This window comes from Pongo pygmaeus, chromosome 12, assembly GCF_028885625.2.
Source record: "Pongo pygmaeus isolate AG05252 chromosome 12, NHGRI_mPonPyg2-v2.0_pri, whole genome shotgun sequence".
NCBI classification, from domain to species: Eukaryota; Metazoa; Chordata; class Mammalia; order Primates; family Hominidae; genus Pongo; species Pongo pygmaeus.
Window position 1 is genome coordinate 44934299 of NC_072385.2, and position 72089 is coordinate 45006387.

A 72089-nucleotide genomic window follows, 5' to 3' on the forward strand; every position below is an offset into this window, starting at 1 on the left:
TTACTTTTCATGTCACTTTACCACTCACACTAAACTGCACTTTCCAGTGTCGTGTTGGAGAACGTGTTCTATACAAGCTGTCCTCAGAGGGAGTATGGATAATAATAATTACAAAAAATGTTTGATTTCTGACTATTCTTAGACTTTGTAAATCCATGGCAGATATAAGATCTTAATGCCAAAAGATTTTGATTTGCCTCAATTACGTTTTTCCCAGTGAAGAGGGAGTTCTTGCAACTCCAAAAGTGAGCTTCAGAAATAAGCACCACTGGCCGGGTACAGTGGCTCATGCCTGTCATCCCAGCACTTTGGGAGGCTGAGGTGAGTGGATCACCTGAGGTCAGGAGTTCGAGACCAGCCTGACCAAAATGGTGAAACCCAGTCTCTACTAAAAATACAAAATTAGCCAGGGCATGGTGGCACACACCTGTAATCCCAGCTACTTGGGAGGCTGATGCAGGAAAATCACTTGAACCTGGGAGGCAGAGGTTGCAGTGAGCCGAGATAGCACCACTGCACTCCAGCCTGGGCTACAAGGTTAAACTCTGTCAAAAAAGTAAATAAATAAATAAATAAATAAAGCAGCATAAACTGAAAGATGAAAAACACAGAGTTTACTAAATATGCCACAGGAAAAATGCAGAATTATATGAGAGTTGTTTTTTTTCGTCAACCAAATTCTAATTGTAAGAGTATTTATTCTAAGTACTATTTTAGGGTTGATAAATTTAGTACTATGTCATCATAATAAAAGGTTTCAAATGTTACAAAAATGTATTATTTACTTATGATATCATCATTACCAGAAAATGAATCTGGATCATCTGTTTTGTTGTAAAAACACAGAAAATTTATTCTTTCAGTAGATTCCATGTAAAATAGTGTTCTAGTGTTATAATAATCTTTCAAGCTCAATGATGAGCTATGTCAGTTACATATTACAATATTGTGTGATAGACACAAAATGATTGAAGCAACATTACTAGAAGCTCCTGCTTCAAATTTAAGGTTTAAAGTATATTTGAGATGATTTTCTACTCGAAGATAATGGATTTCATGGCAAGTGCAATTAAAATTCCGAAGCACCATTTCTGTTGGGTTTAGTAGACATTGCAATATTTATATAGAAATCAAGCAGACTGAAACTGTGAAAATAAGAAACATAAGACACTGAATACACTATTTAAAATGCTAATTAATGCATCATGGAGCTTAAAAGTTATTACAGAATGCAGGGAGAGAAGACAAGCATAAGTAGCAAGGGCAGGAACTAAGCAATGCCATCACCATCTTTGGCCATCAAGTGATTGACAGCACCTAGTGACCTAAGATTCTGCTTTGATGTGAGACAGGGGAAAAGGCCCAAACCACTCAAGGTGTTTTTTTTTTTTTTTTAAAAAAAAAAACAAACAAACATACAGCCTGCATGGTGCTGATACCTCAAGGGGCGATACTCTCAAGTCAAAATGGTGAAAAATAAATGATTCCAAATACTGAAAGGGATACAAAGAGAATCAGAGCATAATTAAATGTATTACAAAGAAGTTTCAAAATATGGTGGACTGAATGTGACAAGGTTTCTCTGTCTGTACCATGGCAGTGCAGAGGCAGGCAGGTGGCCTTGGTGGTGTGGGTGGCTCTGCTCCATGAGGTCACTCAGGTGGGCAGGAGGCATGACCATCCTCAGCGCACAGCCTTCCTCCTTCCTCACAGTCTGTGCCTCCACGGCCATCCTCAGCAGCATGAGGTGGAGCAGAGTGAAGGGAAAGCTGTTTTCTTCTAAAGGCCAAAGAAAACTCCAGTTTTCCACCAGGGATAAATGTTCTTTTGTGTAAAGCACAGGTTTGTGAAATTTTTCACCAAGTGAATCATGTGAAAAACTCACACTTTTTGTTGTTTTTAATCTGAAAATGTATTTACATGATTCCTGGAAATAATTTTTTTGAATATGTGATTATATTGTGGCAGTCTACCTGAAGTTGTCATTTACCATTGAGAATTACTGCTAAAAAGTCATTTGATAAAAAAAGACTCATCTGTGACAGACAGTCCTCCTTTGGAAGGACTCTGTCTTTTTATCCCTTTATACCCATTTTAAGCCCTTCAATGGCCTTTGGGTTTTTCTTAAACAATCAATGTATTAAGTTTAATTCATTATTTATGTTTAATAATTAATTTTCACTATCACAAAGTCAAAAATCCTGAACGTTGCTTTGTCAAAGACTTGCCTCTAGATGGCAAACAAACCCCACAATAAACCAAAGAGATTGCCATGATCTAAAAATATTACTTGCATTGTAAGGTTGATGATGTCTGATTATCAACATGGAGCCCCTAAGGCTGAAATGGGGTCTTATATGTGACCTGGAGCACCCAGGAGGAGCTTCCAGTGGGCTGTTTTGTGGGGAAACCCCTCTTTGCTCTGTGCTCTGAGAATGCAAGCCTGGCCCTGTTCCCCTTATGCAGCTGTAGGAGATGATTGATATAATTGAGGCTAAATGAGGACAAAAGGATGGGACCATGATCCAATAGAATTAATGTTCTTATAAGAATAGAAACCAGACAGCTCTCCTTTTCTCTCTCTCTCTCCTTCCTCTTGCCCCTAACTCAACTTTCTACCCGTGGTGGCTATCTCCAAACCAGGAAGAAGGTCCTTACCAGAAAGTGAACCCTGTTGGGCTTTGATCTTGCAATTTCCAGCCACCAGAAATATAAAAATTAATTTCTGCGGTTTAAGCTGTCCAGCCATATCCATTTTGGTGTGGGAGTCCCAGTGGACTACTACACCATCCTTGCCAGCTCCAAGCAGAATCAGCCTCCAGAGGCTCCCCGTGGACATGGGCACCCAGCTTTGTTTCTGTTCCTCCTGCTGTTCTGGTTCTCTAGTGAGGAAGGAAGATGCAGCCTTCATCCTATTTGTCTGCATTTTCTACTAGAATATCTCCTTGAAGATGAAGTGGTTAGCCTGTTTTGCTTTCTAATCAGAACTTCATCAGACTGGATGAACTACTTGTTTGGTATTACTACTTGGGGATGTTCATATTTGTTCCCGACATAGATGCCAGTGAGTATGTTGTGTGCACTCCATCTCTTACCCCTTTTCCTATGTCCCCAGAGAGAAGGCCACTGTCATCTGTAGGGCTGGCCAGAGTGTTAAGAGCGTTCTATTTTAGTTTGGCTCCAGCAGAAAACAGGCCCAGCTCTGAGCTCCTGTTGGCTCCCAGTTCCCTGTGGATGCAACACCTGCCCGGGTCAGGGTTCAACTGCCTGGACAGATATCACTCTGGCCATCAGCAGCCAAGCTGATCAAGGAACCCCATTGTGAACAGGGTTCCAGCAGCCGTGTGAGTCGTGAAAGCTGGGCCGATAGATCCCACGTGGCTCCAGTCAGAGGGGAGGCTGCCAATAGGCTGTGGAGGGCTTTCATCCCGTGACCACACAGCCACTGAGCCTCATGTGCTGCTCTGTCTGACAGGAGCCCCCATGGGAAGGACCTGCCCACAAGAAGCTCTGGGCACCAAATGTTCCTCCACTGTGGCCTAGCTCCACTGCCTGTCTCCCTGGCACCTGCTGCTCTGTGTTCCTTAGACCTCCTCTGGTCACTCAAAGTTCTCAGCAATGAGCAGGTCAGTTCTCAGCCCTGCAGGGACATGGAGACAGAGCCTGAGTTTCCTCACTCTCGGGCTCTGCAGTGGGGAAGGAGCCATGGAGTGGTGCATCCATTGCTGGTTTTAAATGTTCCTGCTCAATTTATCAAAATTGAAAGTCATGCATTATAACAACAAAGTTATATTTATTTCTCTATAAATATATATATTATATTGATTTATAATATAGATGCAAAATTTAAGAAAATACTTTCAGAAAAAAAATGAATAAAATGTCACACATCAGGATTGATATGCCCACCAAGGCTTTGACTTGTCTTGGTGCATGATTGAATTAGGATCTAATAGAAGGAGGCAGAGAAGAAGGTTAGAAATGGACTATTATTCCTTAGATTCTCTTAAGTGGGTGGAGGCCAAATAATTCAGGGGTTGTCAGAAAATACCCCAGGTTTCTTTCTCAGTTGCCTGGTAACAAACTGGCTGAAGTTTGGTGCTTCTTTTCCCTGGAAAGAGGTGCTATGATTTTCCATAGGTTCCAGGTTGCCAGGTGCTGAACGCCTGGCATATCCAGGCATTCCTCAAAAAGCTGGTTCCTAAGCTCAGAGTGCTTGGGGCCTGCACATAATATTCCTTCCCTGTGCTGGTGGATAGCTCTAGGCTAGGAGAAGTCAGAGGAGAAGGAGAGGCTGGTGTGGGGCTAGAGAAGTGAACATTTCTCTCTGCTTATTGTTTTGTATTTTTAGTATATTTTCCATTCAATGTGTTATACATATAGAATGTGCACAATTATGTTTATTTTATGTAAATATCGTCCTGTGAAATATGTCATTATGCTCATTGTTTTTCTAATGAGATGTATGAGTTAAAATCTTTCCATGTTGATAAGGGTGAAACTTGTCTATTACTTCTCATTGCTGCCTGATGATCCAGTCAAGATGTCAACTACATTTAACCTATGTTCCTGGTAATAGATACCCAGGTTGTCTCTAACTCCTCATCTTTAGAAATAACGATACAAAAGCCTCGTGGATATCTCCTTAGTTGGCTTCTAAGAGGTTTTGGATTGCGGGGGTTATTTGGAAAATTACATGGAGCAAAACTGATGGTTCATAAGAAAATATTTAGTTGACTTGAGCAGTGCCAGAATTTTCTTTGGAAGGCTTACATTGACAGATGTTAAAGCTGGAAACTTTTAAATCAAATTATACCTCTCTTACTCTCAGAAAGAGACAGCTTTAATAACAAAATTGCACAAAGATCAAAAGGTTAGCATCCTGCTTTAGAAATCTTTAATCTCCTTCTTCAGGTGAATGAAGCTTTCCTGCAGAGCAAAACAAATTATCTCACATTTAACAATGGAAAAATATGTGACATATTTAAAGGCCCCTTCAGCTGCAAGAGCCTCGGCAGTGCAGAACAACAGCAGAAAGGAGGACACAGTGGGCTCTGAGCCACATCTTGCCAGAGGAAAGGCTAATGAAATCTCATCCTGATTCTTTCTGCCGGTGTGCAGATGCCTAACAAATACAGGTAGCAGAACAGCCAGAAAATTCAGGCCGCTTTGTAGCAAAACAAGTTGGATACACATGCACACATTTAACCAAAATTGGATTGATTTCACTAGCGTAATTGTCAGTGTGGAGCCTAGAGACAGTGCACAGACTCCTGGGAGCAGGACACTCACTGGGGCCCTGCACAGTGTGAAGGCCCCAAATACAAATCTTCCAAAAAGGCTCAGCCTCTCAGTGTGGCAGGAGCAGCTGTGGTGCCCAGAGGATGCATCCACACCAAGCTCAGGTGGAGGTGGCTGGAGAGCCTTTGAGTTAGGGAGGCCATGAGGCCTCAGTAAGGGGCACAGGCTCTTCTTCTGAGTGAATGGGGGCCAGGGCTTTTATAGATTTTGAATAAGGCTATTTTAAGATCCCAAGGAAGAATAAAAGACCAAACTAAATAACTTCTGTTGATTTCCAAAGTTAACAAAAGTGTTCTTTCAACCATTTAATTCCATACCAAGTTACCACAAATCCAAAATTCAGAACATGAAAGAGCCATGGGCTGAATGAATTATTCAGTGGCCATTCTTAGTCTTAAATAACAACACAAGCTCTGCACTAGAAGGTGGAAATGGTGAATTGCCTCTACTGTGGTAGCAGTAGCATAGTAATAAACTTCACTTTTGGAATCAGGAATACGTGAGACTGGGTAATTTATAAAGGAAAGGTGTTCAATTGGCTCGCAGTTCTGCAGGCTGTGCACACATGGCGTGGGCATCTGCTTGGCTTCTGGGGAAGCCTGAGGGAGGTTTTACTTATGACAGAAGGTGAAGCAGGAGCAGGCATATCCCATGGCTTAAGTGGGAACAAGGCAGGTGGGGAGTGGCATGAGGTACCACACATATTTAAACAACCAGATCTCACAAAGTACTCATCATCATGACAGCACTAAACCATGAGGGATGCACCCCCATGACCCCCAAACCTCCCACCAAGCCCCATCTTCAACATTGGGATTTATATTTCAACATGAGATTTGAGTGGGATAAATATCCAAACAATGTCAACATCTATCTTGGCTTTTCTTGGCCGAGAGAGAATAATCCAAAGTTTAAGTGCTCCTTGAAGGGCAATTGGCCTCACCTTTTAGTACTTTTAGAAACGTACATGTTAGCTCTTCTAAAATTACCCTTATGCCAACCAAAAGATGAAATATTAGAAGTAAATGACAATTAAATAGAATAGAATAAAATAAATAATTTTGTTTTCCCTGGAACAGTCATCTGATGAAATCAAAAAGTTTACAAATAGCTGGAGGCTAGGATGACTTGTTAGTTACTTATTTAGGCGTATCTTACACATGTTTCCTATTCTTGCTTTGGAAACTAGTGAACTCCAAAACTCAAAGATTATTTGATTCTTGCATAGGATGGAATGTAGCAGCCCTAGAAGAAATTTAAACCCAATTATGGGAATTTATATTAAACAACTTACTGGGGAGCTCTGATTGCACCAAAATTATCTAAGACAAAAGAAAAAGAAGAAACCTGCTGATTAACTTGTTAAATTAAAGGAAATATTTACTGGGAAATTATATTCTTGAGTATGCTTCCAAAAAAGAGCAAGATTTTACAGCTGGCATATGGTTTTGAGATTTAGTAAAGGTAATTTGCTTGGAATAGAAATTAATTCTTAATAGTGGTCAGAATAACAGCTCAACAATGGAAAAACCTTATAAACACCCAGGGAAGCTGTGGTTTTTTGGAGACCTTATTTCAGGGGCAGAGGTCCCTTTCTTTAAGGATCAGAACTGAGAAGGGATCTTAGAGGGAATAAAGAATGTAAAGAACACAGAATGCTTAGGGATGCAACAAAATCACTGCCTCACTTTGTGCAATTTGATGGGGGTGAGACGGGCCCCACAGAAAGATGAACATGCATGGAGGAAAAGCATCCCTGGAAGCACAGGACTCCACTAGCTAATCTCATAGCTCAGTGTATACTTTATATCATTTTTTTTTCTGTTTTTTGTCTAGGAAAGAGGAAAATCAATTGAAACATTTGGAAACAGGCTCAGATTAGGCTGATCAAGAACAGGGTCTGAAGATTCAGAAAGGTCAAATATGTAAATATCCCTGTGTCTCTCAGTGTTTAGAGAGATTCTCAGAAGCAGAAGATACCTATCCACAGAGCCCTCATTCCCTGTGTTCTCTGTGTACCTGGATATTTATCCATGAATCTGTGCTCCAGTCAGTCACAATTTTCAGTCGATGAGATAATGCAGACAACTTCAATCTCATGTGCCCTGGAAGCCAGAAATCCTGTGCAGAGGACCTGCAGCTTCACAAAGTGAAGCTCCCTCTGTTCCCTCTGTGGGTGGCTTGGTCTCAGTTCTCAACCAAGGGCAAACTTTCAACTTTAATAAAAAACAAAAAAGCCTCCACTGAGGTCCAGGTGGGGAAAAGGCTGCAGCATGTCTTCAATCTCATCCATAGCAGTGTGGATTTTGTCTATCTGCACTAATACAGTCTTTAGAACAAAGTATACAGAATGAGCAACAATGATGTATAAATGAGCCAAAGGTGTCTTGTGTGAACTGCCCGTATGTTGTTTGTTTCTAAACTGCAGGCTTATTTCTCTATGGTCTGTGCCAGACTCAAACTTTACAATCCAATCATTTCAAAAACAGCCCCCAAAAGCAGATTTTTTGCCATGTAGAGAATGCTTACATTATATATCTCAGAGAAACTCACCCACATCTGCTAGCAATAGGTAAGCCCCACGTTATGAAAACCCCAGACTAATATTTCCCTCTGGATCTCTCTGACCTAGAGACTCCCTACTGTGCTGCTGTATTTGGAAAAGCTGAGTGTTGGGAGAAGCTGAGGCAGGGCTTGCATTTTTGACATAATGTAAAAGAGTCTTGGAACGTGGCTGGGATCCAGGGTCTAAAACCCCTTGTGGCATTTGGAACACCAAGCTCTGTGCTATAAAGGGTGGAAGGCTACCCTGACACACCGTAATCTAAGCCCAGGGCATAAAATCCCTCGTGACTTGGATAGAATCCAGGGCTCCTGGCTCTGGAATGTGTCTAGACTTGCTGGCTCCTTGCTCCTTGCTCTCCCAGGATTGATTGTATCTTGAGTTAAAAGAACCTGCTCTCCATTATCTCAAGTAGCAGAGCAAATGCTAAACCATTACAGCTATAAATCTTGTGCTTAATGCAACGCGCCCTTTTGACCTCCACATTCTCACCACCTGTTTCTTCGTTGGATTACCAATAAATAGCACTGGGCTCCCAGAGCTCGGGGCCTTCACAGCCTCCATGATCACGACGGCCCCCTGGTCCCACCTTACTTCTCAAACTGTCTTTTCTCAATCCTTTGACTCCACCAGACTTGGTCATCCCCATGACCTGGTGTTGGATCTGATCACCCCAATACTGCTGTGTGACAACACCTAGACACATAAGCCCCTTATACAGCAAATTTCTTCCTCCTCCCCTTCTGAATAACAACCTTGGCCCCTTGGCCTATAGACAGACTCCTGGTCTCAGGAACTTCCGGCAAACCTGTCAAAGCTTCACCCAATAAAAGTTGTGTGTGCTACTGCCCCCCTGTGGACATCTCTTTTTCTTTGCCCAGGCTCCAAAGTCCTCAAATGATCTACAAACAACAGGATCACACTGTCCATCCAACCCCACAAACACTGACTTCCAAAGACACAAACACTTCCATTTCCAAGACTATCTTCCCATGTCATACAAGTAATACACTTACTTCCAATTTTATGGGCTCCGATCTCACAGCATCAGGCAAAGGAGACACAATTACAGTAAGACCCATCTGTATCAGTCCTTCCTCATTCAGGTGACCATGGTTCAGATTAGAGACACACAGAGGCCTGTTCCCCACCTGGATCAAATGGAGACTGTTCTTACACCTTCTTACTTGTGTCCACTGTGGAGCAACCAGCTTCATCCGTTGTTATCAAAGCCTTGGCATAATGTGTTAATGTTTGGGAGACAGAGATTTCTATTTGGAATTAGAAATATTATTATTTAAGTATATAGATAGTATAGGGTAGTTTCAAAGCTTTTTTTTTGCACCAAATAATTTTTATAAGATTTTACATTTTCTGAATACATAAGGTCAACAGGTTCTGAAGTAAATTACCAAATACAATGGCAGACTCCTTAAAGCTTTGTTGTTAATTTTCACGGGGAATAGCAGTACTCTCTGAAATTCAAAAATATTCAAGAATATTTTGTAAAAATAATATATTCTTGAATTGGCTTGCAAAAGAAAGCATGACAGATTTTTTATCATTTGTCATTTTCTCTCAATTCAAGCATCCATATTAGATAGTAGATAGAACTGATCTTTCATTTAACATACTTTCAGAGTAATCCTTTCAAACCAGACATAATGCATTCAATAGTGTTCTTTTTTGTTAGTATGTTAGGTTTAGTTTGCATTTATTATTTTTTCTTTTCACCTACCAATATTTCTGACTCCTTTCACTAGCATGATTAATTAGGAGTCTGAAATTTTCAAGACTAAGAACCTGCATTGAATTCGTCAGCATCATAGGATAAAAAAGTTAAATACACAAAACTTACAAAATTAAATAAAAGAAAATAAATATTTTAAAGACTGAAATATAAGACTTTTACTGTACTCCTACCTCCTCATGATAATTTGTGGTCATCAACTCAGAATATTAACATGGAGTTCAACATTTAAGATCATTTTTACTCAATTACTTTTTCCAATCTTGTTAAAAAGTCTTATTTTGGTAGATTTCCCAGAAGATATGCAGACCAAGCTTTCTTGTGGGATCATACTTAGAACTGCATTTGTTTGTGTTTTTTACCAAGTAAGCATGACTTTGGGTTAAATTACCCGAGATTACACAGTACTGCAATCTATTACATCGGCTCTCCCCAGATGTTTTTTCTCCAGGACAGTGAGTGTCCTTGTGAAGGGATCTGATGTAGGCAAGATCTTTCAGGAGCTGTTCAACTCAGTCTTGAGCATATCATTGACAAACAAATAGTTGGATTGTTTCCCTGTTTTCATGATCAGCTGTGTGGTAGATTGATATTTCTGAGCTGTGATCATCTTTATATGAAAGCTCAGGAAAATGCCAGTCATGGGTAATGGTGACCCTGAGACAGTAAAGCTGCGGATCCAGTTTGTGCTCTTCTTACACAGAGAATTTCCACTCAAATTGTGAACTCATGACTGTGGCTGCACCACTTACAGGCCCAGGGGACACTCAGGTCTCACTCGGAGTTGACAAGAAACTGAAAGTCCTGATAGGACCTCATTCCCCATGATGAGGAAGACTGTGAGAAGATCTTTTGTTAACACCATTCAGAAAAACATAGTGCAAAGTTAGTTTTTTTCATTCTATATAATTATCCTAGAAAAGTCTTCCCTTAATTAATCCTTCCGGTTAATCTGGCATATGTGAGATGATTATGATGGGATATATACCAGATTGAACAATTGGTCACCAGGAATTTTATATTCACTGCCTGAGGAATAAATTGTTCCCCACTTTCCTCTTAACTACACTGGGCTCTTGAATCTAAATATAGAGACCCACATTATTTTCCCTATGAGGCCCTTGGACAGAGCGTTCTTATGGGGCTCACTCACCAGGTGCCAGGGGAGTGTAGATTCCAACACTTGCTATGAATATTCTTGAACAGTTATCCTGGAAACCGCAGATACCAGACCACTCTTGAACTGGCTCAAGACTATGTTTTATTTGTAGGCTTTCTGCTCATCAGTGCTTGTAGGAAAGGGTAACGTTTCCTTTTTTAGATTAGCTGGGAGGGAGCCAAGAAGAATGGCATTCACCCATGTTCATTCTAGACATATCTCTACATTGTTAGGGTTGTTATGCTTTCCTAGAGTTGCATATCCTATACAATGGGACCTACCCAAGATCCAAACTGTCACAGTCAGATCCTTCCTCCCATTTTATATCGCATTGTTCACAAGAGAGACATATCCCCTGCCCCCTGCCCCATTGACTCTTTCCACACCACTGCATGCATGAGGGGATTTGCATATTGTCCCCTAGGGAGGACCTTCCCTTGTGAGTCTGAGATAAAAGCTCAGCTCTAACCATGCCTTGACTGATCAGGACTCTTCAGTTCACCTTCTCACAATGAGGCTCCCTGCTCAGCTCCTGGGGTTGCTAATGCTCTGGGTCTCTGGTAAGAAAAGAAGGAGATGAGGAAGGAGAATAGGGTGGGAGGGTGAGCGCTAGGGATCCACAGCATCCTATGATCCCATGTTTAGTCTAACCCTGCATTAGAGGAGTATGATCTGTGCTGTAGAAAAGGGAACTTGATATTTTGCTCTGTGAATAATTAGAAGCCTCATAAAAAATATGACGTCTGGTGCTCTGATTAAGATCTTCAAAATATAAAAGTCTCTTATACTTTACAAAAATTGAATTCATTTTAGAATGTGTATTTTTATGGCATAAATCAGTATTTTTAAGAATTAAGTTTAAATAAATGACATAAGATAAATTATGAAAATTGCTTATTAGGTTTGTACATAACCCTGCAATTCATTATTTCAGGATCCAGTGGGGATATTGTGATGACTCAGTCTCCACTCTCCCTGCCCGTCACCCCTGGAGAGCCGGCCTCCATCTCCTGCAGGTCTAGTCAGAGCCTCCTGCATAGTAATAGATACAACTATTTGAATTGGTACCTGCAGAAGCCAGGCCAGTCTCCACAGCTCCTGATCTATTTGGGTTCTAATCGGGCCTCCAGGGTCCCTGACAGGTTCAGTGGCAGTGGATCAGGCACAGATTTTACACTGAAAATCAGCAGAGTGGAGGCTGAGGATGTTGGGGTTTATTACTGCATGCAAACTCTACAAACTCCTCCCACAGTGGTACAACCCCTAACAGAAACCTCCCTCCTGGGGTTGCCCAGTTGCTCACATGTGCTGCTTGTCTGGAGAGCAGCTCAGCAGGGTCTCTGAGTCTGCCGAAGAGGAGGCTGTTGGAGACCTCAGGGCAGAGGTTGCTGCTGAGGACTCTGGCTCATGATAGCCTCAGCTGTACTTTAGTCCCACATGTTAAGGCCCCATTAGGTGAAAAATAAATGATTCCAAAAACTGAAATGAAATACCAAGGAGAATCAGAGTACAATTAAGGCTGTTACAAAGAAGCCTCAAAATATGGTGGACTAAATGTGACATGGTTTCTGTGTCTGTTGCCTGGCAGTGCAGAGGCAGGTGGGTGGCTTTGGTGGTGTCGGTGGCTCTTCTCCATGAGGTCACTGAGATGGGCAGGAGACACGACCACCCTCAGACACAGCCTTCCTCCTTCCTCAGAGTCACTTGCCCCGACACCCATCCTCGGCAACATGAAGTGGAACAAGTAGAGAGAAAGCTGTTTTCTTCTAAGACCAAAGAAATCTAGAGTTTCCCATCAGGGATAAATGTTCTTTTACTTTAAGCACACATTGGAGAAATTTTCCATTGAGTGGATCTGCTGATAAACCCACTTTGTTTTGTTTGTTTGTTTTGTTGTGTTGTGTTTTGAGATGGAGTCTCTCTCTGTCACCCAGGCTAGAGTGCAGTGACATGATCTCGGCTCACTGCAAACTGCCTCCTGGGTTCAAGAGATTCTCATGCCTCAGCCTTCCGAGCAGCTGGGATTACAGGCACCCCCCACCATTCCAGGCTAATTTTTGTATTTTTGGTAGAGACAGGGTTTCACCATGTTGGCCAGGGTGGTGTCAAACTCCTGATCTGAAGCGATCTGCCTGCCTTAGCCTCCCAAAGTGCTGGGATTACAGGCATGAGCCACTGCACCTGGCAGTTGTTTGCTTTTATACGATAATGTAAAATTATTTTGGAAAATTATTTTTTGAGTATATAGTTATGTTTGTGGCAGCCTATTTGAATTTATCATTTGATAATTTCTACTAAAATGTCTTTGTTATAAAAGTCATATGACTTTAATTGTCCTTTTCTGAAAAGAATATGGTTTTTTATCCTCTCAGGCTCCTTTTAGGATATTCCATTAATCTCATTTTTACACAATATATTAATTTTAGTTTATTATTTATGATAAATTTATTAAGTAATTTTCACTATCACAAAATTAAAAATCCCATAAATTGCTATGTCAATAACCTGTCTCTGGGTGCAAACACACTCCACAATAAACAATAAAGAACACCAAGGTCTTAGAAACACTGGGAAAATAAGAGTGATAGTGTCCCATTATCAACGGGAAGTCTCTAAAGCTAGAATGGTGTCTCATGTGTGACTTGGGACATCTAGGATGAGCTGCCAGTGTGCTGAGTTGTGGGGAAACTGCTCTGTGCTCGGAGGCTGAAAGCATATCCTTTCCCTCCCTACTGCCTTACCTGTGTCCACCTGCTGTGGTCTAAATTGTGTTCCCACATTCATGTTGAAGGTCTAATCTCCAACATGGCTGTATGAGATAGGACCTATAAGAATATAATGGAGGTTATAAGGGTGGGACCCTGATCCAGTAGAATTAGTGGTTCTCATAAGATCCAGAGATCTCTCTTTTTCCTCTCTCTCTAACTCCCACACTCGTATGGAAAGACCATGTGAAAGCATGGTGAGAAGGTAGCATCTACAAACCAGGAAGAATGTCTTTACCAGAAAGTGAACCCTGCTGGGCCTTGATGTTGGACTTTCCAGCTATCAGAAATGTGAAAATAAATGTCTATGGTTCAAGCCACCCACCCAGAGTATTTTGGTGTTGTGGTGAAAGAAGACTCATTCACTATCCCTACCCTCTCTGAGCAGGATCAGCATCAAGAAGTATCTCATGGACGTGGGGACCCAGCTTTGCTCCTATTCCTCCTGCTGTTCTGACTCTCTCTTGAGGAAGAAGGGAGGGTTCAGGCTTCATCTTCAGTTTGTTTGCAATAAACAGGAATGTTTCCTTGACTGTTAATTAGCCTGTTTTATTTTCTGAATAGAATTTAACCAAACTGAACAAACTATGTGCTTGGTATTAATATTTGGGGTGTTCATGTTTATTCCACATTTAGATGGACAGTCTCTAGCCCCTCTTCCTGTGTACTAGTAGAGAGGGTCACTGTCACCTGCAGGGCCAGCCATAGTCTCAACAGTGTTCTAGCCTGGCACCAGCAGAAACCACGGCTGGCTCTGAGCTTCTGCTGGCTCCTACTGCCCACTCTACACAATGCCTGTTGGGTCAGGGGTGATGGTCTTGGACAGAGTTCACTCAGGCCATCAGCAGCTGAGCTGCCTTCATGGCATCACATTTTGTGAACAGGATGTCAGCAGCCACATGAGCCATGATAGCTGGGCAGACAGATCCCACATCACTCTAGTCAGAGGAGAAGCTGCCAATTGCCAAGTGGAAGGGTTTTGTCCTGTGACCCTGTGACTACTCAGCCACTGAGTCACATGTGCTGCTGTGTCTGAGAAGAGCCCCCAGGGGAGGAACTGTCTACTCGGAGATCTGGCAACAAAACTTCTCTCCACTCAGGGCCCAGACCCACTACCCATCTCCCAGCCACCTGCTGATTGCATTCCCCACACCCCCCTTGGGTCTTGGGGTCTCTCTGTCCTGCTCAACAGGGACATGGGGAAGGGTCCTGAGCTTCCTGACCCTCAGGAAGTCAGGAGGGATCATGTTTATGGTGTGCTATTGCTGGTTTTAAATGTTCATGCTCAATTTATCAAATTTGAAATCATACCTTATACCAACAGTTATATCTATTTCTATATAAGTACACATATTATGTAGATGTATAATATAGATGCATATTATATACAGATACATCAATAATTTATATCCACAATATTATATATATTTAATTTAAAAGTTTACATAGTATGTCCATATATTTATTATTTTTGCAGCATGTGTTCCTTTTATTTCTAAGCAGAACAGAAGCTCCCTGAGTAAAGTCTGTGGACGTTTGTTGACTCTCCCTCTTTGGCTCCAACAGGGTCCTGGTGATTCAGGACCAGTGAGTACACAGCTGAGGACACCCAGCCCCAGGAGCCCAGGCCCAGCCCTAAGGCTCTGGTCTCAGAGACTTTCATCCTGACCTCGGGCTCTGGGCTTGGTGTGGCACCCGTGGGTGTGTGAGCAGTTTCCTTCTCTGAAGCCCCATTCCATGCAGCCTTGTGGATAGCACCTGTGGTTCCCCCCAGGTCCTCAGCCCCATGGTTCAGGAGAGAAGCTGCTACTGCCACAGACCAGGGCCAGTGCCCGGCAGCTTGGGTAATGCAAACCTTAGCCCTGGACTGAGGACCCTATGCCAAATATCTCCCCCATTTATTCCAGTACCTCAAAGTCTGTCCTGGTCTTATTGCACAGGCCACATTTCCTTAACTAGTGAAGCCAACATTGTCAGCTGAAAAATTAGAAATTTGACTTCATTGTCATCCTCAGGATCTGGCCCACTCCAATCCCACCAGATAAAGAGGCCCTTGAACTTTCTCTTTCCCATGCAACTTAACTTAGACACAGTGAAATATAAACATTGCAAAACTCTTGGCACCTACACAGCAGCCATCACCTCTCCTTGGGTGTATAAGGGACCAGCTTCGTCCTGCTGCACATGGCAAAGACAATGAACAGGAGCAGGGAGTGGGGCACATGAGCTCCACAATGAGATGTCACAGGTGAGCAGTGCTTCAGGGAAGGACTTTGATCCCTCAAAAAGGCATAGAAGGTGAAGAGCTTTGTCCTGCAATTTTTTTTCCTGGAACAGGTATACTTGCACATTGATACTTGGAGGCACTGCAGCACTCTTAGGATCATGAGGCATTGAACCCAAGACTGAAAAACCGAAGTGCAAAGCAGAAATGTAGCAAAAACCGGGGTCCTTTCTGCTGTCACCAAGTTGCTGCACCAACCCCAAATGTTCCAAACTTCAGACTTCGTATCTCTGCTTCAGCTATTGCTATGATTTTTTGCAATTGCTTCTAAAATTATTTTAACTTATCCAGAAAAAATACTCAAGGGAAAGAGACTGGCTGGGTTTTTATTTGTGTTTATGGGAGTCTAAGGCACAAAAAAACATGAAATCATAAAGAGTGATGTCTTCTCCTAAAGTCTTTGTCATTCTATGCCCATGGTTAGAGAAATCCAAACCACTTTGAAGAATGTATAAATTCTGCTCTCTTCTTGTCTCCATTTCTCTTTCTATATCTTAAGCATAAAACAGCTCCTTGTTCTTCTTAATGTCTTCATCCTTCAAGATCATAAAAACAAAATCATGGTTAAGAAACAGGAAAAAAAAGTTGGAGAAAACATGAAATCTAGGGCTTAAAGGCATTTCCTCAACACTAACGTGGTGTTTGCAGGTTTCCCCTCCTTCTCAGTTGTTTTTGCTGGGAAGATGCTGACTGCTCCAGCCAGATTCCTGTCAGAGGTTGTGTTTGGAGGGTTTAAAAGAAAAGCTTCCAGGGGCTTAGTGCTGAATTCCAAAGAGGATAGCCAGAGAGTGGGTCTGGATTCCCAGCATGGAGGATGCCAGATTGAGTCTTGGGAAAGGCTATGGACATACTGGATCCCAGGCAGAGACTTATAACAGGGAGAAAGCCTCCACAGAAAATCCCTGCTAGGGCAATGTCTAGTACAGCCATGAAAGTGAGGCAGCCTGGGAGACCACAGCATTGTAGGGCCAGCAGCATGCAACTGCAGCCTGGGAAAGATGCAGGCACAAGACTCCAACCCATGAAGACTTCTGGGTGAAGTCAGCCCAGTAAAACCATAGAGGTGGGGCTGCCTGAGGCATTGGTAAACCAACTCCCACCCCAGATGGCCCCAGACATGAGACTTGAAGTCAAAGATTATTCTCTACCTTTAAGACTTAATGTTGTTTTTCCTGTTGGGTTTTGGGCTTACTTAGGACCAGTTAACCCTTTCTTTTTATCTATCTCTCTTTTTTAGAATGAGAATGTTTATCTTATGCCCGCCCCACCATTGTACAGTTGTCCCTCCGTTTCCATGGAGAATTGGTTCCAGGGTCCTCCACAAATACCATAATTTGTGGACATTTAAGTCCTGCAGTCAGCTCCGAAGAACCTGCAAATACAAAAAGTATGCCCTCTGCATCTGTGGATTCTGCATCTGCTGAATACTCTATTTTCGATCCATGGTTGTTGAATCTGTGGATGTGGAACCCCTGGGTAGGGAGGGCTAATTGTATTTTGGAAGCATGTAACTTGATAATTCACAGGCTTATAGCTGGAATTAATTTGCCTGGGATAAATAGTGTCTCGAATCTCACCCATATGTGATTCAGATGAGGCTCTGGACTTTGGACTTTTGAGTTGATGCTGGACCAGATTGAGACTTTAGGTGCTACTGGGATAAAATGAATGTATTTTTCATGTGAAAAGGACATGAACTGGAGAGAGTAGGGTGGAATGCTGTGATTCAAATGTATCCTCCTCAGTTCATTTTTTAGAAATTTACTCCCCAGTGCAGCCACGTTGAGAAGTGGAAACTTTAAGAGGTAATTAGGTCACTAGAGCTTTGCCCTCATGAAAGGTTAATGTCATCATGATGGGGGTGAGTTTGTTATGGTGAGAGTGGGTTACTTATAAAAACAAGTTTGACCCCTTCTTGCTCTTGCTCACTCTGTCTTGCCTTTCCAACATGGAGATGCAGCCAGAAGGACCTTGCCAGATACCTGCACCTTGGTATTGGACTTTCCCACCTCCAGAACTGTGAGAAATAGATTTCTAACTTAAAAGATAAATTACCCAGTTTCAAGTAGTCTGTTATAACAGCACAGACTGAAACAAATATGTTACTATTCTTATTTATTTTCAGAGTCAACATTCTCGTATTTTGTCCAAGGGGAGCCCCATTCAAGCTAGTTCCTAATACCTTTTTCTCTTACCCCATCATTTTCTGAGCACTTCCTTAGTTTCTGACACAAGAAGTGCAGGCTCATCTTATATTTTTTCTGCTCTAAACCTGCGATCAGATATTTTTCCAGTAATTATTCTCTTTAATAGAGATTGATATTCAATAAAACAAGATTTGAGCACTCAAGGTGTTTATTGAGACTTGTGTGTTACTGCTTCTAGGAAAAATTACCTGTCTATCTGCATATGTTTTAATCTATATCCATATAAAACTATCCAAAAATTAGTGAATCTACATTAATGTCTCTAATTACAATCCAAATCTACAGTTTCTCCTTTTTTATATTTGTAACTTTTTTTCCAAACTGAGAATCTTGGCTGTAACTATTCATACCATATTTACTTAAATGATCAAACATTTTGTGTGACACCAATCTCCCACTGTCCTTGTCACCTAAACTTTCCTTGCAGACAACTTCCCTCTTATGCCTCACACACCTTCATTAGTCTTGATACTACATGCCAGTCCACCATGAACTTTGAATCCCTACATAGCTGCCCTTTCCCCCCCAGGCTCTGACATCAGCAACAGTGGCCTCCACCCTTGTGACTGTCCTGCTCATTCTCATCCAGCTGTGATGTCCTGCATAAGTGGGAGGAGGGGTCTTGCATCCTGCACACCCAGGTAGGGATACTTGTCTCTGCTAACTATAGCTTCAAAGCCCAGGTGGGCTTTCCTCTATACCCCACAACACGGGTACACTTTCTATATTGTGTAGGCTCAGTATCCCATACAATTCCCTGGCTTTTTGTTGCATAGTTTTCTTTCTGAACCTGCTCAGGTCAAGTGCCCTAAACCCAGTTATTAAGAACTGTTTTCTCTTAGGAGCTGGAAGAGATTGGTGATTTGGAAATGTGCAGGTATAAGAAACAGAGTAGACACAGGGATAGAGGGTGACAACTTGGTTTAGAGGACACCTCAGCTTCTGAAGGGGAATGGCTTGGATAAGAGAAATAAAAGGCATAAATAAAATTCAGGGAGCACAGGGAAATACCTAGCATGAGACTCTAGGATGGCATACAGAGCTAGAATATAGCTGAGAACTTTCAGAAGTAAAGGGAGAAAATTTATCATGTTGGCTGGCCTAGATGAAAGAGGTAGGAAAGAACATTGAGATATGGAGGATAACAATTATGTGTCTGGAGATGGGAGATTAGATATGCCAGATAGCCAGTGGCAGGACCCTTCCTTGCTGTGGCACTATTTTCAAGTATTAGAGGTTTTTTTAAAGTTTTTTATTTCTTTTTTAATGAGCAAATCTATCTATCTATCTATCTATCTATCATCTATCTATCATTCGTGATTATACTTTAATGCATCTGCATCCATTGTTGGTGGCACTGACAATTTACAGCACTGAGGGTTCCAGGGAATTGGACCAAAAAGGAAGTCTCTCTGACCTTAATAGTACTCACCTGTATCAAATGCAGGAAACTTCTAAAATTTCTTGAGTTTCTAGAGATGTTTTTCCCTAGTAGACCTTATCATAAATAGAAAGCTAGCAAGAGAAGCATGTCATGAAACATGAAGAGAGCAAAAGAACATTCCACACATAGGACAGTAGGCTGATTCTGTCCTGTAGCCCGCAGGGAGAAACACATGCTCTGCAGACTTTGGACACCTGGGAGGCACTGGGCCTGTGCAGTGTTATTGAGATAAGTCATCTTTGCAGCTGTGCAGATTTGCATGTCCCACAGAGCTACGCCTACTGCCCTGAACATTTATCAATAGGCTGGTGACACCCTGTGCAGAAGTCTCTCTCAGTCAGGACACAGCATGGACATGAGGGCCCCAGCTCAGCTCCTGGGACTCCTGCTGCTCTGGCTCCCAGGTAAGGAGGGAAACAACAAAAATTTTATTCAGCCAGTGTAGCCATTAATGCCTGGCACTTCAGGAAATTCTGCTTAGAACAATGTATTCATCATGTGAATATGTGTTTTTATGTTTCTAATATCAGATACCAGATGTGACATCCAGATGACCCAGTCTCCATCCTCCCTGTCTGCATCTGTAGGAGACAGAGTCACCATCACTTGCCGGGCAAGTCAGAGCATTAGCAATTATTTAGCCTGGTATCAGCAGAAACCAGGGAAAATTCCTAAGCTCCTGATCTATGCTGCATCCACTTTGCAATCAGGGGTCCCATCTCGGTTCAGTGGCAGTGGATCCGGGACAGATTTCACTCTCACCATCAGCAGCCTGCAACCTGAAGATGTTGCAACTTATTACTGTCAAAAGCATAACAGTGCCCCTCCCACTGTGATACAAGCCTGAACATAAACCATGGAGGGAAGTAGATGTGTGAGGCTGGGCTGCCCCAGCTGCTCCTCCTGGTGCCACCGTCTGCTGACAGCAGTTCTCAGATGCAGCCAAGGTTTGAAGCTTACTGGAAAGTTTTGGTAGAAGGGGTCAGGGAGGCACATTTGCATTCTATCTCTCTTTACCCTCAGCTCCATCAGCTGATATGCAAATATCTCTCCTGATTATTATTAATAAAGGACAAAGAAAATTAAACCTAGGAGGTCCACATTGCAGCAAAAGTCAGACTTATACAGAAAAGGAGAAGTTACTCTAAATATTTTTAAAGAATTTTTTTGATACAGGGGATTAGAGTCTAAATTATGGCCTTTCAAAGATCAGACATAAGTACATACACATATAAGTGTGTTCAGCCAACAACATATCAGATAAACATATTGCACTTATATGTATATTGTAAACATTTATGCTCCGATCCCACCTTCTTCCAACACTACCCAGATCAAGATCCACACTCTTCCCAGCATCTCAAATATCTCCCCAGGTTACTTCCCTGTCAATTCCATGTTCCATCTATCATCATCCTAGGCTTCTGCTGTATTTTATATCAATATTTATTAATTTTTCCTATACTTAAGCTTTATATAATTGCAATCATACAGTATTTACTCTTTGATGTTTTGCTTATTTTGATCAAAATATTTTTGAGCTTCATCTGTGTTGTTTCTCTGGCAGTAATTGGTGCCTTTTTATTGAGGAACAATTTTCTGTGAATATGCCAAAATATATTCATTTTTCAACTAATGATTTGTTTTTGGTTTAAGAATATTACGGGTAAAAACCTTAAGAACATTCTTGTGCTTGTCTTTTGTGGACTCATGCACTCATTTCTCTTGGGAATATTCCTAAGAATGGAAGTGCTGAGTTACAAAGTTAGCATAGATTTAGTCTTACTAAACATTGACGATAGTTTACTGAAATGCTGAACATGTTTACATGAAACCAACCACATGTCATTAAAGTCTCAATTGCTGTCAATCTTTTTCAGTACTTAGTACTGTCAAACTTTTTATTATATCTAGTGTGGAGGCCAAAGCAACCCCATCTTGGATGCTAATTTTCCATGTCTGAATTCTGATTAACCCGAGTTCTGGAACGGTCTGTAAGATTTTCAGTTTATCTATTGTTTCTTATTTAAGAGCAAGTACTTAGCATAAATCCTGCCCTTAAACAACCTTGATGTAATCAGTCTTTGATTGTTGTACACATCCTTTCTGAACCACTGGTCTCCTATGGTATACAAGCCCTATTTGAGAGGGATCATGGCAAGTGATTGACCATCTTAATCTCCCTGCTGCCAGAGACACAGTCACAGCTTCTGTTTTTAAGTCTCTATTAAATGTTTCTTTCTGAGAAGCTGGATGTGTCGGCCTCTTTCTTCAGCCTTTCGGCTTCCTCAGGCATTGGGGTCAAGTTTGCATAGATCTGCCCCGTCATGTGCGCTCCAAGGTCAGAGTTAACTAGGCCCATGCGTGTTTATGTCTTTCCACAATGTCAGACTTTTACTGATGCTATTTCCAACACAGAAGCTGCAAGCTACATGGAGCTCCCAAGGAGTCATTCGATTGTCAGTGTTGTGGGCACACAGGCTAAAACCATTGCACAAGCTGGTCAATACTGCAAACCATACATAATAGCATTCTTAATCAATACATAAACATTATAAGTTAAAGTTTACACAATGTAACATTTAACACCAAAAGAAAAAAATAGGAGAAAGAGTTATCAAATCAGTCCAGGGGTAGTGAAGAAGACAAAAAGAATCCTGGTCTGGCCTGAAGGTCCCTTGGTCCTTGCAAGGAAGAGTTTTTGATGTGGCAGAGCCTTCTTAGGCAGATGAGGAGTTCTTATCACAAATGACAGCGGGATGGTTGTGAATTAAGATGGCCCTTTTGAGATACTGACAGCCTGCACTTTCATGGTCACAGAGTCCTCTGGTGAGAACTCACAGTGGAAGAGTGTGCTTGCTTGTGACCTTATCTGGTTGGATGCAGCCTTTATTTTTATTTTTTTATTTTTTAGGCAAAACATTTTATTCTTGTTGGCAAGCTGTCCTACGAAACATATAATGCAGTCTTTATCTCAGATGAAGTTAATTATGTCAAACTTCCACTATACATATCTACCACAAAACATCTGTACTGACTGAAGTTGTATCATGATTAAAATTTATACTTCCTTAATAGGTAATGATGTTGAGTCACTTTTCATATATTTATTTTCATTGGCTGTTTGCATATCTTTAGGAAAGTTCCTGTTCAAATTGTGTGCGTGAGTGTCTGTGTGTGTAATGTTATATTAATCATATACATATATATGATTAGAAGTTCTTAATTATAATGTAATCTAATTTGCCATTTTACTTGTCATTTTTTTCTCCTGTGCTTGTTTTGTGTGTTTATGTGTGTCCTCTGTTTAATAAATTTTTACCACCAAAGGGCTTAAAGGTATGCTCCTATGCTTTCTTGAAGAAGCATCATTATTTTACCTCTCACATATAAGCTACAGTCTACCTCTAATTCATGTTTTTGCCTGCGGTGAGGTGGATCAAGAATTTTATTTTGATGTCTTGTTTTATTTATTTTTATTTTCATACTCAACAACTCCTCACCATTTCTTGCAAAAATAGAGCAAAACACAACAAAACAAAAAACAATTGAAAACCTATACCTCACTCTATTGCCATGTTTAAAAATCTCATGAGTGTGTAAAAAGAATCTTTTTCTTGACTCTTTGTCTATCTCTGTACCTACAGTACAGTCTTAATTACTGTGGCTTTATTATAAAGAAAAAAAAAGTCAGAAGACATAATACCAGATTTTTAGACTTAAGATTTTCTTGGCTATTCTACGTCCTTTGAATTTCCATGTAAATTCTAGAATCACCTTCTCAATTTCAAAAATTCCTTTGGGGATTTTAATTGGACTGCACTGAGTCTATATATCAAATTGGAGAAAACTGAAATCTTTTTTTTATTATTATACTTTAAGTTTTAGGGTACATGTGCACAACGTGCAGGTTTGTTACATATGTATACATGTGCCATGTTGGTGTGCCGCACCCATTAACTCTTAACAATATCAAATCTTCTGCTCTATGAACATGAAAATGCTATTTATTTATATCTCCTTTAATCCACATTGTATGCAGAGACCTGCCAAGCTATTATTTCTAGTAATTAAGTTTTAGATTCTTTAAGAACTTATGTACAAATTTTATCAGCAAATACAAATGTTTTGCTTATTCATTTCCAAACTCCATGGATTTTGTTTGTTTATTTGTTTTGAATTTTTGCATGTCTTAGGACCTCCATTATGATTTCGTATAGTGGATGGTTCAGTATTTTTTACAATTTGAAAAGTAAAATATTTAATATTTTATCACTAAGTATGATGTTTGCTGTAGAACTGTCTGTACCACTTCTCAATAATTTTAAACCTCAGTAATTCTAAAGATGGATCATTTGTAGATGTTTTATCAGAATTAGGTGCTTTTCCATTATCCCAGGCTTGCTGAGAGTTTTATTATGAATAGCTGTTGACTTCTTTCAAGTGATTTTCAGCTACTATTGAGAGAATAAAAGCTATTTTTCTTAATTCTGTCAGTATGATGCATTATATGGATTGATTATGTAATGTTATAATAACCTTGCACTTCTGAAATATATTCAAGTTGGGCATGTCAGATTATCTGAGAGAGAGAGAGGTAAATCTTCCCTTTTTTTTTTTGAATGTCTGTGTCTATGTTTATGAGAGATATTGACTTTTAGTTTTTCCATTTGAAATGTCCTCAATAGTCTTTTGATCTTATCACTCATTGTGCAGTTGTCAACATAACTTATCAAACTAGACAATGAGAGATTAAAACATGAGCAACATCATTCTTAAGGATCCTTGTGATTATCAAGATGCTGGAGGGGATAGAGAGATAAACCTGAGAAATATTTCAGTGAGAGAGTTGATGGGACTGAGGTTTGCACAGCAGATGGCAGTTGATTTTTAAAAATTGCTTATTTTTGTAACTATATTTCCCTTCATAATTTTTACCCTTTACTCTGTGTGTAGAAAAGCATATTTTATCCTGCTCTATTAGGGCATTTGTGTTTTCATTTCTTTTTATAAATCTGAAATTCATGTTTATTTGTGAATTATCACTTTGCTTAAACATTTTATACAATGCTGTTCTAGCAATCTGAGATTTTGGAGTACCATACTGCTGATATTGAGTGGCAAACATAAACATAACCACTAATCGTACCTTACGATCTAAATAGAATACATACTGGTTGGAGTGGGGAAATTGTGCATATCATGAAGTAAGGACAAGCATTAGAAATAAAGGAAATATTTCTTAAGAAATTTGATAGCTTAGGAAATATCATTTCATAACACTTATATTTTCAGAAAATATTTGATGTGTTTGTGTTCTATTTCTGAATTAGATGCCACAGTAATCACTGTGCTGACTCAGGCCCTGGTCTCCAAAAACAGTTGGATCGGTTAGGGCTGAGCAGTGACTCAACCTGGTATTGGCAGAAACCAGTTTAGTATCCTGCGATTCTTACTGTGTATGTGCCTGTCTGACTTCACCCTGACTCAGTGGAATTGGTCTGAGACAGATGTCTTGCTCACAGTTAGGAGCTGAAATTATGAGGCTCCCATGTGATGAGGAAACAGCCTTTCTTCTCATTGTAAGATGAGTTCTGAGGGCTTTTTTGCATCTGTGAATTGTTTGTGACTTCTCACAGGGAACTCACACACTTGAGTGACCTGAGAAGACCATGAAGTGTGATGTGTTTAACCTCAATTACATCACCATTTCTCATGTGATTTTTTTTTTATTCATTTCAGTTGTCAGTGGGAACATTATGGTGCCCAAACTTACAAAACTTCCAGACAAAGCTTCATGAGAGAAGTTGAAAGGCCACCATCAGCTGAGAAGCTGTGACGATATTAGTAGCTGCCTGAATTGGAGCCAACAAAAACCAGGTCAGGCTCTGAATCTTATTATTTATAGTAATTATGACCTGCACCTTGCTGTCCTTGCCAGGATTAGTGACAGTGGGTGGACTGATTTCATCCCCTCCATCAGCAGCCTGGAGGCTGAAGATGCAGCGTATTGTTACTGTCAACAACATAGGAGCTTGCCTGTCATGGTGTGAGAACCCTGGACAGCGAGAGGACACCAGTCCACTCCTTTCTCTTGTCAAAATGACTGATATCTAAGTGGGAAATCTAATGAACCCTGCAGAAAGGGCCTTTGGATACTACTTTATCCCATGATGAAAGACAGGAACCGAAACCATACACATTTGATGGGAATTTGGGCTCATCCACTTAACAGCTGTGTGACTTTCAGGACTTTACTTAAACTTTCTTTGCTTGGTTTTCCCATCTGTAATAATAAAAAATAAAGGAATAACTACATCATAGGGTATTATAAGAGTTGAATAGATATTTTTAAAATGTTTATAAACAGTAAACATTTGATAACATTACTTATCATTATCATTTTGCTCCAACCGGTAATTATATATATAATATTTCTCACCATATTTTTAAATTTGAACCATTTCATAATTTAAAAATTGTTTTGCAACTTCCACTTCTGTAAAATGGTGGAATGGCTTATGTGGAACCAACCTGCTGGGTACAACTACAAAAAAGCTGAATAAAATATGAAAACGTGTTTGAAGGCATTAGAGCATCACCATGTCTGAGAGTCTGATTACTTTTGATGTTTTATCCCTGACATCCTCCAAGCCCCTCCTCCTTTTTTCTCTGCCCATATCTCTATAAGCACTGGTAGGAAATTCCCCACAACCCTCCAGCCCACAGGGAGAGCATTCTGTCACTCTCTCCCTTTACTAACTCTAAAAGCCTAAACTCTGCCTCTTCAGGCAGGTCTGCACCAGCTCGTGCCCACCCCACACAGGCATCCTTCGTGGGAACAATAAACACTCTCTCAAGTTTTCTTGGCTTCAACTTAATAATTATTAATTAGGAAACCAGCCCATCTACCTCCATGATGGGGCATTAAACATTACAACCCAGCAGGTCTTCGAGGAGACAAGAAAAGCAGGGAAGCATAGACAGGTGAGCACTAGTTTTGTGCCTTCAGTGTCCCTTGAGACATAAGCAGGCTCAGAAAGAGAGACTCAGGCCTGAAAATCTGAAAGAAAGGAGGGGCCAAGAGGCCTCGGAGTCCATCAGAGCTTTAAAAAAATCTCATATGGCCACAGGTGAAAAACTGTCCTGAACGACCGCAGAAAAGGAGGGATCCTGACACATACCGAGGTCTTGAGGTGAAATCTTGCTAGGGAAACATACCGGGGAGAGGATGCACCAGGAGTAGCAAGGCACCACCGTGCTGATACCCAGGCCCAAAGTAGCGCAGTCCTTTGATGGCATTAACTTGGTACAGCCCTAGCATTTCATTCTGGCAGAATAAGAAGTAAATCCTCTCTGGAATGTGAAAATTATTCCAGAGCCCAAATTGCTTCTGAAATGTTGTAAGGCAAGTATCAGTTTAAATCTACATAGATATTAAGTGTATTAAACATAGTGTGATTTCAATCAACAATACCCAAACATACAAAATGGAGAGAAGAAAACAGGCAACAGAAAGGGACCAAAATAATTTGTGGATATTGGGCCAATAGTATATTATATGCTGAATGCATTCCATGACAAGTTCAAGAATTTTAGCAGACAACCAGAAACTATAAAAAGAAATCAAACAAATGTCAAATATAAAGTAATTCAAACCAATAACTCAATGGATGAATGTAACGGTAAATTTGACAGTTAAATTTGCTCTTGCAAGTGATCCGCTGGAAGTTTGGTCAGGCCATGAGGTAATTTGTAATAAATAAAAAGAATAAAATCATTTCTAGACAAATATGATGAACATGATTTGATTTAATTAAGTGTAAATTATTGTCTCAGAAATTGTAAATTGATTGATCCTCAGGTGAAAGAAGCAACACTCCTTCCATTTTAGACCAAAATGTGTGAGAATTTCCTGACTAGAGAAAGAACACAGAGCACTGGGCAAGAAAAGGAGAATGAGTGATGAGGTGGCAGCCTGGGACCCTTGAACCCACGTGAAGCCCTAAATTCCGCAGGCTTCAGTGCCATGTGTGGAACCAGAGAGCAAAGTCATTTGGTTCAAATGCTTTGAAAAGCATTGCTCTGCCTGTAATCCCAGCAATTTGGGAGGCTGAGGCAGGATAATCGCTTGAACCCCAGAGGCAGAGGTTGCAGAGTCAAGACTATGCCATTGCAGTCTAGCATGGGCAACAAGAGTGAAACTCCGTCTCAAAAAAAAAAAAAGCATTGCTCCCCGCCTTCAGACACAGCTTCCAATACAGTTTTGAAAAATAATTTGAATCATGCCATAAATATTGGAATGTAAATATTCCATAAAAATCTAGAATGTTCTCCATTTAGAGAAGACAAAAGAGGCAGTCTTCCTGCTCTATAATCATCTGGAGGGCACTGTCCTGCTCTGAAGTTGAGCTCTAGCCAGAGCTGATAATATGAAGACCTTTATCTGTGCAGCCATCAGCTCCAACCCCCAGCACTGCAGGGGAGCTGAGAGAGGCCAGATGCACAGATTCCGACTGAGGGAACAATGAAAGAGTGGAGTAAGAAATCACCGACTGAGCCGCTGTGGGCCTCAAGTCTGATAAACTTACGGTCACTCTATTGCTAACTAGAGAGCGTTGGACAGCAACGTATTTTGTGGCCTCCACAACACTTGGAAACCAGACATGAGGAAATCCCAATTCACAGGTATTAACATCTAACTGAAAGCTACCTACCACTCGCTTTATGTTTCCACAGTCTTGGATAGTGCCTGAAAACCATTTATGATTGTTTAAGGCATCATAAACAAGCAAGCAAACAAACAACAAAGCGTGTTTGAGAATATGCAAAAAAGACTTACCTTATTCACTAGGAATGACATTGTCAAGTACCAGGAAAAAACACCAGGTGTCTTGGCAGAGTTGACCACAAGAGGGGGCACGTGCGCAATAGCGATCCTAGAGAGGGCTCTGGGATCTCGGATTAACAATGGCCCAGAGTCCAGGCTGGTTCTGGGTATTATCATTATTATTATTATTATTATTATTATCATCATCATCATTATTATTACTATTACTATTATTACTTCATCATCCCAGTTCATAGTTTACCATTTTCATGCACTAATAATTTTACACCTCTTTGCGCTTCTCATTTTTCTAGCTGACTCTATTGTAGAAGGACAATTAACACTTAGGACTCAGGACAACCTAATCAATGGGTAATTGGTTAAACATCAGTTCCCTCTGTCACATACTGTGACATGCAGAGTGTGTGTAAGCCTGGAGAAATGATTCACAAGAAATGTCCATGAGGAAGAGCTGTGAGAGGGTCTGTCTAGCAAAGGAGAGGAGTGAGGACTAGGTTTTTGGAGTGTGGCCTAGTAATTGAAGGGCATCAAAAGGACAAGGATCAAGATGTTCTTTGTCCAGGTATGAGGACGTGCAAAACCTGCAGGTCCTCCCAGGCCAGTAGTCATGGTCTCGGAGACTTGTAGATCTAACTGTCATTTGCTCACATCCACAGTCACCGCCTGGCTCCAAAGATAGCACTGGTATGGGCTAGCTTCCCGGATGCTCCAGAAGTGTAGATATAGTTTGCCAATGATTAAAAGGACGATGAAAATTGTATATTTGGTTAGATTTATGTCTATGACTCCATTCAGGAAAGAAAAATGGGCAGAAGAAACAGCTCTCTGAACTAAATGAAAAATCACAACCTAGTGACATTTTTCCTTTCCCATATTGATCCTTTAATATCATGTTTGACACTTCAGAAGGTCAGCTGACCCCCGGGATATTTATCCTTAAATCATGGTTCTGCTCAACCTGAGCCCATGGTTGGACCATGCCCAGGCATCTGAGTACAGCCGGCCTGGGAGCCACAGCGAGGCATACTCTCTCACAGGAAGCTTTGACTGAGGTTCAGAGATGAATGCCTAGCACTCAAGGTCTTTTGCATAGAAACATACATGGGCTATTTGACCGCTCCATCAAAGGTGTGAAAGTGAACCTGTTATCTGATTCTGCTCATCTAGGCTGAAAACACACTTCCGGAAGATTCCCCTGCCCAGGATGGTCTTGTTGGGATGGATCCTCTTGCCCCTGGTGCTCTGCATTCATGGTACAGGATTCTTTGTACATATAAGTAATTTTCAGGATGAGAACAGTGGTGGCCACTCTTATCCAGTGGGTGAGACAGTGAAGATCAATGGCCAAAGTTTATATTTCAGCCTTTCATTCAGATGGCAGAGGCTTAAAAACCTGAAGAACACCTAGATATGATGTATCTCTTCTTTTTTCATTCACAACCATTGTTTTTGACTTGTATTCAGACTGATCAATCGTTTTTCCACACTTTCCCATCAGGCTACTGTGCTGACTCAGCCCCCATCCCTCCTGTCTGTGGCCGTAGGTGACAGGGTCTCCATCTCCTGCAAGGCCAGTCACAGTCTCATCCATAGGAATGGAGACATCTACTTGAACGGGTTCCAACAGAAGCCACACCAATCTCCTCAACCACTGATCTTTATATGGTGACAAACAGGGCTCCTGGGTCCCAGCCCGCCTCAGTGGCAGTGGGTCTGGGAGGGAGTTCACACTCACAATCACCAATGTGGAGCCAGGAGATGTTGCATATTACTTCTGTGAGCAGCGCACTCACTGGGACCCTATACAGTGTAATGGCCCTAAACATACACCTCCCTGTTAGGCCTCTGAGCCCAAGCTAAGCCATCACATCCCCTGTGACCTGCATATATACATCCAGATGGCCTGAAACAACTAAGATCCACAAAATAAGTGAAAATAGCCTTAACTGATGATATTCCACCATTGTGATTTGTTCCTGCCCCACCCTAACTGATACGATATAGTCTCCCCTGCCCTTAAAAAGGTACTTTGTAATATTCTCCCCACCCTTGAGAATGTACTTTGTATGCCTACCCCAAACCTATATGAACTAGTAATAATCCCACCACCCTTTGCTGACTTCTTTTTCGGACCAGCCTGCTTGCACTCAGGTGAAATAAACAGCCTTGTTGCTCACACAAAGCCTGTTGGTGGACTCTCTTTACACAGACACACGTGACACTCCCATGCAGGGTCAACCCTTCTGCTCAGCTGAGCATCTCCTTCCTCCAGGGAATCAGTATCTGAGCAGCTGCTCCTCTTAGAAAAGAAGGAAGTTGGGGTGAGGTAGAAATGGTGAGGAGCCCTTGAAGGAGGTGGGAAGATGTGGTGTGGCTTTAAGCCCAGGGGTCCCTCTCATTAAATATCAGTGTCCAGACAGCGTTGCTGAGGCAGCTCCCAGAGGGCTCCATCCTAAGTCTCTCTTCTCAGGCCGCCTGTATCACTGGCCCTGAAGAAATACTCTCCTGTCGTCCACGGCTCCAAGAACACAGTTTGCCTTGCCCTGACTTTGCTGCTCAACTCACAGCCTCACTGCAGATTCCACTGGACCATACACAGTGTCAGATCCATAAGGAGGTACTGGTCTGTTCTAAATCAGCTGTTCTGATTCTGAACTTCCTGCCTTATGGCTCATCTCCATGAGACTCATGTGCTCCACCCTTTCTGGCTCAGCCATGCTCTTCCTGGCTTCCCCTAATCCCAGGTTTTCCCCAAGAAGTTTGACAGGCTTCTCCTCTAAGTATGTTGTCAACTTATTTTCTTACTTACTTGATTCCTGGGGAAACAAGTCCTTTCAAGCCTAGGGCATTCTGAGACCTCGGGGATGCAAGGCAAAAAGAGCAAAGCAGCTGCATGTGTATGAGACTGAATTGGTCACCTAAACTGTCATTTAACTTTTTTGCTAAGTCATTGCTTTTCTCTGGAAATAGTTTTTCAAGATGCAAGTATTTGATTTTTAAAACATGTGTGGCTTTTCCAAATGCTTTTCTTCTAAGTCTTCTTCTCCACAAGTCCAAGTTTGGCTAATTATATCCAGTAAAGTCTGGTAACCCTTCTCTAATAGCTCCTCTTTCCATACCCCTAGCAACACTCAATCATAATCCCATTGATTCATCAGATCACAAATGCAAAACTTGGAAAAGTATATATTTTTCATAACAAATGCTATATATTTTAAACTGAAGCCCTAGAATTTCATATTCTCCAATATCGTGTCTCAACTGTGTGAATTATAATATGGCAGCAATTGTATTTCAATCTCCCCAGTTAGGAGCAGCTCAGTGCTTGCAGTACCTTTCCATTTGATTTCTGTAACATTCTGAGTGGTAGAAAATTCAATTCATTTATCCAATTACATGACTTAGTAACAGCTGTCTCTTGGCATAATACTTCTGTGTTTTAATAATCCTATTGCCCTGTTCCTTTATTCAAGCTAAAAACATTCCATTGGTAAAGGGCATCACTGAAAATTTACTGTTTAAGAATGAACATTATTTTTTCAATATTCTTAATTGGTTAGTAGACTTCAAAAATAACTAAATTCTGAAAAAAAAATAAGTAATGGCAGGCTCAGAGAAAAATAAATTATTTCTAATAATGTGAGGACATGACCAAACAGGAAGAGCAGTGAAAGCAGTTGCGTGTGTTCCCTTTGTCCAAAACGTTTTACAAAAAGGATTTTATTGATCATAGTCCTTCATCATCACAGGTAATAACACATGTTGACATTATGCAACTCAAGATGATGCACTGGCTGACAAGGACCAACTCTTCTGTGATATTCTTGTCAGAAACGTGTAATCTGAATTAATTAATAGAGAAAATTAGAAGGGCAATCTTAAAAATCATTGATAGTACCTTTTACAAGCATCAAGATCAGGAAAGACAAAGAAAGAATAAACAATGATCACAGATTGGAGGAGATTAAGGAGACAAGAAAACTAAGTGCAATATGTCATCCTGGATTTGATACTGGAACTTAAAAGAATCTTTAGTGAAAAATTTAGTGGAATCCAAATATGGAGTAAATACTATTGTATCAATATTAATTTTTCATTTTATATCATCCCACTTTGGTTATTTAAGATGTTTAATATTAAGAGAAGGTGGAGGAGAAGTATATTGAAACAATCTACTACTTTTGAAACTTTGTGTAAATCTAAATTTATTTCAAAATTAATTGAAATATAAAATTTAAATAAAAGTAAGAAAAGAACGTGAGTTCCTAAGAAGAAATTCCACAAGTATCATTCTATTTTTCCTCCTTTTCTTATTTGTGATTTCTGTTTCTTGTAATGACAATCCTGGTTTCCATTATCTATAGCAGTGGTCCCCAACCTTTTTGGCACCAAGGACTCGTTTCATGGAAGACAATTTTTCCATGGGTCTTAGAGTGGGGGATGGTTTTAGGACTATTCAAGCCATTATATTTATTGTGCACTTTATTTCAATTATTATTACATTGTAATATATAATGAAATAATTGCACAACTCATCATAATGTAGAATCAGTGAAAGCCCTGGGCTTGTTTTCCTGCCACTAGATGGTGCCATCTGGGGGTGATGGGAGACAGTGACAGATCATCAGGTATTAGTTTCTCATAAGGAGCACACAACCCAGATCCCTCACACGTACAGTTCAAAATAGGGTTTGCACTCCAGTGAAAATCTAATGCTGCTGCTGATCTGACAGATGGTGGAGCTCAGGTGGTAATGCAAGCAATGGGGAGAGGCTCTAAAGACAGAGGAAGCTTTGCTTGCTTACCTGCTGCTCACCTCCTGCAGTTGTAAAAGACCAAATGAGATGTTGAATTCAATAGAGTTATTTTAAAGATGTTTAAAAAATTTATTTCTTTTGATCAGTACTCTACGATCAAATACTTAAAATGGAAAATATGAAAAAAATGATTAAACACATTGTACCTAGCTGAGGGATTTTTCCTAACCACTGCACAAATGAAGACCACGACATTGTGTAACTGCCCAATGTGTTCACCTTGCCTGCTGCCTAGACAGAGCTGATTTCTCAAGACAGGGGAATTGCAATAGAGAGAGAGTAATTCAGGCAGGGCTGGCTGTGCAGGAGACCAGAGTTTTATCATTACTCAAATCAGTCTTGCTGAGCATTTGGGGAGCAGAATTTTTAAGAACAACTTGGTGGGTGGTGGATGAGCCAGTGAGCTAGGAGTGAGTGCTGATTGGTCAGAGATGAAATCATAGGGAGTCAAAGCTGTCTTCTTGCACTGAGTGAGTTCCTGGGTGGGAGACCATAAGATCAGATTAGCAGTTTATTGATCTGGGTGGTGCCAGCTGATCCATCAAGCTCAAGATCTGCAAAATATCTCAAGCACTGATCTTAGGAGCAGTTTAGGGAGTGTCAGAACCTTGTAGCCTCCAGCTGCATGACTCATAAACCATAATTTCTAATCTCGTGGCTAATGTTAGTCCTACAAAGTCTATCTAGTCCCCAGGCAAGAAGAACATCTGCTTTGGGAAAAGGCTGTTATTGTCTTTGTTTTAAACTCTAAAACTAAGTTCCTATCAAAGTTAGTTCAGCCTACGCCCAGGAATGAACAAGGACAACTTGGAGATTAGAAGCAAGATGGAGTCAGTTAAGTTAGACCTCTTTCACTGTCTCAGTCATAATTTTGCAAAGGCAGTTTCATTTGCAATAAAGAGTTTTGGTAGACATGAGGCTGGCCACACCACACGAGAGACAGAGTTAGTACTCAAATCAATCTCCCTGAAGGCTTGTAGTTAGGGGTTTTTCAAAGGCAGTTTGGAGGAAGGGGTGGCCAGGTAATGGGTGCTTGCTGCTGATTGGTTGGGTCAGAGATGAAGTCATAAAATGTCAGAGCTGTCCTCTGGAGCTGAATCTCTCCTGAGTAGGGCCACAGGATGGGGGTTAGCAGGTCCAGGTGGAGCCATTGCTGTCAGATATGCAACAATACTTGAAAATATATCTTAAAAGGCCAATCTGCAATAGTGGTGTTATCTGCAGGAGTATCTGGTGACCAGTCCACACCTTAGCAGAATCAGGGTCCTCTCTTCCCACAATTTAATGGCCTTTCATGATCTTTACAAAGGTAGCTGAGTTTTGGCTAACCCATATCATCATTCAAACTATAACCTAAATGGCTTCCAAAGTTAGCTCTGCCCAAAAGCCCAGGAATAATTAAGGGAAATGCAAGATGGGGAGGTGGGTTAGATCAGATCTCTTTTACTGCCATAATTTTCTTACTATTAAAATTTTTGTAAAGGTGTTCTCAAAATAGCAACTTTCAATAGAACAGTACAGGTTATGAAGACAAAAAAATACCAAAAAAGAATTTTAAAACTGAAAAGTAGAATAACTCAATTGAAAATTTAGATAGGTACCACAACAGTTGACAGTGTCAGAAGAATCAGTGAACTTGAAGATCAACCAATAGAAATAATCTGTTCCAAAGAATAAAGATGTAAGCAGCCAAGCAAGACCTCAGAGATGTACAGGTCAGTGTGAAGAACACCAACAAATGTGGATGGGAGTTACAAAGGAGAAGGGAGAGAGAAAGGAGCTGAAAAAGTATTTGAAAAAATAATGGGAACATCTTTTCATATGTAATGAAACACATTACTACATAGATCCAAGAAATGTGATGAAACACATCCAGGTGAAGCAAAAAAGATTCATAACTACACACATTGTAATTAAAATGCCGAAATACAGTGACAAAGGGAAAATCTTCAAGAGAAAAAAAACACTATGTACAGAGATACAATAATGTAGACGCTGAATAAGGGTCCATTATTTCTAATGGAGACTAGAAGACGGTGGAATGGCGTACTCAAATGTTGAAAGAAAAAAAATCAACCCAAAATTCTATATGCAGCAAAGGTGTACTTTAAGAATAAAGCGAACTAAACATATTTCTTTGTCGATAAACAGTCAAACTCTGTAACATATTTGAAGAGATTTATTCTGAGCCAAATGAGTGACCATGGCCCCCAACACAGCCTTCAGGAGGTCCTGAGAACATGTACCCAAGGTGATTGGGGCGCAGCTTGGTTTTATACATTTTAGAGAGGAATGAGACGTCAATCAAACACATTTAAGAAATACATTGGTTTGGTCCAGAAAGGCAGGACAACTCAAAGCAGGGGTGAGGATGAGGGGTGGGGGAGCGGTGGAGGTTCCAGGCTCTAACTAACATTTCCTTGTTGACAATTGGTTGAGTTTGTCTAAAGACCTGGGATCAATAGAAAATAAATGTTCAGGTTAAGATAAAAGACTGTGGAAGACCAAGGTTCTTTTGAAGTCATACAGTGGCTGCCCTTACAGACAATAGATTACAAATATTTCCTATTCAGATCTTTAAAATGTGCTAGACTCTTCTTTAAGATTGGGAGGGCCTGGAAGAAAAAGAATCTAGCTATGTTAATAGAGATTCTTTACAGATGCAAAGTTTTTCCCCACAAAGGACAGCTTTGCAAGGCCATTTCAAGATAGGGCAAAGAAACATGTTTTGGGGTAAAATATTTTAATTTTCTGCCTTGTTGCATAATGTTACACCACAGTCAGGTTGGAAAGTAAGTCCAAGGATATGTAGGGTTAAATAAAACCCATCTGATGAGAATTTATAGTTTGTAGGGCATGACTCCCCAGACTCCTTAGTTAGGAACTGGGACAAGGAAAAAAAAAATCAGAGCTTAGTCCTTACCTTGATAAACACAAACGAAAAGAAATTATTACTTGTAGACATTCAATAAATTATCTGAAATCAATTCAAGAAAACATTTTTCAGAATCACAGGAAATTATAGAGGACAGTAATTTGAATCCACAAGCAGAAATAAAGGCCTCAAAATAGTAAAGAACTGGGAAAAAAATAGACACAATGATAAAAAAAAGTTTACTTCAATTTCTATGATATTCACTACCAAGTACAAACAAACTATTGTGGTAGATGTCAGAAAGACAGTTACTTTGGTTGGGATGGGGAGGAAGTTATTGAATGGGAAGGTGTACGAGATAACCATCCAGAGATTTTGAAATATTCTATAAGTTTCATCTGGATAGTGAATATACATAAAACTTTATTCATTCCACATTTAGGATTTCTGCCCTTTATATGTGGTTTATTTCAATTAAAAAAAATAGAAAAGCCAAACCTAGATTCTTTTAAAGAAAATTGGAGGCAAGAAAAAAGAATCAGCCAATATTTATGGAAACTCAACTTTATTAAAGACAAGTGCAAAATGTGCCTGGAAAAGTGGGGAAAAAAGGAAATATTATAATATGTCCCTTCTCCAACTGAGGCAACACAGATTTTATCTTGCTTAGTTTTCCTTGAAACACGCAGGATATTTTATGTCCCTTTGCCCACAAGAGAAGCCCTCATCCTCCTGTCGTTGCGCCTAGCATCACTGCACCCACCGGGGGATTTGCATATTGTCCTCTAGGGAGGACCTTCCCTTGTGAGTCTGAGATAAAAGCTTAGCTCTAACCCTTGCCTTGACTGATCAGGACTCCTCAGTTCACCTTCTCACTATGAGGCTCCCTGCTCAGCTCCTGGGGCTGCTAATGCTCTGGGTCCCTGGTAAGGACAGAAGGAGATGAGGGAGGAGAATGGGGTGGGAAGGTAAGCCTGGGGGCCCCACTGCCTTCCATGTGTGTTCTGCCCTGCCCATGTGTTAGATGTACAGGTCTTGTTCTCCAGGATGGGGAATGTGAGGTTTAGATCTGTGAAAGCGAGGACGATTCAAAAAGAAACAAGGACCTGTGCTCTGGTGAAGATTGTCACACAGAAAAAGGGAGGTGGTGTAGGTGACTTCTAGAATCCCCTTTGCAGCTTGAAAATTTGGAATATGTTTAGTGTATAAATACAAACAACAAAAAATTATATAGTCTGAAATAACAAATGAAAATTTATTAAAAATGACACATGATATTTGTACATATCCTTCCACTTCTTTCTATTTATTTCAGGATCCAGTGCAGAGATTGTGATGACCCAGACTCCACTCTCCTTGTCTATCACCCCTGGAGAGCCGGCCTCCATCTCCTGCAGGTCTAGTCAGAGCCTCCTCCATAGTGATGGAAACACCTATTTGCATTGGTACCTGCAGAAGCCAGGGCAGCCTCCACAGCTCCTGATCTATGAAGTTTCCAACCGGTTCTCTGGAGTGCCAGATAGGTTCAGTGGCAGCGGGTCAGGGACAGATTTCACACTGAAAATCAGCCGGGTAGAGGCTGAGGATGTTGGAGTTTATTACTGCATGCAAGATGCACAAGATCCTCCCACAGTGCTACAGCCCTGAGCACAAACCTCTCTGCTTGCAGTGGCCCAGCTGCTCACATGTGATGTTTGTCTGGGGAGCAGCACAGCACGTTCTTTGAGTCTGTGCATGAGGAAAATGTTGGACAACTCAGAGGAGCAGATTGGTCTCATGAATTCCTTGGTTACATCTCAGGAACTACTCACTTGTGAAGCTGCAAAAGCCTTGACATGGCAAAAGCAGTAGGAGAATGGGGAAGGTCCCATGGAGCTGATGCTGATTCATGATGCAACTGAACAAAAGCTCATACGAATCCTCCTTTCTTACATTTCTCAATTGAAGTTAATCAGCATAAGTGCCAGGCAATTGATACAAATGTTGGCAACACATGCTGAGTGCCTCCTCATTTTTATATATTTCATCCATTTTTATATATTTTAATAGGATAATTATTTGGTCATATTTAGAAATTAGTATTTTCCACCTTCCAAACTTTCTACTTTCCTTACTTATTGCTTATCTTCCTATGTAATAAAGATACTGTAGACAACATTTTACACTAGTTGTAAAATGTAGCTCCCCATTTATACGGGTAGCTGGTTGGGGGCAATTAGCAAAAATCTTGATTTTTGAGTGCCTAAATAGAGTTTTGTAAATTAATGTCAGATACAAGATCCAAATGCTAAAACTCTTTGATTTGCCTTGATTACTTCTTACTGATAGATCATAAAAGGAATTCTTGAAATTCCAAAAGTTGGGTTTTAAAAATAAAAGCATACACTGGAATATGCAGGGCATAGAATTCACCCTATATATCGCTAGAAGCATAGAGAATGATAACAATTTTAAGACTTCGAGGGTACTTCAGGAATGGGAACACACAAGGAACACAGTAGACATGAGCTACTGTGTCTACCGTATTAGACAATCCTCCTACATTTTAACTTACATTTGGTGAACTTCAGATGCCAGTGGGTGTTGCAAGTTGATGACATAAACCTAAAATCAAGTCCCGATGTATTTCTTGTGAAGAGTCACAGAGTTGAAGAGACCACTGCCTGGCTTCCTGAGGTGAGCCTGTGCCACTGCAAGTTTCATGGGAAAATGGTGAGAAAAGGTGTTTAGGTTTGTAATCATCAAAGGTTTAGTCAAGTTCCCGTGCAAAGAGACTCAATCCCATTCAACTCAGCATGAAGAGATCTTCTAGAACTCATTCTGCCCCTATAGCAGAGATGATGTGGTCGGGTTTGTGGAGATGAACATGCAATGACGTGTTAACCAAAAGGCCCAGCAGAAAGGGATAGAGATCAATGTCCATGGTTCAGACATATACAAAGGATGGTTTGCACAGCATTGGAAGAAAAAACATCCTGAGTGTTGGAGATTTCTGCCTTCCTACCCAAGCTCCCGCAGCCTGTCTCCTGACTCAGAACTCAGCAAATGCCACATGAAAAATCTGGCCATGGTTGCACAGAAATTGCCCTGTGCAACCTTCAAAGCTCAGTTATGTTCTCTCTTCTTGCTGGGTTTCTCTGTCTGTGCCAAATCAAAATTTCTATCCCAACGCACATTTGGCAAAAAAAGACAGAAAAACAAAATGTCAGATGAACACCAACTCAACTAGAATTAGTTGTTTTTTCACTCTAGAATTTTAGATCGCCTAGTCCTCATTTCTTCCATTACTTTCTAATGTCACTAATAGGTAACTTTGCATTTTATTTGTTTTTATTGGCACATTGTAATTGTACATATTTATGGGGTACACTTTGATATCTTGATAGGTACATATGTTGAAAAATGATCAAATCAGGATATTTAGGATGTGCATCAGCTCATGCATTTATCATTTCTTTATGTTACTCTGGGTCCCAGGCGAGGGGAATATGCGGGTGGGCGCAGAGGGTTCTGTGGGTCAGTGAAAACTCTCTCAACTTTGTTGGGTCTTTCAACCTGGCATCTCCGCTCAGCAAGCACAATAATTAAAGCTCAGTGTAGATCAATGGTCTTGACTCTATTGGAAAGACAATGGGTATAATCTAGATTACATGTGTATTTGTTTTTCTTTTTCTGTTTAAACTGTTTTTTCAAAAAATAAATTTTATTGTGTATATTTTAGGTTTGCAATATGACGTTGTGGCATACATATAGATAGTAAAATGCTTACTATAGTGAAGAGAATGAACATTTATCATCTCACATAGTTACTTTTTCGTCTGTGACAAGAGCAGTTAAAATGTACTTATTTAACAAAAATTTCTAATACAGTACAGTGTTATTAACTATAGTCCTCATTTTCTACAGTAGATCTCTATACTTGTTATTCGTAAATATCTACTACCTTGCATCTGTGGACCTACATCTTCCCATTTCTTCCCGTTCCACCCCCGGCCCTTAATAACTACTGTTTCATTCTCTATTTCTGCCTAATTTATCTTTTTACTTATTTAATTTATTTTGAGGTTTTACATGTAAGTAAAATCAGGCAATATTTTTATTTCTGTGTCTCGCTTTTTTCACTTAGAATACTGTCCTCTAGGTCCATCCACGTTACGGCAAATAGAAGAATCTTCTCTTTCGGCTGGGTGTGGTGGCTCATGCCTGTAATCCCAGCACTAGGCGGGTGATCACCTGACATCAGGAGTTGAATACCAGCCTGGCCAACATGGCAAAACCCCGTCTCTACTAAAAGTACAAAAAATACAAAAGAAAATTAGCTGGGCGTGTTGGCATGCGCCTGTAATCCCAACCACTCAGGAGGCTGAGGCAGGGGAATCGCTTGAACCCGGGAGGAGGAGGTTGCAGTGAGCCGAGATAGCATCATTGCACTCCAGCCTGGGTGACAAGAGTGAGACTTCTCTAAAATAAAAAAAATAATAATAATAAAAAAGAATCTTCTTGTTTAAGGCTGAATTATATTCCATTTTGTGTGTGTGTGTACATTTATGTATATACCACATTTTCTTTATTCATTTATTTGTCCACAGATGCTCAGGTTTTTCTCATTTCTTGTGAATAATGCTGCAATAAACACGAGAGTGTAGGTATCTTTAAAAGAAGGTGGTGATTTCATTTCTTCTGGGTATGTATTCAAAATAGGGTCACTCTTGGGTCATAAGGTGGTTAGGTTTTGAGTTTCTTTAGGAACCTCCATACTGTTTTCCATAATGGGTGCACCCATCATCATTCCCACCAACAATGTATAAGTGTTTATTTTCTTCACACCGTCATCAATATTTATCTCTTGTCTTTTTTATAATAGCCATCCTAAAGACTATAAGGCATTTTATTTCTAACTCAGATTTCACTGTAGAAACAGTGATGACACAGTCTCCGGCTTCCCTGTCTTTGTCTCTGGAGAAAAAAGCCACCCTCACCTGCAGGGCCAGTCAGTGTTAGCAGCTACTAAGCCTGGTACCAAAAGAAACCTGAGCGGGCTCCCAGGCTCCTCATCTATGGTGTAGCCCCTATTTGTGATAGTGGGTCGGGGACAGGGCTTACTCTCACCATCGGCAGCCTGGAGCCTGAAGATTCGCACTTCATCACTGTTATCAGCATAGTAGTTGGTGTCCCATAGTGATTCAACATGCAACAAAAACCTCCAGGAGACCTAAGGTGTTTATTTGATTATACCACCTGCTTCCTTTTTAGTCATCTGATGTGGTGCTGCTCAGTTTTAGCATCTACGCTTTGCTTGGAAATTTTGAGGTTCTCAAAAGTAATTCCTTATAATATTTATAGTTTCACTCACGGATTTTTTCTCAGACCCAAATGCACAGCCGGGTTCAGGCACAATTTCATGGTCAAGGCCATTGGATCAGACTCATATGAGTGGACGCCTCTAAAGGTCCTGGCCAGTGCAATAAAGTAGCAGCAACAATGATAAAGAAGAAGAATTAGAAAGGTAGAATTAAAGGTATAACAATTCACTGATGAAAGGACTGTGTGGGGGAGAAATTTCAAATTGTCTACACAGAAATTATTAGAATTAATGAGATACATAGCAAATTGTTAGATTCAAGATCAATATAAAAATGTATTTATTTTTATATAAATGCAACAACTGCTAAAAATTAAAATTATGAAACACATCCTTTATAGTAGCATCAAACCAAGAGGCATTAGAAAAAACTAACAAAATATACTGACAGCTCCAGAATATAATTCAAAGAAATCAAAGAAAATCTAAGCAAATGGAAGGCCATAGTACGTTCAAAGGTTGAAAGTCCCAGTATTGTAAAGATGTTCATTCTTCACAGATTGATATATTAAAGATAATAGAAATCAAAATTTCAAACTGTTTTTAAATGGAAGTGTAAAAGCTGATTCTAAATATCATATTACATTGTTAAGGAGTTTGAATAACCACAACAAACCCGAAGAAGCCCAAGAATGAGGACTTATACTACTTGGATACTCGAACTGTGCTGCTGATGTGAGTTCAAACAAATTGCCTAATGCAACAGAAGAGAGTATTCTGAGAATGACTAACACATATAGTGACACTTTTTAGGGACAAAGGTGACACTGCACAACAGAGTGAAAACAATAAAAAGCTGTCCAACGTCAATAATCATCCCAGTCCTACAAATAAAAATCACAACTGTCTACCACTAAAACTTCAATAGGATGACTCAAAGGAACAATGCCAAATACAGTGATGGAAAGGGGGAACTAGAAGGGCCACACATTGTGTTTGGGAATATAAAGTGGTACCACAAGTTGGAGAACTGACACTGAATATATAGTCCCTTTTAATCCAGCCCTTCCACTCAGAAATGTGTACAGATGTGCACAGAAAGAAATGTGCAATAACACTCGGCCAGGTGCGGTGGCTCGCGCCTGTAATCCCAGCACTTTGGGAAGCCGAGGCAGGCGGATCACAAGGTCAGGAGTTCGAGACCAGCCTGGACAATATGGTGAAACCCCGTCTCTACTAAAAATACAAAAATTAGCTGGGCATGGTGGCGGGCACCTATAGTCCCAGCTACTAGGGAGGCTGAGGCAGAAGAATCGGTTGAACCCGGGAGGTGAAGGTTGCAGTGAGCCGAGATCATGCCACTGCACTCCAGTCTGGGTGACAGAGTGAGACTACGTCTCAAAAATAAACAAATAAATAAATAAATAAAATAACACTCATAGCATTATTAGTGATAGCCCCAAACTGGGAACATTCTAAATACAAATCAAGAGTAATTTGAATAAATAAAATGAGGTAGATGCATACAATTAAATACTATGGATGAATGAAAATATAAAAGCTGCTACTACATCCATGAATGTGGGTGTATCTTACTAGCATAATAATGCGCAAAAGATGTTAGAAATAAAAAGCTCACTATCCATGATTCCTTTTCATATAGTTCAAAAACCACCATCACTAAATCAATGTTACTGAAAGTGAGATTTAAATTTACATTGGAGAAGTGTGGGGCTACTGTTTGGGAGGAGACAGAAGGTGCTTCTAGGAGACTGGGAGTGTTCTGCTTTGGTACGGTTGTTATACAGTATGTTCAATCTCTGAAAAATGTATTAAAACCTGCATTATAATTTGTGAGTCCATATACACATGTTGAGATTTGTGAATATACATGTATGGGTAAGTTTTACATTATCAAAAGTTTATTTTAAAAAATTTATGAAGCATAATGTTATTTGCACCAATCAATGCGTCCTAATTTCTTTCCTTGTCTAATCAAATTATATTTAATTATAATCTGTATTCATTTTCACATTCCATCTATGAAACCAGGGCACCAAATGTAAGGGAGCCCAGGGCTTACAAGGTTACCACACTCAGTGTCATCAGGAACACATGAGTCACTATAACCTCTTTTTTTTTGTCCTGGAAAGCATCAAAATTCTAAGCTACTCAAAACGTGTTGCATTTTAATGATGGTTCCTATTTACCCTAAATGTATGAATCCAATTAAGTCAATATTTGTAGAATCAGAACAATTTGTTTCAATGTGTTTTTCACTTTTATTTATTCACTGAAGACACTGGTAATTTTACACTATAAAAAGTGAAATAAAAACATACACAAAATTATACTTGCTATATCCTTCAGTAAAGATGAGATGACTAAAACCCAGATAGATTTGTCAACAGGAATTATTCAAGATCATCCAGCTAGTTGAAGAGCATCACCTAGAATTCTGGTGACCCCTTTTTAGGACAAAGCTGTTCCTAAATAATTCTAAAGATGTGCCAGTAACTTGCTAAGAACATTGAAGTACAAGTTTTTGTGTAGATATATGTTTTCGTTTTTGTCGGGTCCACACTTAAGAGCTTCCTGGATCATACGGCAAGTCTATGTTTAACCACTTGAATTGCAGACTGTTTTCCAAACCTGCTGCACCATTTTTCATTTCCACCAGCAGTGCAAAGGTTCTTCTCATTGCCAACCTATGCAATGAGAAGAAAAAACCTCTGAGTGAGGAGGTATTTAGAAGAATTAGAATATATCCAGATGTAAGAAAATAAATCCAAGGTAGCTTTGAGATGCCCATTAAATAGTTTTTAAATTTTTCCTAGTCTTCCCAAACCTGGGTCCATGTTTTTACTACCTGGTGGATGGTACTTACTCGCAATGGTGTTTAGAGTTGGGAATGGATTCAGGAAGTGGAAAAGTTCCTTCAGACAAGGAAGAACTGCTTCAAGACACAAACTAAGGAGAGCTAATCAGAATAAAAGATGGGGAGCTGAAGAATATGAGATGAAAATTTCCTGTAGGAAGGAGGTAACATTTAAGCAGAATGCCTTGTTCTTTAGGTAGTGTGTCTGTCCTTAGGATCTTGTGCTCTGGACTAGTGCCTGACACAAAAGGACTGAGCACTGACATCTCTTTCTCTCACTAAGTAACTTTTTCTGTCAGTTGTTGTAATTCCTTATATAGAGTAGAATGATCTTGAAAGGTTAGATATTTTATTTAAAAAAAATTAATAAATGACCACCGTGAGTGAATCCCAAACAAGACAGAATGGAAATAAACTGAAAGAACAAAATATAAGCATATATTTCATATTTACTTTTTGTTATGCCTATATAAATCTATAATTTTAAATTTTGAAGTCAAGGAAAATACTGGTTATTAAATTTTATCATACATTAAACCAGTATGATGGTAAAACTTGTTATTGCCCTTCAATTATGATTCCTAATTTTGCATGAGTAATGTTGTCACTGTTATAGTCAATTATTACAATTAAATTGCATTGCATTATATGTCTTATATTTGAGGAATTTTTCCTATGGAATGACCTTGCATTTATCAACACATTTTTAACTTAGTTAGATTAACTTATAGGTTTTGTTGATTTTTATCCTCGCCAACATTCTTTTACAATCACAAACCACAGCTTCCTCTTCTTGAGCAACCCGCTTAACTTCATCTCTTTATCAGCTGTAATACATTTTTCAAGGATTTCTAGTTTCATAAATCCTTATGCATATCATAATTTACTTGTTTCAAATTAAAAATTTTCTTCATATTTTATTTCCCTGGTTCAATATAAAATGCATGCAGTATAATTTCTTTTATAAAAACTTTGCACATTTTCAAATATAAATACATTGATTACTGGGAGTTCGTTTTTGCAGGCCAGGACTCTGACGCAAGCCTGACATTTATCTCTGAAAAAAATAACCTTTACATTCTTTGAATTTGTATTTTATTATGAAATATTTGTGTTTTCTCATTTTATAAATGTTTGAATACAATTGTGTGACTCCATTGAATTTACACTGAGTAGTTAACAGACATGGAAATTTTATTTCAGATTACATTTCTTCTTACTGATTCTTTTCTAAGGACTAATTTCTTCCTTAGGAAAATGTTTAATTCTCAGGTTTAACTTTCTACTCTGTTTTTCTGTCTAAGCTCTCTCTTTGTTATCTAATGTCATGATTCTCTCCTTTGAAAAACAAAAGTGCTACTCTAGTTTGCCTTCCATATCACTGTTTTGATCAATTGCAGTGCCAATTCTGCTATATTGTCTTGAATATTGGGTTTTGTTTTTAATGATGCAGTTTGTTTTATTTTTCTTATATTGCAGCAGAGTTTAAGGAACTATGCCTACATTTTCAATAATTACATATTTTGTGCTATTTTTCATCCTAGGTTATATGCTTTTTCTTTATTTTATTGATTATGCGAAACATAATGTAGAAATGTTCTGGAGTCCGCGAGAGTTTTTTTTTTTACTTAAGTTTTCTCTTTAATTTATTTTTTTTACAACATCTTCTTGTCCTTCTTTCAATTCCTCCTTCCTCCGTTTCATTTTTTCTTTTTCTATTATCTTTTTAAATGGGCCTCAACTTTATTAACTGATTGCAAGGAATAATAATCAATGATGGTTAATAACATAATTATAATGTTTGGTCCATAATGCACTTTTATTATTAGTCCATTATGGTTCTTGTTTATTTATTCATATTTTTAGCACTCACTAATTCATTCATTAATATTAGTAATATAATAAATTCTTGTTACTATCCTGCAAAGCAACTACTTAAGATATCAACTCATATCCAGTTTGAGGTTCTCCACAATCTCTTAAACATATTATTTCCCACTGCCATCAAGTTAATCACAATTTTCAATTCAATATTCTTTATCAGTGTAGTTTATTTCTTCTATATGTATTCCTTTAAAAAGTTGTTTATTTCTTTTAAACATTATAAAAAGGATGTCATACTAGTGAAGTCTAATTTATTAATTTCTTTCTTTATGATATTTTGTTTATTTTCTCTAAGAATTATTTTTTTATCTCTAGGGTCATGAAATATGTTTCTATACCCTTTTGTAGAGGATTTACTCTTGGGCCTTTTGTATTTATATTTATGATTTATTGATGATTAATATTTGTATATGGCATAGAATTAAGATTCATTTTCATATAATACAGATACTGAATTGATCCAGTATGATTAATTTATTTTACTTCTACTACTATGAAGTGGCACTTTTATTGTAAATCAAATGACTACACATGGGTGGATCAGTTTTTGGATTCTCAAACTGATTGAACCGGCTAATTTGTTTGACACTTCACTGATACCATATATTTTAGTTACTGTAACTTACAGGCTTTGGTATTGTGTAGTATTAGTCCTCCAACATTTTTTATCTTAGCAAGACTGTCTTGGTTACCTTTTGCATTTTGAATGTTCATATATATTTAAGTAATGTCTTTTCAATTTCAACAACAATTCCCTGAGATTTTTTATTGTGAATGTTTTCAACAAATTTGGGGAGAATATACACTATTAAGTCTCCCAATTCATGAGCATGGTGCAACCTTCCATTTATTGGAGTTTTCTTTATTTTTATCCAACTGCATTTTGTACATTTCTGTTTCATTTTGTTGAACATATTTTATGTGACTTTTTCTTTGGGCATATTGTTAAACTTAAAGAAAACTTGCCAAAGTAATATAAGAACTCCAATGTACATGTTACCCGAATTCATTTAGTAACCGTTAGATGACTTTCTACTTCCAAATTCTTTCTATATTTATGAGTTGGCAGCTAGTTACTACTGATTCAGAACAAATCACCCAAAACTTAATGACATATTACAGTTGACATCGTTATACTATTATCTTTGTAATTGTAGGTGTTTCCTGGGCTGACCAAGATTTCTGCTTGGGATTTCTTACATGGATGTAGTCAGATAGCAGCTGGGGATGGAGTCATATCAAAGGTGGCCAATTCAGGCTATAGGATGAGTCCTCAGCTGAGGCTGTGAATCTCTACATGCTCCTGCTTGGCTTCTTGTACACTTCCTCTAAGAGTACCAGACAGATGTTTTATAACCTCTTATGACTTACTATAGCCTCAGAAGACACATAGTGTTACTTCTATCACAATTATAGGTTCACTAAGATTCCAAAGGGGGAAAAGTATGCTAGTACGTCCAATAGGGAAATTATCAACATCACACTATTAGAGGAACTAATAAGATGGAGGATCTTATGACCGTCTTGGAGTATCCAGTTGGCAACTCTCTACGCTTGTTTAAATCAATCTACATTTTTACTGTATGCAACATATACTAATTTTCATCTGCAACATCTACAAGCATTTCCCATGATGGTGGTAATTTAAAGTTCAAGATCTCCTCATCTAAATCAGACTCTGTGCAGTTGAGCCTCTTTTCCCGTAGTTCCTAAATAGCACCTATCCCCCTATCCCACTCAAGACTTGTGAACAATGATGAGACAGGACTAGGATGCAGATACTTGACAGACAATGCTGTAGATACTCCCTTTCAGGAAGAAGGCACTCAGCAGTCAAAATTCCACAGAGCATAAAGCCACAGCTTCCTTTTGGGGCTTCCTGCTTCAAATGTCTGTGTTTTTTAAATGTTGTTTTCCCTCAAACTGTACTTTTCTTTTTTTTTTTTTTTTGCCTTGGAAATAATGTAATTATTATTTAAAACTCAGTGAAATCACAAGGATACAGTCAGGCAAACCCTAAATGTGGGAAATCCTATAGGATAAATTATTTCTTTCTTTTTTTGTGTGTATAATTCTTTTTTTTTAAATTATACTTTAAGTTTTGAGGTACATGTGCACAACGTGCAGGTTTGTTACATATGTATACATGTGCCATGTTGGTGTGCTGCACCCATTAACTTGTCATTTAGCATTAGGTATATCTCCCAATGCTATCCCTCCCCCCTCCCTCCACCCCACAACAGGCCCTGGTGTGTGATGTTCCCCTTCTTGTGTCCATGTGTTCTCATTGTTCAATTCCCACCTATGAGTGAGAACATGCCGTGTTTGGTTTTTTGTCCTTGCGATAGTTTGCTGAGAATGATGGTTTCCAGCTTCATCCATGTCCCTACAAAGGACATGAACTCATCATTTTTTATGGCTGCATAGTATTCCATGGTGTATATGTGCCACATTTTCTTAATCCAGTCTATCATTGTTGGACATTTGAGTTGGTTCCAAGTCTTTGCTATTGTGAATAGTGCCACAATAAACGTACGTGTGCATGTGTCTTTATAGCAGCATGATTTATGTTCCTTTGGGTATATACCCAGTAATGGGATGGCTGGGTCAAATGGTATTTCTAGTTCTAGATCCCTGAGGAATCGCCACACTGACTTCTACAATGGTTGAACTAGTTTACAGTCCCACCAACAGTGTAAAAGTGTTCCTATTTCTCCACATCCTCTCCAGCACCTGTTGTTTCCTGACATTTTAATGATTGTCATTCTAACTGGTGTGAGATGGTATCTTATTGTGGTTTTGATTCGCACTTCTCTGAAGGCCAGTGATGATGAGTATTTTTTCATGTGTCTGTTGGCTGCATAAATGTCTTCTTTTGAAGAGTGTCTGTTCATATCCTTGGCCCACTTTTTGATGGGGTTGTTTGTTTTTTTCTAGTAAATTTGTTTGAGTTCATTGTAGATTCTGGATATTAGCCCTTTGTCAGATGAGTAGATTGCAAACATTTTCTCCCAATCTGTAGGTTGCCTGTTCACTCTGATGGTAGTTTCTTTTGCTGTGCAGAAGCTCCTTAGTTTAATTAGATCCCATTTGTCAATTTTGGCTTTTGTTGCCATTGCTTTTGGTGTTTTAGACATGAAGTCCTTCCCCATGCCTATGTCCTGAATGGTATTGCCTAGGTTTTCTTCTAGGGTTTTTATGGTTTTAGGTCTAACGTGTAAGTCTTTAATCCATCTTGAATTAATTTTTGTATAAGGTATAAGAAAGGGATCCAGTTTCAGCTTTCTACATATGGCTAGCCAGTTTTCCCAGCACCATTTATTAAATAGGGAATCCTTTCCCCATTTCTTGTTTTTCTCAGGTTTGTCAAAGATCAAATAGTTGTAGATATTTGGCATTATTTCTGAGGCCTCTGTTCTGTTCCATTGGTTTATATCTCTGTTTTGGTACCAGTACCATGCTGTTTTGGTTACTGTAGGCTTGTAGCATAGTTTGAAGTCAGGTAGCGTGATGCCTCCAGCTTTGTTCTTTTGGCTTAGGACTGACTTGGCAATGCAGGCTCTTTTTTGGTTCCATATGAACTTTAAAGTAGTTTTTTCTAATTCTGTGAAGAAAGTCATTTGTAGCTTGATGGGGATGACATTGAATCTATAAATTACCTTGGGCAGTATGGCCATTTTCACGATATTGATTCTTCCTACCCATGAGCATGGAATGTTTTTCCATTTGTTTGTATCCTCTTTTATTCCATTGAGCAGTGTTTTATAGTTCTCCTTGAAGAGGTCCTTCGTGTCTCTTGTAAACTGGGTTCCTAGGTATTTTATTCTCTTTGAAGCAATTGTGAATGGGAGTTCACTCAAACTGTACTTTTTATCCCTTCAAGCAACTTCATCAAATCAAACGACAAATAATGAGTTTTTAGCAGTGTCTTCTATGTTGATCGAAACTCTCATTATCCTTTGAGGCAGTTTAATGTAAACTTTCTTCATTAATTCTTTGCCATTTTCACTTTATTATGAATTTTTTTCTTGAATTTACACTGCAAAGCATGGATTTTTTTATTTTCATTTATAGTCGGTATGGCTTTTGTATAAAATTCTCCAAATTCTTCTTTTACTTTGTTTCCCTCAACTCTCCCCAAATTCTGTCAGTACATTAACTGACCTCATAATCTTGATCCATTTTGTATGGAACATTCCCAGGTTAAGTTCATACCAAGAAAATGACTCTGTATTCAAGCCACTTGAATTAATAGCTGTATCAGTGATTATTATTTATGATGACCATGGTCTTATAAGGTTCATATAACATGCTTGTGGTCACTCACATTAGTCATCACCAGAACAAGACCAGCTGCAGCTGAGGACTGAGGAAATGTTGTAGTGATTTGGAGTATTATTAAGTGAGGGGTTCCACATCGTCCCTCTACAGACTGAAGACACTGGGGAAGGAGCATCCATGTGTGTGTGACAGCTGTGAAATAATCTGTTCTGGAACAAGAAGCTCCAAAGTATCTCAGCCTGGGATGACTTTGTGTGCTTTCCATAGAGCATTTGGCTACATATCAAAGCCATTATCAGTGGACTGCTCCCTGGCTCAGGGCAGGTGTCTGCCTCAGCCATGTACATAATGGACATAAGGAGCTCAACTCTTCTGTCTCCTGCTGCCCTGATCCCAGATGAGGAAAAGGATTATGAGGAGGTGCCACATGATGGTGAAATTTGCTTTCTTCTCATTGTAAGTTGAATCTTTAGTATCTTTTTTGGTCTGTGACATTTGATTTCTCATGGAGCACTCACAATGTTGAGTAACATGATAAGCTCATAGAGTGGGATGTGTTTAACCTCACTGATATTTGTGCTTATGTGATTTTTTTTTAAATTCAGATGTCAATGAGAATATTGTGCTGCCTCAGTTTTATTTATTTTTATTTTTTTAACTTTTGTTTTAGGTTCAGGGATATATGTGAAGTTTTGTTACATAGCTGAACTTGTGCCATGGGGGTTCCTTGTACAGATTACTTTGTCACCCAGGTATTATTCCCAATGTCTAATAGTTGTCTTTTCTGCTCCTTTCCTTTCTTCCACCCTCCACCCTCAGGTAGACCCCAGTGTGTATTGCTCCCTTCTTTGTGTTCATGTGTTCTCAATTTTCAAGTTCTGGACAAAGGTTGAGGGGAGCAAGCCGCTATCCAGAACCCTAGTGTCCCTGCACGGTTGAGTGACCATGAGTCTGAGGTAGATTTCGCTCCCACAATCAGTAGCCTGAAGCCTGAAGATGCAGCGTACTGTTACTGTCAACAACATCAAATCTTGCCTCTCTCGTGTGACAATACTGAGCAAAGGCAGTGCAATGATCCAACAATGTTATCTTGTTCAAGTTACTCATACATAATTGATGAAATCAGGTAGAAAGTTCAGTGAAAGAGATTTTGAAATACTAATTTCTGTGATAACAGAACACACAGATTGTAATCACATATCATTGGTTGGAATTTTGGCTCTTACACTTAACATATGTGTAAATTTGGCAAATGAATTAAACACTTTTATCTTGTTTTTTTAATCTCTAATAAAGGAAAATAAAGAAGTAACTATACCATAAGACTATTATAATCATTAAGTAATTGAATACTTATAAAATGTTTATAACTTTGAAAAGTATTAAACACTAAATAATTACTAATAATCATTGTAATTTTGCTACGTCTCTTAATTATGTAGATCCAATGTTTCCCCAAATACTGTTTTCTTTGACATTATTTACTAAATTATGATTTTTCCCCCTAAAACTCCCACTATGTTAAATGGCAGATAAATTTATTTCGTGCCAAGCTGCTAAAAACAGATATAAAAAGCTGGACAAAATATAAAAAGCTGATACTCTAAGTTACCATGTACCTTCAAGTAAGTGCTATGTAATAAGCATCTGACTCCATTTTTGATGTATGATCAGTGACAGCTTTCAATCACCACCTCCCACTTTCCTTTCCACAACATATTTGTGCAACTGCCTGCAGGACCGTCAAACCTCATAGATCCTCAGCAATGCAAGATAGCATATCTCCAGTCCAACTATAAAAACCCAGCCCTCTGTCTAACTCGAGCCAGGTTATACCAGCTTGTGCATATCCTGCTTTCCCCAAGATTCCCTTGTGTGAGTTAGAAAATTTCTCCCAAATTGTCTTGTGCATGGAGTGTCAACAGCTTCACCATAATATCTATTAATTAGAAAAGATCCATCTCACCTCCATGGGTGACCACAAAATATGCCAAGAGAGCAAGTATTTGATAAATCAAGAAAATAAGGTAAGCTTTTATGAACTGAATACTTGTGTCCCCTCAAAATTCACCAGTTGAAGCCCTAACTCCATGTGTGGGTATATTTGGAGGTATCTCTAAGAAACTAATTATGGTCCAATGAGGCCATAAGGTTGAGGTTCTGATCTGATTCAATTAGTGTCCTTATTAAAAAAAGAGAGAGAGAGAGAGAGACTGGGCTCAGTGGCTCATGTCTGCAATCCCAGTACTTTGGGAGGCTGAGGCGGGCAGATCACGAGGTCAAGAGATTGAGACCATCCTGATCAACATGGTGAAACCCCGTCTCTACTAAAAATAGAAAAATTAGCTGGGTGTGGTGGCACACTCCTGTAGTTCCAGCTACTCAGGAGGCTGAGGCAGGAGAATCACTTGAACCCAGGAGGCAGAGGTTGCAGTGAGCCAAGATTGCACCACTGCACTCCAGCCTGGTGACAGAGCGAGACTCCATCTCAAAAAAAGAAAAAAAAAGAAAGAGACCAAATCTATTAGGCCATTCTTGCAGTGCTACAAAGAAATACTGAGACTGGGTGATTTATAAAGAAAAGAGTTTTACTCGGCTCACAGTTCTGCAGGCTTTGTAGGAAGCATGATGCTGGCATCTGCTCAGCTTCTGGGAAAGCCTCAGGAAGTTTACAGTTACAATGGAAGGCTAAGGGGTAGTAGGCCCATCACATGGCCAGAGGAAGAGCAGAAGAGAGAGAAGGAGTTGCCATACGCTTTTAAACAAGCAGATCTCATGAGAACTCACTATCATGAGAACAGCACCAAGAAGATGGTGCTAAACCGTTCATGAGAAATCTATCTCCATGATCCAGTCACCTCCCATCAGGCCTGACTTCCAATACTGGGGATTCCAATTCCACATGATATTTGAGCAGTAACAAATATGCAAACAACATCTTTTTACCGCTGGACTCTCTCAAATCTCATGTCCTTTTCACATTTCAAAATACAATAATTCCTTTTCAATATCTGCCCAAAGTCTTACCTTATTCTAATTTTAACTCAAAAGTCCCAAGTCCAAGTCCAAAGCCACATCTGATACTCATCTCCTTCCACTGTTAAGTCTCTGAAATCAAAACAAGTTATTTACTTTCACAACAATCAAAAGACAAAATCCCATTGGTTAGTCACAGCAGGAATGAAAAACTTAGAAAAATATCTATTTTGAGAAATAAGTACCATGTTGATATAGCCACATATTCTTCAACTTAGTCCCTAGGATTTCAGATTCTTGGAAATCATGTCTCAACTGTGTGCATCCTAGTATGGCACCAATAGCAACTCAGCCTCCCACTTTAGAAGTAGTTCAATCAATTCTAAACCTTTCCATTTAGTTTCTGAAATATTCTAAGTGATGTGTAGGACTATATATTTGTCCAAATTACTCAGGAATGTCCATCCACTGGTGGGTACCACTATGTTTTAATAGATACCAGTCCTCTCTTCCTTCCTTCAGGTCATCAACATTCCAGTGTTGAATGGCCATGATGGAAATATTTGACATTTAAGAGTAAGCATAATTTATTTAATCAGCATTCTCTATTGGAGAGCAGGTTTTAAGTAGAACTGAATTCTGAAAATAATAAATAAGTAAAAAAAGAATCAGATAGTGTCTGAGTTCTTTCATGCAACTATAACAAACTCACAGACTGGGAAATTTATAAACAATAAATATTTATTTCTCACAGTTCTGGAGTTCAGAACTCCAAGATCAAGATTCTAACAGATTCAGTGTCGGTGAAGCTGTCTGGTGGAGCCAGAAAAGGCAAAGGAGACAAATTGAATGTTGTGTCTGCACATGGCAACAGAGATGGAAGGGCCAGGCAGCTCTCTGAAATCTTCTATATAAGGCCATTAATCCCATTTATTGAGGGCAGAGCCCATGACTTAATTACTTCCCAAGGGGCTCTCCCTTTTAATATCAACTTAGGCTTTAAATTCCAACATTAAGTTTGGAACATCACAAACATCTAAACCATAGCAGATGGGACTAGACAATTCCTAACAAAGTCAGCATATAACCATATAGGAAGAGTGACAAAAGCAGCTGCCTTGGTTACCTTTGACCAAGACTTTCTTACAAAAAGGGTTCCTTAGCAATATTCATTTATCAACACCAGTGATGACATGTTGATATTGTGTAACTCTTGATAGGATGTACTGAACACACATCCCTGCTGTAATATTCTTGCCAAAAATGAAAAATCTGACTTTAATCAATAGAAAATACCAAACAATAGAACTTAAGGGACAATCTGAAAAATAACTAGCCAGCATACATCAAAAGTTTCAAGGTATTTCAAAACAAAGACTAAAAAACTGTCAGAGATTGAAGGAAATTAAGAAAGCATGAAAACTGAATGCAATATGGGATCCAGAAATTTTATCCTAAAACATTAAAAGTAAAAATGATAAATACATGTATCAGTGGAAAGCTCAGTGAAATTCAAATAGAGATTATGACTTCATTAATAATAGTGGATTAACCATTAATGTTAAAGCTATTTGAAGTACTAGAAAAATCAGTTTAAAATGATTTTACATTCAGCAAAACTATCCTTAAAGAAAAGAAAAGAAGCCATGACTAGCATATATGTGCTATAAGAAACTCAGGAAGAAATCCTTCAGAATTCAGAATCACAGTAAATGACAATGAACAGTAATTTAAATCCATAAAATTAAATGAAGGCTTCATAAATATACTTACCTCAATTCATATGTTGTTGATGTTCACGAAAACTAAATCTTTGTGATAGATATCAGAGTTGCAGTTCCCTTGGTAGGTTAGAGGCAGAAGCTATTGACTAGAAAGGTGAATGAACGCAGCATGTGGAGAATTTAAAATCATTCATATTTGTATCTGGATAGTGAATGTGAATACTTTATTTGGTTGAGCAATGAACATGTTTGCACTTTACTCAGGGCACAATTTATTTTGATTTATAAAATTAACAGCAAACAAAGATCCTTTCAACACCCATGAAGAAAAAAATAAGAAGCACCAAATATTTACAGAAACTCAGCCGTATTAAAGAGAAGTGTAACAAGCACTGGGAAAATACTAGGAAGTAAAAAAAAAATGACAGTAAACACAGTAAACATAGAAATATATCCTGTCCCAATCAGGCTGCATAGATTGTTATTTCTGCCAGTTTTTTCTCAAGCATACAAAATATGTTGTTCATAGGAAAGGCCCCCATACCCCTGCACATATCATGTTATTTCTACACCACTGCACCCACCAGGGGATTTGCATATTGTCCCCCAGGGAGGACCTTCCCTTGCAAGTCTGAGATAAAAGCTCAGCACCAACCTTGACTTGACTAATTAGGACTCCTTAGGTCACCTTCTCACAATGAGGCTCCCTGCTCAGCTTCTGGGGCTGCTAATGCTCTGGGTCCCTGGTGAGGACAGAAGAGAGATGAGGGAGGAGAATGGGGTGGGAGGGTGAACTCTGGGGGCCCCATTGCCTCCCATGTGTGTTCTGTCCTCATGTTAGATGTGCACGTCTTGTACTCCAGGATGGGGCTTGTAACTTTTATATCTGCGTGAGTAAGGCATGTGAGGTTTAGATCTGTAAGAATGAGGAAGATTCTAGAAGGAGCAACGACCAGTGCTCCAGTGAAGACTCTAACAGAGAAAGAGGGAATGGTAGAGGAAACTTCTAGCACTCAAAGCACTCTGCTGTGCTTTGAAAATACGTTTTTATTTTGAAATTATATATTACTAGGGTGTGAATCAAATTATAAAAATTGATTTAGCCTGAAATAAATAACAGAAGAAAAATTATTTTAAAATTGCACTTAAAGTTTCTACGTAACCTTGCACTTCTCTCTCATTATTTCAGGATCCAGTGGGGATATTGTGATGACCCAGACTCCACTCTCTCTGCCCGTCACCAATGGAGAGCTGGCCTCCATCTCCTGCAGGTCTAGTCAGAACTTTTACATGGTAATGGGTACACCTATTTGTATTAGTTCCTGCAGAAGCCAGGCCAGTCTCCACAGCTCCTCATCTGTAGGACTTCCAATCAGTTTTCTGCCTTCCCAGACAGGTTCTCCCCAGTGGGAGGAGAGAGTAGACCAGTCATCCCCAGATATATCACAGGACTAGTTTCAACCTTTGGAAGCTGGTCTATATCCTACGGTTAAATAGGCATTTGTGATATGACCTGAAATACATTTGGACAAGAACTTCACTAACAATTGAGTCACTGAAGACTTACAGCCCTGTGTGATGCACAGCATAACCGTGAGTTTGCAGTGGTTGCAGGTCAGGGACAGATTTTATGCTTAAGATCAGTAGGGTGGAGGCTGAGGATCTTGGCTATTACTACTGCCACCACACTCTACAATATCCTCCCACAATGGTTCAGCACCAAACAAAAGCCTCCTGCTTGGATTGTCCCAGCTGCCCAAATTAGTTCCTTCACTGAGGAGTAGACAGGATATATTCTCTAAATCTGTGTAAGAGGAGGATGTTGGTGAACTCAGGAGATTAGTATGAAGCTACACCTCAGGTATCACACATAAGATCACTTCAGCAGTCGCAGCCTTAGCATGGGTAGAACCTACAGAAGATGCAAGTGCCCTCTAAGCCAGGAGACAGGAGGAAGGAGGAAGGGAAAGGTGACTTAGCTCATCTCAATCCTCTGTCCTTTGCATACATTTGTCAATCAGATGTATTCAGTCTACCAGTCACACAACTGAGGCTGATACATGACAACATAGCACTGGTACATTTTTGGTATTGTTTGGCTTAGCAGTTACTAGTATATATTTAACGGGAGAATATTTGGTGGTGTTAACACATTGCTTATCTCCCTTTCCCCAGTTGTACTTTACACTTGTTCTTGGCACACATTCTCCTCCAGGACTGGAGCATTCACAGGGTTTTATGTTACTGTTCTTATGGGAGTAAAAAGAAAAACGATTCACATTCTTGTTTCTGAACTAGGCTGGGATGCCCTGGGCCAAGTTGAAAATGTGAAAAATAAGAGTATGAATATTTATTAAGTTTTATCTGGATCTAAGATACTTATCCATGAACCAGTCCTGCAGCTGTGCCCAGCCTGCTCCATTCCCTGCTGATTTGCAGGTTCCCAGAGCACAACCTCCTGTTCTGAAGACTTCTTAATAGGCTGGTCACACCCTGTGCAGGAGTCAGTCCCAGTCAGGACACAGCATGGACATGAGGGTCTCCGCTCAGCTACTGGGGCTCCTGCTGCTCTGGCTCCCACGTAAGGAAGAACACTAGGAATTTACTCAGCCAGTGTGCTCAGTATACAGCCCGGCCATTCAGGGAAATCATCTTATAAACAGCTGTGTGGATATTTGTTTTTATGTCCGAGGAGTCAGATGTGATTTCCAGATGACTCAGTCTCCATCTTCCCTGACTGCATCTGTAGGAGACAGAGTCACCATCACTTACTGGGTGAGTCAGGGCATTTGCAATTATTTAAGCTGGTATCAGCAGAAACTAGAGAATCCTCCTAAGCTCCTGATCTATGCTGCATCCAGTTTGCAATCTGGGGTCCCATCACGGTTCAGTGGCAGTAGGTCTGGGACACATTTCACACATTCTCACCATCAGCAGCCTGCAACCTGAAGATGTTATAACTTATTGCTGTCTACAGACCTACAGCAGCCATCCTAGAGTGTCACAAGTCATAAAATAAATCCCCAGGGAAGCAGAAGTATGACTCATGGCTGCCCCAGGTGCTTCCACTGGTGCCTCCATCTGCTGAGAGTGTTTCTCAGGTGCAGCCAAGATTTAAAGGGTTTTTGTAGGAATGGCCAGAAGTCTTATCTGCATTCTAACTCTTTTTCTTCCTGCTCAGCCCCAGCAGCACAGACATGACACTATCTCTCCTGATTTAATAAGGGATAGCAATTATGATACCTGAAGAATCTGTGTTATTGCGTCCATCTGGGTCATAGATTAAAAGAGAAACCACTCTACAGATTGCCAGAAGGCATTGTTTTAATACAGGGAATTAGAGTTGAATATACAAAACTGGGAGTGTGGTAGTTAGGAAAGCTGACACTAGAAACAGGGGAGTCTCTGGAGGTCTGCCAGAAGCCAGAGTTCATGAGCCCCTAAAGGCATGGGCTATCTAACCATGTACTCTTCTTTGTCTAGGAAGTCCATATGCGAAGATGCTGATGCTATCAATTGATGCAGCACCTCACCAGATGATTCTCCAGTCCTCATCTCAGTGAACATGTTTGCCTACTGGTGTCAAAGAATATTGAATCACCTTCTTCTTACCTTCAAATATGATGAGAGGTCTTCTCCTTGAGTAACTCTACAAGAAACCATAGAGGGTTTAATGGGTTTCAGGAAAGGTGCTTTTAGAAATCATGGTGAATATGAGGAATTACAGCCAAGTAGGATAAGTATTTCCCAAAATCTCAGAATTTTACAGGTATGGGGTGGCTTCAGAATATATTTGGATGTCCTTACACGTATTATTAGAAAGTTTGGTATTATTGCAAGAAAATTTTATTAAGTCATAAAGTAAAAGAAAAAAATGACAACATTGCTTGAAATACATAGCGATCATTTGACAAATGAAAAAAAATTTTGACAAAACAAACAAGAACACCTATAGGTGCATGTAGCATACTTTTTCCTTAATATAAAAGCACTCTGCTACTTAAAATTTGTCCAGATTCCAGTGGCATTCTCAGTGTCACTATGAACACAGTACAAATTCAAAGTAGCAGATGTGCTTTAGAGCTTGCTGCATGATAATCTGCACTTCAACAAGTTAAGAGGTAATGTACAGGTGTTTTAAGAAGCCAAGTTTTAGAAGACATTTACTTTAGCTAAAGATTTTTTTCCCCCACATTGAGACCATTTATGTTAAAACCACTTAAAAATATATGCTGCTTTATTTCTAATTAATGCAAAATTACATTCGAAAATATTTTTAATATTCTAAAAGTTGGAAAACAATTATTTTTTATCAATGGATCAAATACTTTGATAGCTAAATGCAGTAAATGTTTTTAGAAACTTTAGGACTTAACAAAGTAAAAGAATAAATTAAATTGTGTTCACTGTTTTAGAGAACATTAGGATACCATTTGCCTGGTTAGTTTTGTTTGAAAATTGTGTTGCTTTTTGCTGCCTTCCATACAAATGTTGTGTCTTGGCTAGGCCCTTCCTTGATCCCAAATGAAACACAATCTAAAGGCAGAAGAACCACTGTGCTAAGCCCTTCTTTGAATCGGCCATATCATTGTTATCATAAATATCGATTAACAAGAAAATACCTGCTTAGTTTTATTATCCACTGAGTTTTGAGCAGTGGATAAGTGCATGTTTCCGTAAGTGCACTTTTCCATAAGTAAGGTAAATTCACTTTTTAATTCATATCATTTAGTTTTAATTTCTTCTAAGTGTCTTTATAATTGGATGACTAAATATTTATATTTATGCCATCAGATTTGATAACATACATCTATCTATATGACTGGATGTGTGAATATTATATTGGTCAGCTTCCACCCAGGTGGTCAGGTCAGAAAAGGCTGTTAGCTTAGCCTGAGTGTAGAATTTCTATTTAGATCACATATATCATGTGTCTTCCTGTCTTATATCCCTGTGTCTTCCTGTCTCACCAATTATCTAGATTCAGTGAATGGTGTATGGTACAAGACTTGTAGGAACTAAATTAAGTTGTGTGGTCCCATTTCTTTTGTTTCTACCCTAAATATGCCTAGTTGTTTTCCTTGGTGCATGACAGAATATGGTTGGAATGAAGAGTTATTGGAACTTTATCTCCCAAGTACACCTTTCACTTGCTGCTTAGGGATCTTTTCTGAGGGCCCTGAAGCTTCCTCAAAGAGCAACACTCAAGTACTCGCAGTGCTGCAGGTGCAGGGGTGACCACAACTGCACAGATGAGCAGCACCCAGGTTCTGACCCTTCAGGTTACCCATACCATTTCCCTGAAGACAGACAATCACACTGTCCATGCAGGTGACAGACAATGATGTTGTCCATGTAGGCAGGGGACAACTCCTTGGGTGATCCTCTAATCTACACACCGCTTGATTCTGTACAATGCTTACATCAATCCAGAGTCAGGTTCTCTTCTCCTTAATAGTTCCCAGAACATCTGTTTACACCCCCTGAATCTCATTTTATATACGGCTGCTCCTTTCCTTTAATCGGTTAAAATCTTTTGCTTTTTCTTCCTTTCTCTAGGTATCAAGGAAGCAGTTTTATTAATGCTGCTCTAAGTTTCAATTGGATCTTCATTCATTCTGGAATTAGAGTCAACAATATTTATCTAACTGTCAAGACGTTACTTGGCAGGCCCTGAAATCAAATCCATTGTGTTGGAGACAGAGCTTTAATCCTTATAGATTATGTGCCATTAGTAAATTTGCTTATGTGAAACTTTGGCAATAATAGAATCTACCTAAAAGGTCTCTTTACAATTTATACAAGGTAAAGCATTTAGAATAGTATCTAATCATTATATATGCTGGTATTAATTTTGTTGTTACTATTATGATAACATTTAGCACTGTAATAATCATTATTATCATCACTAGACTAATTTAGAAGAGAGTTAGGATAAACAATCTTAATTCTAATCCAAGGATGTTTCATCTATAGCCACATTAGTTTCTGAGATGGGATTTTCACTGACTGACTCACAATTCTTAAAATGCTAATGATTTGTTCTTGATCTATACTAACTTGCTCAGACCTTCAATCATGCCCACCCAGGTGTGTCCATTGCATTTCTTCTCATCATTCATTATCATAACTTTATCCTATGAAAGGTTAGAATGTCATATTGCTGTCCTTCTTACATAATCTTTATTCTGTCTTTTTAACCTTTTCCCATTTTTTCTACTACATCTGCCATAACTCAAAAACAAAATCTCAGGTTTTTCCCAGGATTGGCATGCTTCTGTGCTAAAGATGTTGTTCATTCTCTTACTTTCTGGATTTCTACAGGGACAAATTATTTCAAACTCAGGCCCTTCTGATACCTCAGAGGTATAGGGCATAAAAGAGAAAGAAAAAGCATATGTATGAGTGTGATTTGACAAATTGAAAAGTCACTTCACCTTTTTGTGAAGTCATCTATTTTTTCTTGCAAGGGTTTTCAAGTTGTGCATATATTTTTAAACACGTATGACTTCTTCAAACACCTTTCTTCTCTAAGTCTTTTCCTCCAAAAGCCCCAGTCAGATTAACTGTATCCAGTAAAGTATGGTTGGCCCTTCTCTGCTATCCTCTCTATATATACCCAAAAGTTTCCATTCTCTTCTAACATTTTTGTTTCATTACCATCCAAAGACAAAATTCTATTAAATTTTCAGATAATAAATTAAAAATTTGGAGAAGTACATATTTCTAGAAATACTGTCATGCATATGTAGCCACATGTTCTTTAACTGAGGGACCAGAACCTCATATTTCCAGAAAGAGTGTCTGAACTGTGTACATACTAAAATGGTACGAATGGTATCTCAGTCTCCTCAGTAGAAGTAGCTCAGGGCAAGCTATTCCTATCCATTTGATTCCTGCAGTATTCCAAGTGCTAGAAAATCATGTTTTTCCAAACAATTGATTCAGTAACTGCTGTTCATTTGTTGATACCACTACATTTTAATAAATCTCATTCCTCTGGGGTTTTTTTCAGGCTATTAACATTTAAATGGTAAATGCCCATCATAGTAACATTTGCCATTTAAAAGCCAACTTATTTATTTGTTCAATATTCTCTATTGTGCAGTAAGTGTGAAGAGGGTTAAAGCCTAAGCAACATAAGAAAAAATAGTTTCAGACAGGAATACGTTATTTCTCAGAAAGTCAGCAAATAACCAAATACAAAGAGTGATGGAAGCAGCTGGCTTAATTAGCTTTGTCCAAGACCTCCTTTCAGAAACCAGAATCTTTGGGACACAGCAAAAGCAGTGTTTAAAGGGAAATTTATAGCACTAAATGCTCACAGGAGAAAGCAGGAAACATCTAAAATTGACACCCTTACATCACAGTTAAAAGAACTGGAGAAGCAAGAGCAAACAAATTCAAAAGCTAGCAGAAGACAAGAAATAACTAAGATCAGAGCAGAACTGAAGGAGACAGAGACATGAAAAACCCTTCAAAAAAAAATCAATGAACACAGGAGCTGGTTTTTTTGAAAAGATCAACAAAGTAGATAAACCACTAGCCAGACTAATAAAGAAGAAAAGAGAGAAGAATGAAATAGACACATAAAAAATGATAAAGGGGGTATCACCACTGATCTCACAGAAATACAAACTACCATCAGAGAATACTATGAACACCTCTAAACAAACAAACTAGAAAATCTAGAAGAAATGGATAAATTCCTTGACACATACACCCTCCCAAATCTAAACTAGGAAAAAGTTGAATCCCTGAGCAGACCAGTAACAAAGTCTGAAATAGAGGCAGTAATTAATAGCCTACCAACCAAAAAAAAGTCCAGGGCCAGATGGATTCACAGCCAAATTCTACTGGTAGAAAGAGAAGCTGGTACCATTCCTTCTGAAAATATTCCACACAATAGAAAAAGAGAGAATACTCCCTAACTCATTTTATGAGGCCAGCATCACCCTGATACCAAAACCTGGCAAAGACACACACAAAAAAGAAAATTTCAGGCCAATATTCCTGATGAACATTGATGCGAAAATCCTCAATAAAATACTGGCAAACTGAATCCAGCAGCACATCGAAAAGCTTATCCACCATGATCAAGTGGGCTTCATCCCTGGGATGCAAGGCTGGTTTAACATATGCAAATCAATAAATGTAATCCAGCATATAAACAGAACCAATGACAAAAACCACATGATTGTCTCAATAGATGCAGAAAAGGTCTTTGATAAAATTCAATACCTCTTCATGCCAAAAACTCTCAATAATCTAGGTACTGATGGAACGTATCTCAAAATAATAAGAGCTATTCATGACAAACCCACAGCCAAGATCATACTGAATGGGCGAAACTGGACACATTCTTGTCAAATACTGGCACAAAACAAGGATGCCGTCTCTCACCACTGCTATTCAATATAGTATTGGAAGTTCTGGGAAGGGCAATCAGGCAAGAGAAGGAAATAAAGGGTATTCAAATAGGAACAGAGGAAGTCAAATTGTCTCTTTTTGCAGATGACATGATTGTATACTTAGAAAACCCCATCATCTCAGCCCCAAATCTCCTTAAGCTGATAAGAAACTTCAGCAAAGTCTCAGGATACAAAATCAATGTGCAAAAATCACAAGCATTCCTATACACCAATAATAGACAAACAGAGAGCCAAATCATGCATGAACTCCCATTCACAATTGCTACAAAGGGAATAAAAAACTTAGGAATACAACTTACAATGGATGTGAAGGATCTCTTCAAGGAGAACTACAAACCACTGCTCAAGGAAATAAGAGAGGACACAAACAAATGGAAAAACATTCCATGCTCATGGATAGGAAGAATCAATATCGTGAAAATGGCCATACTGCACAAGGTAATTTATAGATTCAATGTTATCCCCATCAAGCTACCATTGATTTTCTTCACAGAATTAGAAAAAACTACTTTAAATTTCATATGGAACTAAAAAAGAGCCCGCATAGCCAAGACAATCCTAGACAAAAAGAACAAAGCTGGAGGCATCATGCTACCTGACTTCAAACTATATTACAAGGCTACAGTAACCAAAACAGCATGGTACTAGTACCACAACAGATATATAGACAAATGGAACAGAACAGAGGCCTCAGACAGATGCTGGAGAGGATGTGGAGAAATAGGAACGCTTTTACATTGTTGGTGGGAGTATAAATTAGTCCAACCATTGTGGAAGACAGTGTGGCGATTCCTCAAGGATCTAGAACCAGAAATGCCATTTGACCCAGCAATCCCATTACTGGGTATATAGCCAAAGGATTATAAATCATTCTACTATAAAGATGCATGCACATGTATGTTTATTGCGGCACTGTTTACAATAGCAATGACTTGGAACCAACCCAAATGCCCATCAATGAGAGACTGGATGAAGAAAATGTGGCACATATACACTATGGAATACTATGCAGCCATAAAAAAAGGATGAGTTTATGTCTTTTGCAGGGACATGGATGAAGCTGGAAGCCATCATTCTCAGCAAACTAACACAAGAATGCAGAACCAAACACCATGTGTTCTCACTCATAAGTGGCAGTTGATCAGTGAGAACACATGGACACAGAGAGGAGAACATTACACCCCAGGGCCTGTTGGGGGGTGGGGGGCTAGGGGAACAGTAGCATTGGGAGAAATACCTAACGTAGATGACAAGTTGATGTGTGTAGCAAACCACCATGGCAAATGTACACCTATGTAACAAACCTGCACGTTCTGCCCATGTATCCCAGAATTTAAGTATAATAAAACATTTTTTTAAAAAAAGGGTTTTATTGTTCACATTAATTGATCACCATTAATAGGATATGTTGACATTTTGTAATTCTTGCTGTGCACTAAGGATGCACCCCACCCCATTGGTTTTTTTTTTTTTTTTTTTTTGCTAAAAATAAAAGATATGAATCTAATCAGTAGAAGACTTCAAACAAATGCAACTTAAGGGATTCTCCAAAATAACTTGCCGGTACACTTCAAAAGTTTCAAAATCATGAAAGACAAAACTAAAAAACTGTCACAATTTGGGAAATATTAAGGACACAATAATTAAATGCAATAGGGGATTTTGGATTTTTTTCTGGAACATAAAGAAGGGGATTACTGAAAAAATCAGTGAAATACAAAGGGGATTTCAAATTACTTAATTAATAGCATTGCATTTATGTTAATGTTCTGGTATTGATACTTATCCTATAGTTACGCTTGATGTTGACATTATAGAAGAAGCTAGTGGAAGAGTACATGAGAACAATCTTATTATATTATGCAAATTTTAAGTCTAAAGATATTTCAATGTTTTTAAAATATATAAATAAAAATAATTAAAATGTAACAAAGGACAAGGATTCTTATGAAACAATTTCACAAGATTCATCATGTTTTCATATCTGTGTTTCAATCATCTGTTAAAGACAATCCTGGCTCCCATTATGCAGAGAATATTCACTTACTTGGTCAATTCTAGAATATGCATAAGGCATTTTACAGATTTGTAGTGCATTCCCTGAAAATGTGAAATCTAGTTATTAGAGTTACATATATATGTAAAATATATATATATATACACATATATATATGAGTGTGTGTATATATATATATATATTTTTATTTATTTTTTTTTTTTTTGACAGAGTCTCACTCTGCTGCCCAGGTTGGAGTGCAGTGGCGCGATCTTGGCTCACTGCAGCCTCCGCCTCCCAGGTTCAGGTGATTTTCCTGTCTCAGCCCCCTGAGTAGCTGGGACTACAGGCGTGCGTCACCAAGCCTGGCTAATTTTTTGTATTTTTAGTAGAGATGGGGTTTCACCATGTTGGCCAGGCTGGTCTCAAACCCCTGAACTCAGGTGATCCACCCATCTTGGCCTCCCAAAGTGCTGGGATCACAGTCATGAGCCACCGTGCCCGGCCAAGAGTTAATATTTGTTAAGTGCACAATTTCTCTTTAAACTGTGGCTATAGAGTTCAAATTATTTACTTCAGAATTACTTATGTTTTAACATATATCTATGTCCTTTCAGTGTTGCTATCATATTCATTGAAATTCATTTTAGAAGGCATCTCTCTTTATAGTGTCACAAAGTTTGTTAAATCCTCTCAGCAAAAATATATGAGAAAGACAAATTAAGTATAAAGCTAAAAAATATCGAATCAGTTTCAGCGCTCTGAAAATTGGCAAAGTATAAAACATTTAATAATGTATATTATTCATAACATGAAAGAATATGTTTTGAGTAAGGAAAGAAATTACATCTGTAGCCTTTTGTCTGGGATTGCTCCCTTCCACCTCCGCTCAGTCAGCATGAATTGCAGATCTAGGGTTTTAATGAGGATGTCAGCAGAAACTAGCAGCTTGCTGTCGAAGAAAGTGGACTTGAGTTAAGGTGGAGAGTCAAGCAAGATCCTTCAGTATTTCCAGCTAAATGTGATGAATTCTGCAGGAAATGAACACAGCAAGCTAGTTCAAACTGAGGGCTTTAGCTGGGGCAAGTGGTACACCAGCTGAAAGTTACTAGTGGATTCCTGGAAGTGATTGAATGATAGAATTGCTAAAATAATGTCTGCACACATTTCTGGTGACTTAAAACCTGCCGTTATGAATAACAGGGATCAAAGGTGGTGCAGTGAAAAGTAAAACAGAGAGAGATAAGAACTGGCTACATTTTGTATGCACTTTTCAGAACACACATAGATGAATAGGTTTATGAGTTTCACACATTTGGGCAAAACGTTTGCCCAGCTCATTGCTATAATCTTCTTTTCCAGGACCTTGGCCAGCCAACACCCAAGTTGCTCCTTGTTGGTTCAACTCATCCCTATCACAGGAGTCACTGGGAGGCAGGAATGTGTCCTGGTACATAGTAGCCCCACACAGTGTTCCCAGCTTCCTTCCCCTTCAGCCCAGCATCTTTGTCTTCCCTTCATCTATTCTCAGTGCCTTCCCTCTGAAGATCTGCTAGAAGTGCACCAGTCTTTCTAATGTCCCGGTCCCTTGGTGCAAGCTCTTCCTCCTGGCTGTGACTAGTCAGCCATCTTGGAGCAGCTGTCATGGAAATAGAATTCTATGTTGGCAGGTCTTTTCTCTCATTACTTGAAATGGTGTTATTTCCTTCTAACCTTCATAGTTTCTGAGAAGGAATTCTCTGTCATTCAAATCATTTTTCCCCTAAAGGTTGCAAGTAGTTTTTAAAAAATTCTGCCTTCAAAGATTTTCTTTGTGTTTAGTTTTTAGAAGTTTGACTAGGATATGCCTTATCATAGATTTCTTTCTGTTTATCTTGTGTCTACATCCATTTCCTTTTGGCCTATTTTCTCACTGTTGTTTAGATTAGATAATAGTAATTATCCAATTACTAATAGATAATTATTATGTATTATCTAGTATCACTTTCCTATGTCTACTCTTTTCTGCTATTAGGCCATACACTGGGCTGCTCATACAGTGATTGCATCTTTCAATTCTAAAATTTCCATTTTTCTTTTATTAAATTTCGTATTTCATTCTTGATGCCATTATTTCATTTGTCTCAAGCTTTTTTTGCAATTGTTCATTGATGCATTTTTATGATGGCTGCTTTAAAATCCTTTTAAGATAATTTTAACATATTTGTCATATAGGGGCTAAATAGCTACTGGTTTTCCTTTCCCATTCGAGTAGAGATTTTCTTAATTTTTGGTATAAAAACTGCAATTTGATTGATATATGTACTTTTTGATGTTGTGTTATAGTCCCAGACCTGATATTTTGAATGTTCTAACAAGTTCCCAGTTCATGAAAATGCTGTGGCTGCTGGACTACAGAGGCAAAGAGCCAGTTAGATAAAAGGTTTTCTATCCTACTTGCATCTCTAAATATTCTGGGAAGATTTTTAAACATGCGGCTGCCTGAACTCTGGTCAAGTATTTTTAGCCAACTAGGCTAGGATAAGAGCAAGCAGCAATACTTTTAAAATATTCCCATTTGATTCTAGTATGTGGCTAGAATTACCTTGAAAAGGGCGATTCATAGCTTTCAGTTGTGAATGAACACCTGAAAATGAACACACATGATACATGTTGCTGAGGGAAGTATATCATAAGACACAAAACTAAAAAATGTCCATGCATTTTTTGAGTCTTGGAGGTTCTTGCCATAGCAGCACTTCTCCTGAAAGAGCTGGAGCAATGGAGCCACTTAGAAATATTTTCCTTTTCCTACCTTCTTTTAATTATTTGTAATTTTACTTTACATTAAGTTGAGGATTAATTATCATCTAATTATGGTGTGTGTTCTTCGATCCGGACATATTCCCATATATATCCCTCCTCTAACCAAAAATGTAGCAGAAAACGATCTTTTCATGATAGTTTTACTATTTGCTGAAGTAGGTATGTTTGGTTGCCTTCTTGTCTACTGGCATGAGGAACCTTGCATTACCATAGCTTGAGGTTTAGCTTTAGGATTATCTATAGTAGTCCCAAGTAGAAGCATCTGCTCCTGGATATCCAGGAGTAGATGCCTGTGGCCAACAGGGCCTAAAATTGCATTACTGCACACACATGTCCGCCAGCTGGGTTCCTGTGTAGGATGACTAAATAGTCTGCTTGTACTCCTGGCCTTTGGCTTCCTGAAACATTTCTTCATTGTAGTATGGTCATTGGTTTAAAGATTCAGCACACCTTGAAGGAGAGCATCTAAAATCTGCAGAATATTATACCCTTGTGGATTTCTTTGGGTGATATATTTGGTAGAACCAATGGATGCCATAATCAGTGGCTATTATGTTGTTTCTTTCCCCACAATGTAGGAACATGGTTCTGAAATATTCCCATATTAATACAAAAAACACTCTCAGAGCACTGAGATAGGCAATTATCTGTGGGCAGGAAAGGTAAACATATATCTAGAATACAGGAGGATCCTAGTTAGGATGCATCACAGTCACCTCCAGAGGACAGTGATCTCATATCCCAAATAACCACCCACTTGTTGAAGATACTTGTCTCTGCTGCTGAGAAGTTGGATACCCAGAAGTGGCAATAGTGGGATCAACACAGGTGGCGATGGTGGCTGTGAGGCATGGCTCATGTCATTTTACTCATTCATAGCCCTGTGCAGGCCATCATGGCTACTTCATTACAGACTCTATTATGCAAATATTGTGGAAGTTAAGAGAAAAGACTGAGTTCAGTTAATCTGCTTACAAGTGAATGAGCCTTCCACTATGATTGGTTGTTTGGTGTCTTACTGTGGAAGATATCCTCTGCTTTTTGCAGAAATAAATAAAATTTTGCACATGTAATTTCTTACTCATATGAGTACATCCACATACCTCTCCTCTAGAGCTTCTTCTCTGTGATCTTCCAATTTTCTTTATCAAAGACTGTGGCCAACCAGCTATCACTAATTCATGCATATACTTGACTCAGTACATTTCTCTCTCCACACTAAGTTGAACACTACATGCTGTGCTCAAATATCTGCTAACTCAGGATAATACCTATCAGCCACCCATGATTGTGGCCAAAATGTGGGAGCAACCCACTTTTACTTGCAAAAATATATGATGCTAACCCATTCAAAAAGCCTAGATTTTCTTACTGTTGTTTTGGTTTTCTTCTTTTATTTGTTTGCATTTTTGGTTTTCTCCTTTGCTATTAGCTGATTGAGAAAACTCATGAGGTCACTGGAGTGAGCTGATGCAAAGGTGTTAGAGTAAGAGAAAAATGATAGGAGGAACTGGAACACCTGTTCATGTAAATGAAGCATGGCCTCTGAATCTACTTCAACTAAACCCCAAAAGTACCTAATATTCATCCTAATATTGAATGGTGCTGAGCCTCACCTGACCCTAAAAATTGGTGAGACTGGCCTCCTCCACTTATGAGGGGCAGCTCAGTCACATACTTTTTAAATGCCTCATGGGACTACCTACCATTACGTAGTGATATGCTGCATTTCGAACAAGAAATTTTTTATTTGTTATCTGGTCATTGCTTGGTCTTCTCTAAAATCCCAGGGATTTATGCCATGAGTTTTATTGGAGTTTGCAAGAGAGTTCACGAAGTATTCCCATCTAATGCAGATGCATCTGGCACTGAACAATGTTCTGGATCACATGGATCAAGTGACAGAGCTACTTGTATCAAAGCCCAAAACCTTCCTCAAAACCTTCTCTTTTTCTGAGCCCACTCCAAGAAGACAGCCTTCCAAATTAGCTTATAAGTGGAGTGGTGGAGTAGACCCAAGTGTGGGATTTGTTACGTCAACACTCTAAGCAGGCCTTGCCAACACCGTGCTGCATTCTCAGTGGTTGGAGCTGCAAAGTACAATTATTTGTCCTTACCTTGAAGGGGATGAGCCAATGCTACTCACGCCCCTTCACTAAATCCCTGATACCTTCTCCAATGTGACAGGCCCTTAAATTTTGTAGGGTTGAATCCCACACTCTGGTCTTCATGTGCTTCACTGAATATCCAGAGTCCTTATTATTTTCTGCTTATCCTATCGAGTTACCATGATGACATCAATATTGTGTTGTATGGGGTGAGGCTTTGTGAAGCATCCACAGGATCAAAGTTTCTTCAGCCTCATTGTGAATGTGTTGTCAGGAAAGTCAAGATAGCCCTGGGCCGAGACTGAGGATGTGAGCTGCTGTTCACCCCAGATGACTGCAGAGCCTCCCAGAGACTGCGATGGACTCTGTGGCTGGGCCCTGGGTCAGGTCAACCCCTGCCGGGGCCTCAGCTGCGCTCATCTGCAGGTGCCAGCAGAGGGCGCCTCTCACATTCCCCGAAGGAGCGGGGAGGGCGCTCTCCTGACAACAGCGATGTCTGTGTATTTAAAACAACAGGACATTCCCATAATTTGCATGTATCCTTCCTCCCACATCTGAAGTGGTCCTGCCTCTCAGTATCTTATAAGAGGCTTTTTCTCCTAGATGTGTCTTCAGCAAAACTGAAGTCAAAACATTGAGATGGTGTCCCCGTTGCAACTCCTGGGGCTTCTGCTCCTCTGGGTTCCAGGTGAGAATATTTAGAAAAACCTAAAACTAATTCTTTGACTCATTAATTTTCTTAATTAGGAACCTAGCACCATATGGAAGTTGGCTTGTTTTTAAATGTGATTTTTTTTTTTAAGTAATGCATATTCTTTCATCTTGTCCTACTAGATTAGTGGTGATTTCATTAAGCAGATGCTTATATTGTGCTAATGTTTGCTGTATGGTTTCAGCCTCCAGGGGTGATATTGTGATGACACAGTCTCCAGCTTTCCTCTCTGTGACTCCAGTGGAGAAAGTCACCATCACCTGCCAGGCCAGTGAAGGCATTAGCAACTACTTAAACTGGTACCAGCAGAAACCAGATCAAGCCCCAAAGCTCCTCATCAAGTATGCTTCCCAGTCCATCTCAGGGGTCCCCTCGAGGTTCAGTGGCAGTGGATCTGGGACAGATTTCACCTTTACCATCAGTAGCCTGGAAGCTGAAGATGCTGCAACATATTACTGTCAGCAGGGCAATAAGCACCCTCACACTGTGCTACAACCCAAAACAAAAATTAGCTCAGCCTGGCGGAACAGAGAAACTGAACAATACCCCGTTTTTATGATCCTTGCAGGTGCAGTTGGGGAAATAATCTACCAAATACCATGACGTATGGCCCATTCAGCAGAGCTGACACCCAAGAGTCAGTGCCTCATACTTTCATCTTTACCCACAGTAACTTTCAAACTAGGAGAAGAGTTGTTGAAGATTACTCCTCCTGTTTCTTTCCATAGGTGTACAGAAACTGTCCTTTACAAGTTGGTAAAAACTGTGGATTATTCTTCAGGGCTACAGTAATTCATTTATGACAAAATCATTTTAAAGGGTAAAGATTAGGAAACAATCAGGTGATGGCCTGGAGCTCTTTTGACAGAAGAGCCATGGACTCAGGTTTCAGTCATTGTGGGTTCAAAGGAATGAGACATTGTTCCTATTTCCAAAGCAGCTCTGTGAAGTCTGACATTTGTTAAATCAGATTAA

The 72089-nt window shown here is 39.3% G+C and overlaps 2 pseudogenes and 3 gene segments (V, D, J or C); all 5 read left to right on the plus strand.

Annotated features, from left to right (window-relative positions):
* The first annotated feature begins 11260 nt into the window (after positions 1-11260).
* On the plus strand, positions 11261-13062 carry LOC129026588 (immunoglobulin kappa variable 2-28-like). The segment is given in 2 exon segments: positions 11261-11333; positions 11708-13062. Coding segments are annotated over 2 exon segments (459 nt in total).
* A 6747-nt stretch (positions 13063-19809) lies between these two features.
* LOC129029991 (immunoglobulin kappa variable 1-27-like) lies at positions 19810-20320 on the plus strand. The segment is given in 2 exon segments: positions 19810-19877; positions 20004-20320. Coding segments are annotated over 2 exon segments (372 nt in total).
* Positions 20321-36869: 16549 nt separating this feature from the next.
* On the plus strand, positions 36870-37621 carry LOC129026720 (immunoglobulin kappa variable 2D-26-like; annotated as a pseudogene).
* A 19966-nt stretch (positions 37622-57587) lies between these two features.
* On the plus strand, positions 57588-58080 carry LOC129026659 (immunoglobulin kappa variable 1-27-like; annotated as a pseudogene).
* A 12925-nt stretch (positions 58081-71005) lies between these two features.
* LOC129026582 (probable non-functional immunoglobulin kappa variable 6D-41) lies at positions 71006-71889 on the plus strand. The segment is given in 2 exon segments: positions 71006-71090; positions 71299-71889. Coding segments are annotated over 2 exon segments (468 nt in total).
* The last annotated feature ends 200 nt before the right edge of the window (positions 71890-72089 follow it).